Source organism: Gracilinanus agilis, chromosome 2, assembly GCF_016433145.1.
Source record: "Gracilinanus agilis isolate LMUSP501 chromosome 2, AgileGrace, whole genome shotgun sequence".
Taxonomy (NCBI): domain Eukaryota; kingdom Metazoa; phylum Chordata; class Mammalia; order Didelphimorphia; family Didelphidae; genus Gracilinanus; species Gracilinanus agilis.
In genome coordinates this window covers 230,510,991-230,574,396 of record NC_058131.1, presented here as the reverse complement: position 1 = coordinate 230,574,396, position 63,406 = coordinate 230,510,991, and the positions used below count along the sequence as shown (strand labels likewise).

Here is a 63,406-nt window from a genome sequence, read left to right as displayed (position 1 = left end):
AAGAGAGAGGAGAGAGAGAGAGAGAGAGAGAGAGAGAGAGAGAGAGAGAGAGAGAGAGAGAGAGATTTAGAAATGGGGAGGTAAAAACAAAAGATAACAAAAATTTAAAAATTTTATTTAATCTCTTAACCTTTATTTAACCTTTTAAAGAGACTCTATGAGGCTCTTTCTTCATCTGTAAAATGAGACTTAAGTTGGATTAGGTGATCTCTCAGTTCCCTCCTAGTTTTAAATCCTAATATGATACTTAAATTCCATACCTCAAATAAGGAATGAACTTGGGGCAAAAGGCATGTACGTCAAACCTAGAGCATTAGCTTTTTGAGGAGCTCTACCCTCTCTGCCTTAGAATCTGAAGGCTTAGGAAAGATTAAGGGAGTCCTCAGCAATTTGTGAAATCTTTCTCTGAGAGAAACCTTTCCCTTTGGTAAAAACCAAAAAATATATAGCTTCAAGAAGGGCTGAGAGAAATTCAGGGATGATAAATGTATATTTTATAAATATATATTAGGAAAATGTACAGATGTTTGGCTGTGTTTCTAGAACAACTGCCAAGCTCTCTAACTGCCAGAGACCAAATGTGACCCTGAGTGGACAACTGAGTTAACTCAGTCTGGGCAGGGAGAGTGACAGGAGCCAGGAAAAGTCCAGGCTCTAGTTCCCAGCTCTGTTACTGGCTCATTGTGTAAAATAACACAAGTCACCTCCTTGCTCTGGGCCTCAGGTTCCCCATCTGTAAAGTGTGGAGGACAGACTGATCTGCAAGGGATCTTCAAGGGCTAACATTCTAAGATTCTATGACTTTTGGTCAATTTGAGGAAGGCTGATGGGAAGTCATCCTTTTCCAGCCTTCTTTCCTCCTTATCCCATACACTTTTCCATCTGTGACTTAGTTAAAAGAAGGAAGGTTCAGTCATTTATTCATTCAACAAAATTATTGAATATCTTTTAGCAAGACTGGTTGTGAAGAATTAAATTAAAAAAAGAGGAACAAGGCAATCTCTACTCATAAATATTTTGTAATCTAGCAGAATAGAAAACTCTGTATAGGTATATACTTGCACCTAAAGTACTTAACTGAGTCTAGAAATATATAATGTGGAGTGAAACAATGTTATTGGTACCATGCTTTCCAGGAAAAGAAAAGGGAAATAATAAATAGAGGGTTGGACTTGAAGGCAAAAAACCTTGGGTTTAAATCCCACTTCTGGTTCTTTTGTAGCTGTGTGACTTCAGGCAAGTCAAGAATACTCGATGTGTCTCAGTTTCTTATCTATAAAATGGGGATAATGATGCCTGTAACCAGTGCCTCCCTGGGTTATTGAAAGGCTCAAATATAAAAACGTTTGTAAAATGCTATATCCATATCAATATGATTATGGGAACAATGCTCTAACAATAACTTATGTTTATATAACCCTTTCAGGTTTGCAGATCTAGCGTCTCTTCTAAGTTTCACAACTTTTAAAATAATAAACAATCTGGGGAATTACAACAAAGTATGATTTGCTTATAATGTATATAATTAGGTTGGGTCAAACTTATGTCATATATGCCTTTACTATATAATATTATTGTATTGTGTTAATATAATAATATAATATATATTACGACACTTAGGAAATGTTGCCTTCTACAAAGAAGTAGTAGTAGTATCGGAGGAGCAGAGAGGTGTTAGGCTGAAGATACTGTAACTATTCCAACGTCCAGAGTCTGGGCTTTATTTAATGAGTGCAGGGGAGCCATGGAAAGCTTCTCAAAGGAGCTATAGCTGGGGGAACAAGGGGGCTCTTGAATGTTGCATCAGCACAGGTTCCATGATGCTCTGCAGACGTGTCTGGGACTCCCCGGCTTTGCTGGAACCCACAAGAAAAGAAAAAGAAGGGGGAAAGCATTGGAAGCAGAAGGTGGTCGAGAGAACAAACGGTTAGAGTCAGGGGGCGCAGCATCTCACTCAGATCTCTCTAGTTGCAGCCTAAGAGGAAGCTCTCCCCCTCCCAGGTATTACTGGAAAGGGTGTGTGGGTGAGACCACGCAACATTAGGCTTTTTTGAACGTCGAGGTGGGGGCGGGGAGCCCATGGGGAAACAGTTTCTATCTTGAAGAATCAGAAAACAAAGCAAAACTAAAAGTGATCGAGATCTTCCTGCTCTCGCGCGGCACTGGGTAGGGATCAGACAAGTGCTTGGCCCGGGAGGGCAGCCTCAGCCCCCTGCCCTTTTCTCACTCTTCTCACCGCGCCCCCCCCCCCGCCCCGAATTTGGTAGGGCCAGGGAGGAAAGTCAGTTTCTGCTGTCCCTACCCGAGGCTCTGAGCTGGTGGAAGGAGGAGGAGGGCGGGGAGGTGAGTGGAAAAATCGCGATTGTTCTTTCTCCGCTCCCCCCCACTCTGCCTCCCGCCCTGAGCTTTCGGGGTTTGCTGCTGGTGAAGGATCTGATCCGTTTTGCGTCAAAGATCTACATTTGCTCATCCTTCTGGGAAAATTACATAAATAAATTAGCCGGCGAGGCCAAAAAGCCAAACCAAACACCAGCAAGAAACAAAACACAAACAACCCCTTAAACCTTTGTTTCCACTGCCTCTGACCTCTCTCCTCCCCCAGCAAGCTCGGAGACCTGGCTTGCCTCCTTCCAAGCGTGCTCTAGCTTGGGTAGGAGGGGACGTGATGCACACTCTCCGAGCTGGCTGGGTCAGGGGCAGAGGCACGGCCCGGGCAGCCCCGAGCTGGCCTCGGCCGGGACTAAATGTGCGTTAGAAATGTAAACAACAGCCCTGAGCGGCATCCCTAGGTTTTGGGCGGTTGGAGAAAGGCTTAAATGATCCGGGACAAGCGTCCAAGAGACTGTTCTGACTGAATCCAAGGGCCCAAGCTCTGTAAGAGACTGTCCTCTCTCCCGAACCCCCCCTCCCCAGCAGACACCTTGCACGGATAAAGCTAGTCACGAAGTGACGGTCACAGATTAAGGAATCATTTATATTGTGCCCATTATGTGCCAGGCACCGTGCTGAGTGCTTTACAAATGTTATCTCATTTGACCTTAGACGGAGAAACCGAGACTCAGGTAAAATTATATGACAGATCCAAGGCCATACAACCAATAAGCGGCAGATCTGGAATTCGAATGATCGCAGATCCCCTTACTACGAATATTCGCATTCCGCAGAACCACAGATTAGCGGCTCGGGGAATAGGCTAGAATCTTAACCCCCTTCGGCTGAAAGAGATGAGGACATAACCTAGTCCACACCCCTCCTTTTACTCCTTTTCTTCCCCCTCCCCCAACCAATTATAGTTTGGGATTTGCCTGTGACGCATTATTAACACGTATCAGATGCGTTTTAATTGTACTGCATTGAAGCAAGACGGATATCATTAGAATCGTTCATTCCATCTTTGAGGATCTGAAGAAATAGTCAATCTAGCTACAAGCAACTGGCATTACCCAACCCGGAACCCAGGTTCTACTGCGTTCCGCCGGCGGAGCCGAGAACTGCGCTCTGGGAGAGTCCGAGTGAACCAGACCCCGGCCCCACCCAGGGCTGCAAAATGCTTTGGTCTTTGGACCTCCACCTCTCAGTGGCCCTTAACACAGCAGGCAGCCAGGCACCAGACAGATCTCTCCGCCGCCCCTCACTACGTTCCCTAAATGTCCTTTGTCAATGTAATTAAACAAGAAAAGAAAGGCTAAGCTGAAACCCGGTCGGACAAGGCCCCTCTATCTCTGTTCTCCCGCCCGAGTTCCCCTTTAAGTGGAGTTCTCAAGCCTCTGGTAAGCTAGGGAGCGAGGGAATCCCTCTCCCACCACGTCACCCTAACCAAGGAAACCCGCACTCACGTCCTGCAACGCAAATGACCATCTTTGGCAAAGTGCGCCAATGGAACAGACCAAAGCAAGCACGGGGGGAAGGAGTGGGGGTGGAGGGGAGAAGTGCCAGAAATCCACTCCGGTGCGTTCCACTCCAGGGGGGGAAGAGAAGTTCGGACTCCGGGAGTACCCCCTCCCCCTTTCAGCACTCTTCCCTTGTTTCTACTCCCTCCGCCACTTCCTTCCTTCTTTCCTCACTCCTGAGTGTCCGATTGGTGTCAAGTGCCCTTTAGCTGAGGAGGTGAGAAAAAGAAAGAATTCTCTTCTTTCTCCCTCCTCTCTCTTCCTCCCTCCTCTCTTCTTCCTCCTCCTCTTCTTTCTTCCCCTCCCCTCCCTTCACCCGCCCGCTCCTCCCTGCAAGGTGGGGTTTGGTGAGCTGGGGGTTGACGTGAGTGAACGATCCACATGGTACAGGGGGCTGGATAATAAAGAGTGTGGAGTTGAACTAATGCCATTGCACTGAGTCATCCCAGGCAGGCAGAGCTCTGGGGCTCGGAGCGCACTATCGGGAGAGAGAGAGAGAGAAAGAGCTAGAGAGAGAGAGGGAGAAAGAGAGACCCACAGAGACGGGGACAGGGCGAGGCAGGGAGGGGGAGCTGTAATTGCAACCAGGAAAGAGAAAGACAGAAAAGGAGAGAGAGAGAGAGAGAGAGAGAGAGAGAGAGAAGAAGGGGGAAAAAAGCCCCATCGTCACCTCTCGCGTGCAGGGGTGAGAACGGGAAAGCCAGTGTCAGAATCCCTAATTAAAGGAGAGCGCTGCTCTGCTCTAAAAGGCCAGAGGCTCCGCTCGCTCTTGGGCTTGACTCTCTGCAGCCCGGAGGATTAGAGCAGGAGGCAGAGATCTTTGTTCCGTGTCCATTCCAAAGGAAAAGATTTTTTTCCTGCCCCTTTGGGTGGTGTTCGAGGGGAGCCTCCGGGCGGCAGGGGAGAGGCTTTATTATTTTTCAAAGCATTTTTTCAGATTATCGTTTTGTCAAGTGTCAGAGCCTCTCTGAAACTCGGGCGGCTATTCGATCCACAGGAAGTTTATTCTCAGCCTCTCTCTTTTTTTTTTTTAAAGGAGGAAATAGCCGCAGAAGTTTCTCAAAGCGAGCTCCCTTAAGTGAATGTCCACCGCTCCGATCGACTGGGCTCGCTAATTGGGTTTCCAGGCTTATTTTTTCTCTTCAATTACCCTGCCCCATTTTTCTTGTCGGACATCGATTCCAGTCCCCTTCCCCAAGGATCCAGGTCCCCCCCGCCAACTCCCTGCTCTCGGGTTGAGAGGGGGAGGGCAAGTGGGAGGGCCCGAAGGGAGGGTCGGACTTTGGAGAGAGAGAGAGGGAAAGGGCCAGGCGGCCAGCTGGTGCCCGGCAGAAGTTCTGAGCGCGCCACTCCAGGGCTCTTTGCAGTCGACTTCGCGCTTCTCGCCTCTTCGTCCCCTCCGAGAGCGTTTGGAAACACTCGGCCCGGGGGTGGGGGGGTGGGAAGGATTTAAAAATACTGAGACTACCGGGAGAGGATCGTCGGGGGCGAGAGCGCCCAAGCAAGTGCGAGGCCGGGAGGAGGAGGAGGAAGAGGAGGGCGGAGGAAGACAAACACCCTGTTTCCTCTCGGGCTCCCACCGCGGATCATGTACCAGGATTATCCCGGGAACTTTGACACCTCGTCCCGGGGCAGCAGCGGCTCTCCAGCGCACGCCGAGTCTTATTCCAGCGGCGGCGGCGGCGGCGGCGGCCAGCAGGTAAGCAGGAGAGCTCGTAGGCTTCCTGGATGCACCTGGCGGGGAACGAGCCCTTCCTTTTCCCCTTTCCCTCACTCCCCTCCCCCAGACTGCCGTTTTCCTGCCTTTCTTTTTCTCTTAAGTCTTTGGGCCAAGAACCCCCAACACGACCTATAGCTTGAGGTCTCGTTTCTTCTGACCTCTCCCACTCCTTCGCCTTTCTTTTTCTTCTGGGGAGCCTGTAGATGTGAAGCGCTGACAATGACTTCCCACCTTCTCCATCTTCCCAACTCCTTCCCAGATGAAATTCTGTGCTACTCCAAGACTCCATCCCTTCGCATAAAATAACGTGCTCCCCGGGGCTAGCCTGCTGGCTTCTTGGTGTTTTCCCATAGTTGGACAGGAAGGCCTGGAAAACATACACCTTCCCCAGAAACCATACCCGTGGGGATACCCTTCTCACCCTTCTGCTATGTTTCTAGAAAGACCTCCTTGTGGGAAGCCATTGGGGGCAAAAGGTATTTTTTGAGTTATTTCCAGTGGGGGAGGGGCAGCGTAGCCCAGGGGAAAGGGTGCTGGATTGGGAATCTTAAAGAGTTGGGTTCAAATCCTAGAGTGCCACTTTTGCCTTTGTGACCCGGGGCAGATAACTTTGCCGCTCTGGATTCTGGTTTCTTCAGATGTAAAATGAAGAGATGGAACTAGACGGCACGAAAAGCTCCTTCTAGCTTTTAGATCTAGAATCTACTCAGTTATGTGCCTAGGGGAGTGAGGGTGAGTGGTTAGAGGTCCAGGGCATGGCAGGAGTGAAAGACTCATCAAAGAGTCTGACCTATGCTCAAGGAAGGAGCCTTTCAAGACCATTTCACCCAAAGGATCCAGCTGCCGGCATGCCCTTCTTGGGAGGAGTGGACCTTGTTATGGAAAACAAAGCTTTATTGCAGAGAGGTTAGAGAGGAAAGTAAGGCAAAGGGGCTGTTGGAGCAGAGCCCTCTCTGGTTTTGGGGTGGTACTTGCAGCTGAAAAAGCAAGTCCTTAGTATATTTTCAAAGTAGTTCAACTGGTTTGGAGTCACAATGATGGAGTATATGGAGCTGTGCTTGCAAATACCAGAAAGATAGTGGTGGTGAGGAGGGCCCCATGGAATATTATCATCTTCACCCAGACTTTTGCATGTATGGGCTTGTCTTGTGCATTGGATTAACTTACAAGGCCCACCAAAATCCAGAGAGTAGCCTCTTCTTTCCTAGGTTTACAGGTCTTCCTTTGGTGTCGTGGAGTATAGGCCAGAGGCACCAGCCTTCTGAATTGAGATATACACGAAGGGGTTGTATGAAGAGTCCCAGAAAGACGGTTAGGAAAACTCTGCCTCAGACTTTGGGATGGGGGCGAAGAGTAGAGACTTAATAATTTTTTGTACTTATGAAAAGATCCTTTCTTCTGAAATATCAAGGTGGGTTTTGGGGACTTTACTTAGAACAATTCCAAAGTGATATTCAGGACTGGTGACATTCCATCCCTTACTAGATCTTAGCCATGGTCTCTAATGCTACTTTTTCTCCTTCAAAACAACCAACACCACCAAATATCACACATATACACCTCCCTTTTCCGGGTTGAATAGTACAATATTCATAAAATGTGAATGCTCAGTTGTTTTACTACTTAAGTCCAATAAAGTTAAACTAAAAAAGTTACCTGCATAGATTTATCTCCTAGTCAGAGAAGTGCCATTGATTTCATGCCCATTTCTACAACTGGATGGGAATCATTTGTTCTCTCTGCCTTTCCTCCCTTCCCCTCCAATCTCAAAGGTCTAGAACAGACCACCTTGGAATCCTGCCCATTTGGTTTTTCCTTATTTCTTCCCTATCTGCTTTTGTTATTATTTAAGCGAGGAGAATCATTTTCAGTATTACAGTCATTTTGCCTAACCTAGTTGGGATTGGATGAGAAGTTAGGGCAGTCAATGAAGTGACCCCGACTGGATAAAGTGTGTCACTGAGGCCTTGGAGCCCATGAAATAAATTGAAGCAATGCCTTGCTGTAGATCAAAATCCAACAGGGAAACAGCAATGGGAAGGAGGAAGAGAAATGACTCCAGCCGACCATAATGGAGACTCATTAGCTAAACAGCAAGCAAGTGTTGGCTAATTCCTAGCATGCTGTAACACATGAAGGTTTTGCAATTGATAATAACCTGGTATACTGCTTCTCTCATATGGCCTGCCAGTTCTGCTCAGCCATCCGAAGTCTGAGGCGCCTTTCAAACCAGAGAGATTTTCAAGGTAATGCGGACGTTAGACAAACTCTGGAGCCACCCTCTCCTTTTATAGTTCTGGAGGACTGGGGATTTTTTTTTTTTTTTTTTTTTGGTCTGGTCACTAGGGTTTTTTCCATCATGGTTGCAACTTCTGTGCAAAACTGTAATGAAGGTAGGGAGTGGTTGCTGGGCCGGCCTTAGTTACTTCACAAGTAGGTGCTAGGCCCCTTTCGGAGGCACAGACTGGCAAGGCTCATGGTAAATGACTGTTTGGCCCAGAGAACCCGCCATCACTTTATTTCCCTTACTTTCCTTTAGTTCGGGACATGAATGGTGGGAAAAAGATGGACAACTTCCCCCTTTTCTGACAGTCTCCATGGACTGAGTTGGATCGTTTTCCTTTCCAATTAAGTACCCCCCCACCTCTGGTTGCCTAGCCATTTTTTTCCCCAGGTTTCAAATCTTCTGGGTAGCAAAAACATGTTGCCCTAACATGAACAGCAATCCTTTTCTACCCATGTCCTTCAAAGGGCTTGGGCTGACTTAGCACAGGACCATGTGGGAGAATGACATTTTTTCCAGAGGACTTTTTTTTTTAAGCTTCTAGTCTTGAATGTGGCTGGAACTTGAAGCATGAAAAATATTTCCTGCTCTACTTCATAGTTTTATTCCCAAAGATTGTTGTCCATGATTCTTTACTTCCCTCCCCCCACTCAGTTTTCTTTTTATATATATATATATATATTTATATATTTATATATATATATAATTTTTAGGGGATTTTTTCCTTCTTCTTTCTTCCTTCCTTTCTTAGGAAAACACCTCCCAGATCTGTGTGCTGTCTCTGCCTTCCTCCTCAACACTTACGGTCTCTGGGAGGGAGCATTACGCAATCTAGCCAGTTACACAAACATAGGTTATTTCATAACTTGTTTTCATCAGCTGGGCCCCCTCTTTATTAACACACACACACACACACACACACTCACACGAAAACAAAAACAAAATCCAGAACTTTTCCAAGGCTGACTATTTCTCAGATAACTTGAGATAATAAATAAATCAAGGGCACTAGATACTCCTTTCCTGTCGAAGAATATTAGAATCAATCTCCTATCCTCATAGACTCGCTCTTCTCCACCTCCCTCTCAGCCCCCTCACCCCATGCATGCACGCACACACACAATATTTCCCTGGGAGTGAACTTTACCAACAGTACCAGGCTGGGACATTCCTGAGTTCAAACAACTTTACCAGAAATGACTGAGATTCCCAAGGCATCTCCAGCCATACTTCTTGAGTGCCCCCTAGGGGGCACTCTTAAGAATTTCCCTGGAAACGTCTTCCTTGGAATTCCTAGCTTTAACTTGACTTTCAAAACTTTTTAGAGGGACAATGGATTGAACCTGTCTTTCATTGGGAAACTGTTTTCCATTTGAGCTGTATCATCCAATGAAAAAATCTATTTATTAGGCTGGACACACCTGGTTGAAGCAGAGATGTTTTTCTCATTTAGATCCCCAAAATGTATATGGGTGCTCTCATTCATTTTCCATGGTTACTGGGATAGAGGCATTGAATTTTTTTTTTCCTTTCTGAATTTGGTAATGGGGTTATAGAGGTATGCTGTTTGTGCCTTGATCTGGGAGGTGCTTTAAATTAGGATCAGATACAATGGTGTTATAGGAATTTGGTCTATTCTGTTGGCTTGTCAGCTTTACTTTATCATCAGAGTGAATGAGTGTATTGGGGTTTTTTGGGTTTTTTTTGTCCTCTCAGAAGAAAAATGTAGCCATCTAGAATTGGGTGAGTGAGGGCTTTGGTCCTCCAAATGGACTCTTGATTAATTTCCATTACTTGAGTCTCCTCCTGTTGAGCACCATCTTGCCGGCATAAGAGGCAAGTTTATAAAGCAAAGATAGTGCTTTTCTAACGAGTAGATCAAAACTGATGAGGTTTTCAGAGCAGTCCTTTGGGGAGGCCATAGCCTTAAATCATTTATGCCACCTTGTTTCATACATTTTTGGAACTCTTTTGGGCCACACCTTCAGCCTACAGCACATTCTTTTGGATGATCTCTATGAAGGTTGGGAGGGCTGGGGGGAAGAAGGGAAGCAGCAGTAAATCCTTGGCCACCAAGGGTGGAAAATGGTTTCAGACCTTTGGAAGCTGGTTGAAGAAGGCCAGTGGTCAAGATATGACAGGCTGTCTATGGTAGAAAACTGATAAGCCTAAGCGATGGCAACATTATGGAAGTTAAGTATATTACCTCCCAACATAATTGCTCTGGGAGATGGCCTGTTATAGTGGAAAGGGCTGTAGGTTTGGTGTCAAAGGGTTCAAATCCCAATTTTATCCCTTAATACCTATGTGCCCTTGGGCAAATAATTTAATCTCTGGGCCTCAGTTTCCTGGTGTTTAAAATGTGATGATTGGACTAATTGACCTCTAAGGTCCCTTTCCATTTAAATCAGTCATCTTACTTTAAATGACAGTGCTCATTTGCATGTATGTGTACGTGCTAATTTTAGTGGAATGTTAGCACCTGAAGGATAGCTACCTGAGAGTTTGTTTATTTATTTCTGTTTTGCTTCTCTGTCTTCTCCCCACTCAGTTTGGGGCTTCAGACATAGATGGCACCTAACCAATGCTTGTCATAAAAAATGTCCCTTCTCTTGATAACCTTGCCACACATGTCTTGTGTGTGGTGTATTACGGAGGCCGCAGCCCTTGTGAATGATGGCATATATTCTGTAACTCTATACTGCTTTAACTGACTGGCAATTTTAATTTGTTGGGTTTGGAGAGGGAAAATACACAGCTTCTCTTGGTCTTCCCTGCTGCTTCTCAGACCTGCAACGTGGCAAGATTTGCCACTGTGCTCAGGAGAGAAGAAAAGATGGATGTTTGTCAGTAAAAACAGAGCTGTTAGGATTAGTGAAGCAGAGAGTAGATGATTAAGTAAATGCTTGTTGACTTGAGTAGAGAATGGAGCCTCATCCCTGAGTTAACCCAGGAGGGCATCGGGAGTCAGTGGTAGAGAATTCAGTCTCCTCTGAGTAGGCTTTGTGATCAAAAGGACCTGGATAATCAAAGAATCTTTCTGTGGTTTCCTTTTCATAGCATCTTGGGAAGAAGGGACCCTGAAAGAAGGAATATGCCAATCACTACAGTAATCATTAGCTTATTCAGCAGCTGTTCTTAGTATAAGTGGTGGTTCCTAGCTTTAGGTCTAGTATTAGGACCCCCTTCCCTTTTTTAAACATCAGATAATCTCTTAGTCCTTTTCCAAGGGGGATAGAGAAAAAAAGTGGAAAGAGTATGGGTATGATTTGGGGCAAGTCATTCAACTTCCTTACACTTGGTTTCCTCATCTGTATGTACAACGAAGGGGTTGAACAAGATGACTTCCAACTCTAATTCTATGATTCTGTGATCTTTCATTCTGATAGCTACCCACAGGATTAATTTACCTCTAAATATGCCAAACTCTGAGCCCAGGAAGAAGTAACTTACAAATCCCTGCATCTTAGGTATAGTGGAAAACACATTGGCTTTTGAGTCAAAGATCTAGATTCAAATCCCAATTCTGCTCCTTCCTGTGTGGTCTTGAGCAAGTTAATTCACTTTTCTTGGTCTCAGTTTCTTGATCTGTGAAATGAGATCAGACTAGATGTGGCCCATATCCCTTCCAACTCTAAAGTCATGATTCTAGGATTTTAAATGATTCCAGATTTTTCTTCTTTCTTCATTTCCTTGCCCTGCTGAGAGAGTCAGATGAGGAAAGATGAAATAGCTTTTTCCTAAGCTGAGAAGGTTTGCTAGTTAACTTAAGAAGGATAATTTAGTTCAATTTTATTTAATATGTATTTAATGAAGTACCTGCTTATGTCACAGGCACTATGCTCAGTGCTCAGAGACAAAAATGAAGCTATTCCTACCCTCAAGCAGCATACATTCTACTTCAGAGAAGAGACTGATGGGAGACAAAATACAATTTCTTGTGAGATGAGAGGAAGCTGTTTTAGAGAGATGAAAGTCCAATGGAGGATTAAGATAAGAGGGTAGGACACTCCAATCATTTAATCAACAAACATTTATTAAATAACTGCTATGTGCCATAACTACCAGCACTAAATGCTGAGGACCCAGAGACAAAAATAAAATTGTCCTTGCCTGGAATTTCATCTAGCAGCTATGTGTAATTTGTCACTTGGAGGAAAGAAAGGTAAATAAAAAACATTTGGGTCTAGATTTACTAAGAATCTTTTTTAAGGGCCTTTTCACAAAGCAAAGAAAATGAAAGGTTATCTGAAGAATACACCCTCATTCTTCAGAACTCTGTGTTTACCTTACCTTCTTCATCTCTCATGAAGAGAGGAGAGTTTGTCCTGATCACCGTAGAAGGCCAGAATGGGGATCCATAAGAGAGAAAACACAATTTCGTCACAGATATCAGGGAATATGCATCCCAGTCCTGTATCATCAGGAAGAAGTCAATTTTGGCAACCAAGTGCTCTGGGGCTTACGTCTGACATTGTGGAGAGAGGACTGAATAAATCAGAGGATTTTTCCTTTCTTCAGAAATTGTCTCTATTCTTTACCTAGGTTCATATCTATCTCTGCCACCTATGTGATGGGGTGGTTTTATCTCTTAAGAGTCTCAGTGTTTTCAACTGTAAAAGAAGGCTGGGAGACTAAATAACCTCTGAGGTCTCTTCTGGATCCCTATTTATGCCTTTATAATTCAGGAATCCCTAACCTTTTTTGCAGCGACACAGACCCCTTTGGCAGTCTGGTAAAACCTATGGACTCCTCAGACCACTGTTTTTATGCACATATATGTTATACAATATACAATGTGAGTATAACACACATAAATGTATTTTATACAACCAAAAAATAAGATTACAAAGGAAATGAGTTATGTCAAAGTATAAACTATTTTATAAAAATAGTCCACAGACCCCAATTTCAGAATCCCTGCCATAACCCTTTTTGGAAGCCTGGTCCAAGATACCGTTGAAGAAATGCTCCCAAATGGGGATGGAACAAGATCAGCTGCCTTGGATTTGCATTTCAGATGCCATTTTTTGGCTAGCTCAGGTGACTCTATCTGGGACAAGCCAAATAGGATCCAAAATCCTGATTCTCGAGAGACACTTGAATTAGAGGCTAAAGGCATTCACCCTCTAGAGCGAACTCAGAAATTGGGAATAATAGCCTTTTAAAATATTGGATCCCAGATCTTAGAATTCCTCAATCTTCCTAGTTGAGAGGGAGCTCAGAGATCATCCGGTTCGATCCCTTTACAGCATCCCCAGTCGGTCATCCAGCTTCTTCTTAAAGGCTTTCTGGTCACCTAGAAGCACACTGGAAGATGGCTCGAGCTGCTAGGATGTTCCTGCCTCACACTGGCTGTGGCTTTTACCCATTGCCTTTCAGGGACCAAGTCACAAGAGTCTAATCTCTTTTGCATGACAAACCTCCAGATACTTAGAGACAGCTATTGTGCCTGACTTCCTGTGGTGGTGATGGTGGTGGTGGATGGTGGTGGGGTGTGTGTGAGTGTGTGAGGGGGGCGGTTAGAGGGGGAAGGATGGGGAGGGAGAGAAAGGAAAGGAGAGGGGCAAAGAGAGAGGTTGTAGAGAGAGAGAGACATCGAGAGACCCAGAGAGAGCGAGATCCAGGGCAATAATGTGGCTTCTCAGAAGGGTGGTTTTCCCTGAGGCTCAGACTTGCCCTCCATCCTTTGGACTGCAGTGACCTGTCTGGCTGCTCCACTGCATACATCCTCAGGTGCTGACAATAGCCCAGTGATGTCATTTCCATCCCTGCTTTGGGTGGAGGTGGGGGGTGGGGTCTGAGCCCAGGATTTTCAGCCAACACCCTGCCAGGGTGTCTTTTGGATAACTGGTCTATCCAGGAGTTTATTAGGGCCTCTGGAGCCTGAAGATGAAACAGCAGGAATAGGCCTGTTGACCACTGAATGCTTGAACTTCCTCCCCTCGGTCTGGAGTCTCGAGAAGCTTAGGGAAAGGAGCCAGGACACCATGGCCTTTGGGGTATGCTGAAGCTGATTTTTATGTCTTTCCTCCTTGCTTCTGAGGATTTTGTTTCTTTGAAGTTTCCCAGAGTCTCAGTAGGTGATCCCTTATTTTTATTTGTTTGTTTTATATTTATTTATCATTTTGCTGAACCTTCTGTCCCATCTGGAGACTACCAGAATGTATCCCAGGCTATGGTGTCTAGTGCAGAGCACTTAATCCAGTGCTCAATACATAGTAGGTGCCTGATGCATAATACAATCAATATATTGGTAGGCTATTTATTACCCAAGTTCCCTGCTATCCTCAGGTCTGTCCAAAGATGGAGAGCCTCAGAGTGGCCAAAGGCACCACCAGGAACCAACTTAACTCAACTCAGTTCAGCTCAGTAAACATTTATTAAACACTGATGAGGTGCCAACAAAAATGAACGAAATGGGCTTTTCCTTCTGCATTGGTATACGCAGCCCCCTAGAATATGCTTAAGAAATGTTTATCTATTCCATGATTCTACTCCATCAAATTAGATTTTTGGTTCCCTGCCCACTAGAGTAATCTCCATGAGTATAGCACAGAGGCTCGGCACATTGTGGGGATTTAATAAATGCTTATTAGAACTGTTGGATGTGAAGGAACCTGACTTCCTACTGAGTAGGTTGTGAAGATCTGGGTGCCCTCCTTAAGTGTTCTGTTGATGCTAAGTCATTTCTGAGAATGGATGATTTATTCTCAATGTGGCATCATTGACCTGATTCTTGGGTCATGTTTGCACAGAGGGATGCCAGGATCATTTCAGGGACCACAAACTGCCAATCTCACGACTCTCCTCCATCACTGTAACTTCCTGAATAATGCTTTCGGAGCTGGAACAAGGCACACCTGCCAGATCTAATTTAGACTTTTGTGTGTCTCCCAGAAAGGCTCCTCAGAGACAAAAGCATTCTTTATCAAGGGCCCCAGGCCCCTCTGGGGATGGGACACGGTTTTGCTTGCAGTTCTGTGCCAGGGTGTTATCCAGATGGATTTACCTCCTGTCTAAAACAAGGTGTACAAGCATTTCAGAGGCCCTCATTACCTACAACCTTGTTTTTACTGCTGGCTTGTTTTGTCTAGACAGGACCAATTGCTGCAAGGAATCTGGCGGCCGGGAACTCTGGAATACATTTAGTAGACCTGCTGTCTACAAAGCAAACCAAAGTGCCAGCAGCTACCTTAGCAAAACTTTACTTGGGGGCCATTTGCCTCTTAGCCTCCCTTGTCCGACCCCTCGTTTTTTCCCAGGAGTTCAATATGTGAATTTGGGGGTTCCAACATTCATTAGAAAGTAGAATATATTTCGTGGGCGCTTTCCTCCAAGCCGATGGTTCTCCTTAGCTCAGGAAGGGTCGTATCAAATGATGGTATCAATTACTTCCAGAGGACTCCAAAAGCTTACTCACTGAGGACCCCAAGAACATTCATTAAAAGCAGAGATGGAGGGGGGCAGCTGGGTAGCTCAGTGGATTGAGAGCCAGGCCTAGAGACGGGAGGTCCTGGGTTCAAATGTGACCTAAGACACTTCCCAGCTGTGTGACCCTGGGCAAGTCACTTGACCCCCATTGCCTACCCTTACCCCTCTTCTGCCTTGGAGCCAATACACAGTATTGACTCCAAGACAAAAGGTAAGAGTTTAAAAAAAAAGTAGAGATGGAGAATGTAAATTTGAGGTGCCCCCTTTTAAAGAAGAAAGGAAGCATTTTTCTTGCTCGATGCAAAACATACGGACACAAATGACTATTGATGTGATTTGGGACAAGTCTTCTCTCTGAGCCTCAATTTTCTCCTCTTTAAAATCAAAGGATCGAATGAAATGACCTCGAAGGTTCCTTTCAGCTTTATATCCTGTGATTTTCTGAAGGGTGGAATCCTGGATACTATAAGTTTGTCACAGTTACATATATGCATATACACATAAATTGTTTTACTTCTTACCCCCCAAACATCACCTTACCCCACTGTCTGTTCTCTTAGTGGAAAATAATTCCCACTCAATTCCCTGCTCTTTTTTCCTTCTTTCCAGGCTAAGCTTGTGTCACCTCCCACATGAGGTCTTTCTTGATTTTCCCAGGGATTAGTGCCTTCCCTGCCCCTTGAAATTTCTTTTGTCTTCATTTATATATATATATATATATATATATATATATATGTATATAATTATGCTTAGCTGTAGATGGATATTTTCTTCATGGTATTATGTAAAATCCTTGAGGAATTATTTTAATTTTTCATTTGAATACACAGTGCCCAGCACATAGTAGGCCCTTAATAAATGGACATAGAATGCATCAGTTTTGAAGAAGTTCTCTCTCAAGCCTAGTCATTTTTGCCCTTGAGGGTGTCCCACCCAAATCCATCCCAGTGGATTGTGGTCCTTGTCGAATTCCTTGTGGAGAATGGCTTTGGCACTGGGTCTTTGGGGCAACCATGTTCTCAAAGACAAGGATCCTATCTATGGCGATAGGGACCTTCTATACCAGCTCCTTCATTTTACAGATGAAGAGATGGAGGCCTCCAAAGTAAAATGACTTGCTCAGGTTATACAGGGAGTAAGTAGCCAAGGCAAATTCGAACAGAGGTCCTCTGACTCCAAGGCTATTACTCTTTCCCCTGAATGGCGTTCACACGCCTGTCTTCCCGAGTTTAACACTCTTGTTTGCCATGCCAACTAGTTGCCTGGAGGTTGGCAGTCTTTAAGCCTTTTGGCTCCTTGTTTTGAAATGAAAACATTCTGGCGCCAATTGCCATCTCCCCATCTCCATTTTCATGGAAGGAACCCAGGCAGAACTGGTGGCTGATTTTCAGGGTACCCTTGGGGGGAGCTGTGGCAGGTAGAGGATTCTGGCCCCTCTGGGCAGACCATGGGACTCACAGACACGCAGTGAATAAAGACTGCAGATGGGTCTTCTAGCTAATAGGATAGATGCCTCCAAGCTATGGGCTCTCTGAATACAATCCAGGAGATCTATAGAGACCTTTGGTAGGGTCAGGCTGGATTCCAGAATCTGGGCTGATGCAAGGACAAAGCAGGATGTTAGATTGTGCATGTGCTATATTCCATTCATCCACCAGGTTCATTGGCCAGTCATCAAGCATTCTGTGCTTACTGTATGCATGGCACTGTGCTCTATAAAAGGAAGAAACAGGCAAAGAGAAAACAATCCCTTCCTCCTTCCAGAAGCTTCTATTTAGGTGAGAGCATTTACAGAGGCTTAGGTGGAAACACCAAGAGCAGGAGATTTTCTGAAACTTTCCAAACTAGAAACTTGGGGCAAAGGATTCCAACCCCCCTGGGTCTCTGTTCCCTGACTATAAGAGGAAGGAGTTGTACTAGATGACTTCCAAGGCCCTGACTGACTCTAAATTCTATGGTACTATGATTCTCCTTTCCCACCTGTATCCCTGAAGCTAGTCTGTGATGGGCTGACCCTTATTTTTAAAATATATTTCTTCATGAAGCATACCGCAAGAAAGCTTTATAGTATGGTATATCAGGGGCAAGGTAGAGACAAAATGAGTGTTCTTCGACACAGTAAGACTTTGGACAAATCAGGGTCCTCAGGAAACTCTCTTGAGACTTTAAGTTCTTGTCAGTGGAAGGATTTTTAGGCTCTGGGAGTTTCCCACACTAATGAAATCACAGATTTCAATATTATCTTATCTGCATTTCTTGGATAGAGGAAGGAAGGAAGGAAGGAAGGAAGGAAGGAAGGAAGAAAATAGGAAAGAGAAAAAAGAAAGATAAGGTAGGAGAGAAAGCATTTTATACCTATGAAGTTTCACAATTAGGAGAACGAATCTTCCAAATAACCTTTATGTGGATGGCTAGATGGATGGGCAGAAAGATACATCATGTGTATAGACTCTGGTACGGATATGCAGAAAGGTGAAAAGTATCGAGTCTGAAAGAGGAAAGAGCTGCCTGTTTGAATCCTTGGGGGCCCCAGGACTCTCTCCCACAATGAGAGAGGGATGCTCTAAAGGCTTCTGCCTTCGGTCATGGGCCACAGAGACCCTGCACCTAGGGGAATGATTGACAGCTGTGAATCCCAGGCCCCTCTGCACCCCCAAGCAGGAGGCCCGTCTGCTGAATACCACGACAGCTTGCATGGGTGAGGTGCAGAGAGTGCCTGGCTGTGTGCATACTGATGGGCTGCTGCATCTATTTTAAAAGTCAGCTTTGGATGTGTTGACAGCCTTATTTCTCTGTCACATTCCTATAGTTGGGCCGCGGCTGGAATGGAAAGACTCATGCCCAGGCAGGGTTCCTTTGCGTCATGGATGCAGTAGACTTGGTTCAAGGCTTCTGGGTCAGTCCCCTCTTGGGTCCCACCTCCTCCTGGTTTTCTCCTCCTCCTCCTCCTCCTTTTCCTCCTCCTCCTCTTTCTCATCCTCTTCTTCTTCTTCCTCTCAGATTTGCTTCTCATCTTAGTCTCATTTTAATTTGTTTCCCTTTTTTTTTTCTTCCTCTTAGAAATTCCGGGTAGATATGCCAGGATCTGGCAGTGCCTTCATCCCCACCATCAACGCCATTACCACCAGCCAGGATCTCCAGTGGATGGTACAGCCCACCGTCATCACCTCCATGTCGAATCCGTACACCCGCTCCCACCCCTACAGCCCCCTGCCGGGCCTAGCCTCGGTCCCAGGACATATGACTCTTGCAAGACCCGGGGTGATCAAGACCATCGGTACCACTGTGGGCCGGAGAAGGAGGGATGAGCAGGTAAAACTTGGACTTGTGGAAATGGGCCGGGCCGGGGAGTGGGAGGTCTGGGAAACCTTGTCAAGGAGATATAGAGATGGAGAAGAGAGAGCTAGGAGACGTTCTGGATCTGCTCCATTGGACTTGGAGACAGGAAAATGAGTTTCGAATCGAGCCTCAGACACTTATCAGCGGTGAGACTCTAGGCAAGTCACTTAATTTCACACCTGATTTCTTAATCTGTAAAATGGAGCAAAAATCACAGATTTGGATACTCTTAATATTATATTATTTCTTCTTTACTACTATTACTTCTGTACTATATGTTCATTTCTCAGAGAATGAGATAGGAGAAAAAAGACATTTTTATACTAGTGAAGTTTGAGTGCCCTTGATACAATGGAAAGTCAGAGGCTCTGGATTCCAATCCTGTCTCTGATTTTTACTTCTTGCCCTCCCGTAATCTCCCCATGCCTTAGATTCCTCATCTGTAAATTAAGTTAGATGACTTCTGAGGTCATAAGGTGAGGTTGGGACCTGTTCTAGCCAAAACCATTCACTTTACAGTTGAAGTAACGGAGAACTGTGGAAGTTATTTGACTTGCCCAAGGTCCCACAGAGGATCAGTGTCAGCCGTGGGGTGGGAGGCCTCATCCTCTGACTGGCCAGTGGGCATGGGTTTTGTGACCAAAAGGCAGGGAGCCATGATGGCAGGCTGTCTTTCTGCTATGAGCATCCCCAGAGGATGGTAGTAGCCATTTGAAGGATGAGCTCGTGGGGGGCTCTCTGGCTGGGCCTGGGAGGGGAGCTTGAGGCTCGCTGCTTCACACATCCATACAGGCTGGCTGGTCTCTCCATTGACCTCCCCATGGGCCTGGACTTCATCAGGATGCTGAGTGTCTCCCTGGCCCTTGAGGATCCAGGAAATGGCTATAACTGAGCATTGGTGCAGCTCTTAGAGAACCTTCAAAGTGTGTGCCCAGCAGTTTTCTTAGCTGCTTTCAGCAGTGTCCTTAGGAACAGGATCAGCATCAAATTTTCCATGTTACAAAGGAAAAGGAGGCACAGGTTGTGGGGGGTCCAGATTTAGAACATTTTTGGCTAGGAGCCAGACTTGGATCTGATATGGTGACTGATAGCTAGAAGGGACCTGAGAAGTCCTCCAGGCTCCATCCCTGTAATTTTATGGATAAAGAAACTTTAAAGCCAACTGAGGGGAAGGGACTTGTCCAAGGTAACAACAGATAAGTGCCAGAGAAGGGATTTGATCCTCGCCCCTCTGATTTCTCACTGCTAAATGTTCTAATAGTATTTAAAATGTAAAAAGGAAGAGTGGTGACACTAGAATCAGAGAACCTCTGACATCCATGGAATTTCTTGGCAAACATACTGAAATGGCTTGCCATTTCTTTCTCCAGTGGGATTAAGGCAAACAAGTTAAGTGACTTGCCCAAGGCCACATAGCTAGTAAGTGTCTGAGGTTGGATTTGAATTCAGGTCTCCCTGACTCCAGGGCCAGTGTTCCATCCCCTGAGCCACCTACCTGCCTCTTAATATAGCCTATACACAGATAAATAAATGCAAATGAACTAGAGTAGGGAGAACATAACCATAATTAGAAGTTGATGTTTGAAAGGAGAAAAGGATCCTGAGAGACAGAGATGAGATGAGTTTGTTGCAGGCATGGGGGCCAGCTTGTGCAAATGCAGGAGGCAGATAGAGGCTCGGAGGAGGCTTTGCTCTCCAGAAGAGGCATCTTTCCCTCCCAGCCTGGCCACACGCCACCCTGTTTGGTTCCTGCCACTTTGCATTGGCATCGCTAACTTGGACCACACCAGTGCGGGGCAGTCATCCCCACCAGCAGACTAGTGCACCTCCTTGGGATGCACAGACATCCTCATGGAGAGGGAGCAGCTCCAGGTCCTTCCTCACTCTGAGCAGTTTGTGAAGCTGTCTTTTCTTTGAGAGGGGAAGGGTGGGTGCCTGGCCGTTATCATGGATAGTTTCTGTATTCAGTGGAATTAGAGAGCTCGTTTCTCCAAGAAGCTTTCATGGGGGACCTCGTCTGTATCCCAGCAGGGTGACAGAGGCACTATTCTCAGACTTTAGAGGCACCTTTTAGGAGGGACATTCCTAAGATGGTCAAGAACGTCAAGATCAGGCCATGGGAGGATTGTTTGAAAAAAACTGGGACTAGGGAAGAAGAGAAGATTCAATGGGAGGTTTGGGTGGTTGGGGTACATGATAGCTGTCTTCGGTTATTTTGGAGTGAGGAAAGAAGTCAAACTTATTCTCCTTGGCCCCCGGTGGGAAGAACTAGGAGCAAAGAGTGGAAGGGCCAGTAAGGGAGATATTAGTTTAGAGGATGTAAATGAGAGCTAGCAGTTAGAACTAGCCTAAAGTGAGTGTCTCTAAGTCTTCACTGTGGGGTTTGTATGATGGGAGTTTCCTGCCTTCTCCCTGTCCTGCTTTGCTTCTGGATTGAGAGCCTCAGACAGAGCTGGTAAAACCCCTGGAGCCCAAAGGGCAAAGAAAAAAGATGGAAGGAAGTTGTTCTGTGGGGATGACGTCAGGGGAGCCCTCGACTAATCTGGGACACTGTCTAAACTCTGCGAGTCAGATGGGGCAGCCAATATTAATTAGGCTTCATTCACTAAGTGCCCTGATGTTTCCAGTGAGGTCTCTTGTAATTGAGCCACCCTTCAGGAGCAACCATCATAATAATGTCTCCTATTAATGTGCTTTTCTCCACGGACCTCAAAAGATTTTATAAACGTCGGTGAGCCAGACTCTCCCAGGACATAAATGACCCCAGGGCTGAGTCAGACACCCTGGGAGAGGCATTGACTCTTTAGGACTGCAGAGGACCACGGCGGGAAGATGCCGAATAGCATGTCCCTTCCTCTCGATGAGTTATGCCTAACTCACACTAATACCCTAATGCAATCTGGCTGGAGGCTTTTATTTGTTTATGAGAGGAAGAGAAGGAATAAGAGACATTTTCTGATGATCCATCATGAGCTAGAAACTCAGGACCATCCCTCATCAGGAAGAACAGAAATATCACTGAGCTGGCAGTCAGGAGATCTGAGTTCTGGTCCCAGTTCTGGCACTAACTTGGGTCTGTGATACTGGGCATGTCTCTTCACTTACTTGAGTCTTAGTTTCCTAATCTGTAAATGGGGGTGGGGTTTGTCTTCTTTTGTCCAGAAAGCATCTGGTAGGGGGTCAGGGACTTCCTGGGTGCCAGATACTGGGAAGTAGAAAGTCAAAAACCAAATATTCCTTGCCCTCAAAAGGATCTTACATTCTCTTGGGGGAAAAGAACCTGGTTGTGTTAGGTGATATCTAGGGTCCTTTACACTTTTGTGATTCCATTCTAGGACCAAAGATTTGGGGCTAGGAAGAGATCACAAAGGCCATCTAGCCCAAATCCTCCTTATTTTATAGATGAGGAAACCAAGGCTTAAGGAGGTCAAATGATTTGACCAAGTTCACCCAGTTAGTGTGCATTTGAACCCAGATTCTTTGGCTCCAGAGTCCTCTATTTTACCATCCAATGCAGCTTGATGGCACCAGGAGTCAGGAAGACTCATAATCCAGCCTCAGACATATACTAGCTGTGTGACCCTGGACAAGTCACTTTATCCTGTTTACCTCCGTTTCCTCACCTGTAAAACAAACTGGAAAAGAAAATGGCAAACCACTCCAGTATCTTTGCCAAGAAAACCTCAAATGGGGTCATGAAGAGTCAAACACGACAGAAAAATGACTGAACAACAATGCTATCCTATCTTGTTCATTTTTCCATTCTACTCCATCTCATAGGGCTTACTCCAAAGTAAATGGTTCTTTTAAAAAAAAAAAAAGCTCTTATCTTCTGTCTTAGAATAGATAATAAAAATCATTTCCAAGGCAGAGGAGCACTAAGGGCTGGGCAATGGGGGTTAAGATGGCAGATGGTAGAGACCCACTCCCATTCAGTCCGGGATAGGAGAACTCTCCATACCATCACTCTGCCCTATGTTGGCCCGAGAGGGCTCCACCTTGGCCCATGGTCAAAGCAAGTGACCTTGTACTAGACTCAGTTTCCTTTTGATTATCCCAGGAAGCCTGAAAGAGAATCCACAGTAGAGGAGATGTCGTTCCATCCTGGATACCAGGAAGCCTCTCTTTTCCCCAAAGCATAGCAACACAAGGACGAAGTGGATGCATTAGATTCATTAACAAAATCTCATGTCCGGCACCACAGAAGGAATGTGGAATCTGAAGTCGGAGGACCCGGGTTCAAATTCCACTTTCTCCATTTCCTCCTCTGTAAAAGGAAGGGATGGGGCTGTAAGGTCGGGATAAAGTTCCTTCTCGCCCCGGATGTCGTGTCCTCCCGTGCTGTCCCTCATCCTCCCAGTTGGCGGGAGGGGCGCTTCCACAGAAATGGCTCTGGCATCTGCTCCTGTTCCAAAAGCTCATCTCCCAGAGGCCCGGGGCTCTGCGGGGAGGGTTCCCGCGTGGTGGGTGGGGAGGGCTCTCCTGCTGACACATACACGCTCTAGCAATGTTGATCTCATGTTCCCTGGATACTTCCTATGTTGACAGCTCCCACAACTTGCCACACACACACCTCCCAAGTCGGAGGTTTTGGAAGGAAGGAGGGGGTGGAGAAGTTGGGAGCGGACAGGGAGACCTCCAGGATCGAGGGTGGTGGGGAGGGTACCTCTTGCATTTGAACCTTTCAGGGGTGCATTATTTTGTGAGGTTGGGGGTGCTCCCTTCACCTACCCAGATGGCAACTTCTCTTTCACTTAGGAAGATGGTTTTTGAGAGTTTCCATGGTAAAAACAAAAAACAAAACAAAACAAAACAAAAACAAAAAAGCTGCATCCTTTATCCCGACTTCTGGTGAGCCTTTCTAAGCTTAGCTAGGATGGTGCTCAGACAACACATGTAGAACATGGCGCCTGGTAATAACTGTGGTAATAAAAATAATAGTAATAATTTATTCTGGACCAGACCTATGATTTCACCGGGATAGGGAACTCCCTAGAATTCCTGCTATACCACAGTGTACTGGCAACAGTTCTGTAGTTAATGGTCTCAGAGGGGCATCGAGAGTTTAAAGGACTTGCTTAGGGTCACCGCACCAGGACGTGTTAGAGATAGGTTTTGAACCTACGTCTTTTGGCCACTGAGGCTTGGCTCTCTATCCACCATGCCATGCTCTGCCTCCCTCATGGTAATAATAATCATACATGTATATATGATATGTCTACCTATATGTACATATGTGCATCACCACTGTTTTAGATAACAGACTTGATAGCTGAGCAAGGAAATGTAATTTGGATTATAAAATTCTTGCTCTAATAAAAATTCCTTAAACAGTAGACTATGAAAAAAGAATATGTGTGTCTATCTACATAACCATACACACAGCTTTATAGTTTATAAAGAGCTCTTGTCTCCATGCTCTCATTTGATCTCCAACTCAGAAAAGGTAGACAGATGCAAGAATCTAAAGGGATGAGCAGCTTTGAGTCTCTTCTAGGAAGCTTCGGCCATGTTTGGGTCATTTGTCCACATGATCCAGTGAGGGCACTTTGCTTTCTTCTCTACAGCCCCTAAATTGGGCAGATGCTGAAGAATTAGGAACCGTGTAATGTTCTTGCTGCTACTAAACTTGTTTCAATCTGATACCCCCAAAGGTGCCAACCTCATAGTGCACTCGGTGATGTCCAGCCCTGATTATCTCAAGACCTAGGTGATGCCACTCCAAACCTCTTCCAGCCCAAACTCAAGTGCTGGAGGAGGCACTCCCTTGGGATAATGCAATTTCTGTTGTAACCTGGACCCAGATCCATCTCAGGATAGACCCTCCGAGGTAGAAGGTACCCTAGAGGTCATCTAATCCCATCTAGAAAAGGCTTCATCTAATCAGTTAATCCGCAAACTTTTATTAGGTGCCTGCTGCATGCTAGGCACTGTGCTAGGTACTCTGGACCCAAAGACAAAAAAGAAGCAGTCTCTCCCCTCAGTCTACTGAGGAGAAACAACATGTCCATTAATAAGTATATATTGAATAAATACCAAATACCTAGCAAGTAGTTTAGAGCCAGAGGACACCAGTAGTTGGATTCATTTGGAAAGACTTTGTGTCATCCCATGGTGAGCTGAATCTTCAAGAAAATGAGGCAAAGATGGAAGAGGGAGACATGAGAGATGGTAAATACGGGGAGAGGAGATGGAGGGTATTGTGTGAGGAAATGTAAAAGGGCCAGCTTGTTGCATGGAGGGGAGTCCTTAGGGAGTCGGGTTTTGACAAAGTTTAAAGGCCGTGGAGAAGAATTTATTTTTAATCCAAGAGTCAATAGGGAGTCACTGGAGCTTACTAAGTATAGGGGTAGGACCTGGTTAGATCCACCCTTGAGGACAATTCCATTGGCAGCTGGGCAGAGAGAGGATAGATTGGATAGAGGAGGAGAGGCATTTTAAGGGAGGGAGACCAATTAAGGGACTATTGGAATAATCCAGGTGAGAAGTGATGAAGGCTTGAACTAAGATGGTGGCTACGTCAGTCAAGAGATGGGTCAAGAACAACAAATGTGCAAATAGAATAAATAAGATTTGGAGAATGATTGGGTATGTGCGGTGGTAGAGAATGAGGAGGCTAAGAAAACACTGAGGATGTGAACCTGGGACCCTGGAAAGATGGTGGTGGAAGGAAAATCCAAAATAGCGGTACCATTTATGGAAAAAATACCCTACTGGGAGTTAGAAGACCTGGCTTTGAAGCTTTGCTCTGCCATTTACTAACTGTGTCATCTTGACAAGTCACTTACCTTTACTTCACCTTAATGTCTTTGTCTATAAAATAGGGATAAAAAGATCTTGTCCTGCCTGCCCGACAGGGCTGGCATGACATCAGATGAGATGATGGACATGAAAACGCTTTATAATAAACTTTAAAGCGCTCTATCCAGGGGAGGCAGTGGGACACAATGGAAAGAGCCTTAACTTGGGAGTCAGAGGACTTGGATTCCTATCCTGTCACCTACTAGCTGAGTGATTGTTGGGCAGGTCCTTCATCTCTCTGGGCCTTGATCTCCTCACCTGTACAATTCTTTCTAGTTATAAACTTCTAAGCCTATGAAAGGCATTATTACTGTGACTGTTTTTATTATTATCATCGTTCTTATTAGACACTACTGGCAGTTTATTTGGGAGGGAATGGGTATTTTTGCTTCTCTGGCAGAAAAACAAAGTTTGTGGAGAAGCAGGGGGTGAGAGTAGAGCTTAGCCATAGCGAACCCTTACTGCAGGGCCCCTGTGAGTCCTTGGAGGGACAGAGTCAAGGAGCCTCAGAACTGAGGAGGCTCAAGTGGACAAGGGGTCCCCGGTGCTTCTGGGTGATGTCAGCACTGCCCACATTACACACTTCACTCTCTTGTCCCCTTCTCCATACCCCTGAGAGCTTTCATGTCCAGCCATTGGCCTCCCATATTTTGGGGAAATATTTCTGATGGATGGAGATGGGAGGCACAGTCTGGTACCCGCGGTGCTGAGTCTTCAAGGGTCTCCACTTGAGTGAGGATGATACAGTCGTATACAAAGAGAACAAAGGCAGGATGCTTTTGTCCTTGTTTATTCTGTGCCTTGCTGGACTCACAGTAGATGCTCACTGGGGCAGTCAGATTTAGAGTCAGGTGCCATGTCCTCTGATGCCCTTATCGGTCTTGTTGCAGAGGACCATTGTGGAGACTATAAAATTTGTTTTTTTCATTCTTCTGGGCTGTCTGGGAGCTGAGCCTTGAGCCAGATGCCCCGTTCAAGGCGGTCAGTCAAGTAACAAACATTTCTGAAGCATCAAATATGTTCAAAGGCCTTTGTTGGGTGGTTTCTCGAAATATAAAGACAAAATGAATTCTCTGCCCTCCAGAGGCTTACATTCTTAATAACAACCACCACAAAAGGAGCTATTGAGTGTTTTTGGGTTTACATCATAGTTATTTCTATAAATGTTCTCCTCCCCTCCTTTCACTGAGCCCTTTGTCCTAATGGTGACAGTGTATACCTTCTGTTTCTGTGGTCCACTTGCTTCTTTTTGGGAGGTGGAACCATCTGAGGAGTTGACTTTGTTGATGAGATGGCCGTCAGAGTGGTTGCCACACTATGTCCTTGGGCCAGCGTGCTTCCTGGGGTGGGCAGCAGCAGTCTCTCGCATCCTGTGCCCAGTGAGGATGATTCAGGTTTTCCCTTTAGAGGTCACTCCATTGTGGCCACTTTCCTTGAAAGCAGCACCCCCCCCTGCCCAGCATTTTAACAACAGAGTGCTCTTCTACTTTTTAGTATTTGTTGATCAGGTGGGAAAATGTGAGCATTTTGTCAACTTTAAAGAAGTATATAAAAGTCAGCTATTATTAATAACATTATTATTATTACTATATTCATGAAGCTGTTCTTCAGTCATTTTCAGTTGTGTCAGACTATTCTTGACCTCATTAGGTTTTTTTTAAACCTTTACTTTCCATCTTAGAATCCATACTGTGTATTAGTTCCAAGGCAGAAGCGTGGTAAGGGCTAAGAAATGAAGGTTAAGTGGTTTATTTTCCCAGGGTCACCCAGCCAGGAAATATCTATAATTCAGATTTGAAACTAGGACCTCTCATCTCTGGACCTAGTACTCAATCTGCTGGTTGCACCTAGCTGCCCTCCCCATCCCCTGCCCATTAGGTTTTCTTGGCAGAAATACTAGAATAGTTTTCCATTCCCTTCTCCATGTCCTTTTACAGATAAAGAAATGAAGACAAACAGGGGTAAGCGACTTGCCCAGAGTCACACAGTTAGTGAGGGTCTGAGGTCAGATTTGAACTTAGGAAGAGACTTTTTGATTCCAAGCTGCTTGATTCATTGCACTATCTAGCTTCCCAGTGAAAAAGCAAGGGACTTTTGGATGCTGCCATTGACTTTGGTTACCCTCTCCTGAATTTCTGCCTGGGATCATAATAAGATCAGAAAGCTAGAAGAGACCAGAGAGGTTAAGTCCAACCCCCTGCATTTTCCAAAACCCACAGAGATGAAGTGCTGTGCCTTAGATTAGAAGGTAATCATTGTTGGGTATGAGATTTGAATTCCGGCCCTCTGACTGCAAATCCCATGCCCTTTCCATGGTGCCACCCTGAAGGAGTGTGACATCTTGGAGGGGCAGTTCTATGCAGCAGGCTTGGCTAATTAGGTCTGTGGTTACCCTGACCATTTGGATGGAAGACTGGCCTGTATCCTTGGAGTGTATGTGAGCAGGTTCTCAAACACTTAGGCTGTATTTGGGGTGGGAGAAGAGACTCTACGCTTGTTGATAGCTCATATTATATCCTCGCCTTCTTTTCTACCCAGGACACAGTGCCAGGAACACAGTTGTTGTTCAGTTGTTTTCAGTTGTATCTGACTTTTTCAGATCCTATTTGAGGTTTTCTTGGCCACAATACTAGAGTAGTTCTCTGTTTCCTTCTCCAGCTCATTTTACAGACAATAAGTGATTTACCCAGGGTTAAATAGCTAGTAAGTGTCTGAGGCTGGGTTTGAACTCTGGTCTTCCTGATTTGGGGGCCACTATAGCACCTACTGCCCCAGGAACACAGTGGGTGTGCAATAATGGATCAGAGATTGAGGAAAGGCCTTCAGAGACCATGAAAGTCAACTTATCCATTTACAGTGGAGGAAAACTGAGACCTCAGCAGGTTGTAGACCTCAGAGGAAAGGCCCTCAGAGACCACGAAAGTCAACTCCTCCATTTACAGTGGAGGAAACTGAGGCCTCAGCAGGTTGTAGATTTCCCATGGTCAGAGGTAGAGGTAGTAAAGGACAAAGGTAAGAAGTAGAACCTGTTGTCTCTGACAGATTCCAAATCCAGGACTCTTTTCCCACTATTCCATGTGACTTCGTTTGAGTCAAATCATGTCTTTCCAGGCCTTTCTCTCAAAGAATGTGGTAGATCCTCCGAGGTGAGGGTCTAAGGCAGCATCCAGTGTCCCAAAGGCCCTTTCTGACTCCTTGTCTTGTTCTGGCTCCTCCAGGGGTTCCAGGGCTGGGTTCCTCACCTGCCAAATGGGGATCATGAATCTGGCAGGGATGACAAAGGTGCTGGGAGGGATAATTACTTAGAGCTTGGAAGAAGCTGCTTATGCAGGTGGGGTCAGGCCAGGCAATGAGTGGAAATGTCTCCAGTGTGGATTCCCAGGTCTTATTCTTTGTTCTTGGAAAGGCATCAGGGGCTGACATGACAAAAATCTGTTCATCTTACCAGGTTTGGCAAATCCCTGTGCCTCAGAGAGAATAGGCCCTGTTCTCCCCTTCAGTATTGGACATCTCCCTCCTCATGTGTCTTTGCTGAGAGAGCACTCACTCTTAACTCCGAAAGAGCCTTGAATGGTAGTCTCAAGTGGGACGTCTCTCCCTTCTGAACCCCGGTCCGGCTCCCTTGCACAACTTTCTCCCATCTCATTCCCCAAATTGTATCTTACCTGGTTTAAAATGTTGCCTTCTGAAAAACAATCTAGCAATTGGCCCATTCTCATCCCTTATCACTCCTTTGTTTTCTCCTCTCCTTTCTGGCCACACGTCTAGCTGTCTCCAGAAGAAGAAGAGAAGCGAAGAATTCGGAGAGAGCGGAACAAGCTTGCTGCCGCCAAATGCCGGAACCGACGCCGGGAGCTGACTGAGAAACTGCAAGCGGTAAGAACTGTTTTTTATGGGGAAGGGCATTAGCCTTAGTGCTCTGACCCCTTGTCCTATTTAGACCTCTAGAAGCCCCAGTCAATCCTTTTTGGATTACTAAAAGCAGGTGACGGCATGGACCTACCCTAATTTCAAAATCTCTAGCCTTCAGGAGCCAGTGCAATTCTGATTCTGCTCATCAGCAGCCCACACTCCAGAACTGAGGCCCCTTCACTTTTTTTTTAAGTCCTTACTTTCTGTCTTAAGATCAATACTAAGTATTGATTGAGTGATAAGGGCTAGGCAATTGGAGTTAAGTGATTTGTCCAGGGACATATAATTAGGAAGTATTTGAGGCCAGATTTGAACCCAAGACCTGGCACTTTCTATCCACTGAGCCACCTAGCTGTGCTCCCCTTCACTTCTAAATGCCCCAAATGTTAGGGGCTACCTCTATCAGAAATTCTCTCCCAGTCTAAGAGCTCTCTTCTGTAAACAATGTTTTCCTTAAACTCCATAGTCTGGGTTCCATTTTTGACATAGATGAGTCATATTCTATGACGGTGCACCTTAATTTCTTTATGTCCTTTATTGGCATGAACATCCTAACCTCACCCCACACCATGCCAAATAAGCCTTTCTCTGTGGTCTTGGCACTTCCATTCTGACCTTATGAGTCACTCTCCCTAGCTTCTTAATCACCCAAGCTCTTGGGTGTCCATGACCTTTCCCTCCCTGACCCTTGATCTGACCACGGTCAACATCAGCCCAGCTAAAGTTGATCCCCTAAGAAGAGAGAATTGAAGATCTAAATTGCATCCAAATCCTTCTAGCCTCATTCAAAGAGATCTAGAAGGAGAGTGCCTCTTGGGTGCAACTCGTTTGGCATGGGAGATACCTTTCCACTTGAACCTTTCCTTTAGTTTGCCAGGAAGCAAAGAATCTGGAGCAGGAAGGGGCCCAGAAGTTCATCTAGTGCAATCCTCCTCATTTTATAGTTGAGAAAGCCAAGGTGCAGAGAGATGAAGGGACTCTGAACAGAAGTAAGAAGTGGGAGAGTCAGGCTATGAACATGTCCCGAGTCCAAATCTAGGGTTCTCTCTCCTTGTACACACCTGCCTCTTCCTGGAGCCCATGGAGGCCTTCGGCGGTGCCTCTTTCCCAAGTGAATTTTGTGGGCTTCTTGAATGGAGTCAATGGTAGGGATATTGTCAGAGATTGCAAGAGGATGCTCTTATTCTTCAAACCATGATCATAGATCCTCAGAAATAGGCAAAGAAGATGAGGAGAAGGGTCGGAGAAAGAGATGAGGTAAAGACAAGACTGTATCATTTAGGATCATTGGATCAGAACTCTAGGTCCTGATGGTTCAGAAGCCATTGAGTGCAAAACCTTATTTGATAGATGAGAAAACTGAGGTCCAGGGGAGGTGACATGATTTGCCCATGAGGGTAAACGGAAAGTTTTCTTTGGTGACTTTTATTCATATCCTTCTCTGTAGAATTCTTGTCTGCTACTCTTCCTTAAATAGGAGTTGGCATGGGGTGGCAGAGATGATTAGTCTTCATCTTGATATCTTGACATTGTTTTTATTGGTATCTGAACAGCTGTCCACTTTCCAACTGTGTCTTTCCCCATAAATTCTAATTCAATTCGTTTATAGAATCCTAGATTTAGAGCTGGAAGGGACCTCAGGGGCCATCTAGTTTAATTTCCTCATTTTACGTAAAAGTAGATGGAGGCCCAGAGAAGATAAGCCATTTGCCCAAAGGTCACAAAGTTAACAATGAACAAGAGTAGGATTTGAACCCTGGTTCTCTTGACTCCAGAGCCCCCATTCCTTCCATTTGACAAATATTAATTAAGCATCTGCTAGGAGCTGAGGATATAAAGACCAAAACAAAACAGTCACTGCCCTCAGAAAGTTGGCTTTCTCCTGAGCCCCAGAAAATCCTGAACCTCCCAAACCTAGTATAAGCCTGGTCTCCCCCCACCCCCCGCTTTGAGGCCCCGCCATGCATGTTGGCCCTCCCTTCCCCTCCCGGTCCCTCGGCCACATCCTCCACAGGAAACCTCTTAGAAGCCCATGACGCTCGCTCGTCAGTCTCTTGAGGCAGATGGAAACTTTTCTCTTCTCCTGTAACTTTCCTTCACATCCTGCTTTGTACAATTCTTGTCTGCTTTTCTTCCTTAAATAGGAGTAGGCGTGGAGTTGGGGTGGGGGTGCAGAGAGGAGTAATTTGGTATTTACTCCTTTAGAGAGTTTCTCGGTAAGCCTTATCTGACTATAGGATCCAGCTTGGAAGGCCAAGGACAGAAGTTGACTAAAGTCTTGAGATCCATTCTGTTGGAACTGGAGAGGAAATGAAGGGAAGTGAAGAGCAGGGAACAAGCATTTATAGAGCACCTACTATATGCTAGACAAGGTGTGCTGAGCGCTTTTTACAAATATTATCTCATTTCATTTCACCCGAGAGTTAAGGAGGTACTAGTATTATCTCCATTTTACATTTGAGGAAACTGAGGCAACCAGGGTCACCCAGCTAGCAAGTGTCTGAGACTGGATTTGAACTCAAATCTTTCTGACTGGAGGCCCAGCATTTTTTCTAACTTATTCCATCAGTTGCCTAAAAGAGAAAATGGGTTTGAGTTTAAAGGATAGTAGTTGGGAGAGAATGTGGGGAGAGGAAGAAAAGAGGAGATCCAGGAGGTACTAGATTTTCAGTTTTTATTTTAAATATGTTGAACATGTGATATACATGAGAGATCTCTCTGTGATGCTTACTACTGTTATCACCTTGGGCAAGTCAGTCATCCTCCCTAGGCCTCAGTTTCCTCACCTGTAAAATAAGAAGATTGGATTGGATGTCCCATGAGGTCCCTTCCATCTCTAAAGCTATGTTCCTCTGACCTTGTTAAGCATCCCCACATACTGGCAATGGGCATCCAGTGATTATTCCAGGAGACATTTTTCTCTCTTTTCCAAATACGCCGTTCTCCATTTAGTGTGCTAACCTGGATGGGACTTTGGAGACAAGAAAAATAGAGGTCTTCCAGGTGTTTTAGAATCCTTTGGGTCTAAGATTATGAGGTAGGGTGTTTTTGTTTATTCATTCATTCAACCAAAAGACCGTCATCAAATACTGCGGGCTAGGCCCTGAGAGCTTAAATAAAACATAGGATCATGGGATGACAGAGCTAGGACTAGAAGAGACCTCAGATCATCTAGCCCAATCCCTTTAATATGATTTCTTTGGGGTTTTTTTGAAAATTTTTATTTAATTGATTAATCTAGAATATTTTTCCATGGTTACGTGATTCATGTTCTTTCCCTCCCCTCCTGTAGCCAATGAGCAATTCCACTAGGTTTTACAGGTGTCATTGATCAAGACCTATTTCCATAATATGATTTCTTTATGATGGGGACTTCACAGTCTAGGAGGTACTTGTCTAGTAAGGTATCAACCAAAAATTGGAACACAAATAGGATAAATTAGTTTGAAGGTTGCAAAACAAAAAGCAATTTGAGTTCCTGGAGGAAAAGCCTTGTCAACTGGGGATATCAGGGCAAGTTTCATGAAGGAAGTGGCATTTGAGTCATTTAAAGCATAGGTAAGAATTCAGCAGGCAAAGAGGGGAGAATGAAGCATTCTAGGCTTAGGGGGTGGGCTAGAGAGCCGCATAATTAGGGAATAGGGAGAATGATAGGAGACAAGGATGGAAAAGAAGGGTGGAACCAGCAGCAGGTCCCACCTGATCCATCTGGGCAGTCCTGTTCAGGTCCAGTTTAAATTAGATGTCAACACATTTTTTCCTAACTCTTTATGAAATTATGATTCTCTGGTTTTGTATCTTGATCCACAGAAATTATTACTGGTCACTCCCAAGTCTGGATTGGAGACATTTTTAAATGGTCCTCTGGAATCAGAGGGCCTGGGATCCATTCTTTTTAAATTTTTATTTATTTAAATACATTTATTAAAAAAATTTTTTTCCGTGGTTACATGATTCATGTTGTCTTCCTCTCTTTTCTCCCCCCTCCTGGAGTTGACAAGCAGTTCCACTGGGTTATACATATATATTACCCTCAAAACCTATTTCATGGGATCCATTCTTGACTCTTAGTGTGGGAACTTGGGGCTCAGTCTCCTCATCTATTAATGAGGGAGTTGGATCAGATGGCCTCAGAGGAGCCTTCCAGTTCTTGATCTATGACCTCTATTAACATAGAGAACAAAGGAGGGAAAATGGGGGTCCCTTCATTCGACTTCACTTCTTTTCTTCTTCCCACAGGAAACTGAAGAGCTGGAGGAAGAGAAGTCGGGGTTGCAGAAGGAGATAGCCGAGCTGCAGAAGGAGAAGGAGAAGCTAGAATTCATGCTGGTGGCACACGGGCCCGTGTGTAAAATCAGCCCCGAAGAGCGTCGGACCCCACCATCCCACAACCTCCAGTCCATGCGCCCTGGTGGAGGAGTCGGGACTGTTGTGGTGAAGCAAGAGCCCTTGGAAGAAGAGATCCCATCGTCCTCCTCTTCAGCCCTGGACAAGGCCCAGCGGTCCGTCATTAAGCCCATCAACATCGCTGGGGGCTTTTATGGGGAGGAGCCCCTCAACACCCCCATTGTGGTGACCTCCACTCCAGCCATCACCCCGGGCACCTCCAACTTGGTCTTTACCTACCCAAACGTGCTGGAGCAGGAGTCCCCGGTGTCCCCTTCTGAGTCGTGCTCCAAGGCCCACCGGAGAAGTAGCAGCAGTGGGGATCAGTCTTCAGACTCCTTGAACTCTCCCACTCTCCTGGCTTTGTAACCCACCTGGGTGCTGTCCTTCCTGGCTCTGGAGGGGAATGAAGGGAAGCCACCCTCCGCCTTCTCCACCGTCTCCTTCCCAGGGACCAGCACACTGGCAGTGAGTGACAGCAGACAGAGGGACACCACAGGAGAGCTTGGCTCTGGGGAGAATGAAGTGGAATCTGGCCATGAGGAGCGCTAAGGACCTCAGGGCAGGCCGGTGGATGAATTGGGGACTCCCTCCTTTGTGCCACAGGCAGTTCCTGTTACCTTCAAAACTTGGGAGAACTTGTGGACTGATGCATCTTCCTGAAGTTGCTCTGGACCATTGCTTTCCTTTTCTTCTGATGTTCTGTCTTGGAGTGATGGTTTCCTTCCCTTGGCTTCCTCTCCCCCTTGCAGGGGGGCCCGATGGGTGCCTCCCCTCCCACTCAGATCATTCCTGTTCAGCTTTATTCTCTCCCCTTTTTGTTCCTCACCCTTCCGGGACATTTCATGAGGGTGGTCCGAACACTTAAGACTTCCTAAAAAGAATCTTTCTTTGTTTCTGGAGGTAGGGCTGTGAGTAAATGATTTTCCTTGAGTCTGAAGTGTGTGGCTTGGGATACTGGGCCTAAAAGCAGGCAACGGGCCACCGAAGGCTCCCCCCCAGAGACATGCCCCATCCCCACCTCCTGGGGCGCATGACCAAACCAGGCCCTGGGCCTTCTCCACCCTCTGCGCAGAGCTGGGGAGAGGCAGCTGCTGGGGCTGCTGGAAGAAGAGGGTGTTCGTGGAGGCAGGAGAGGAGAGGCATAGCTCCCCGTGGGTGCGTGCCTGCGTGTGTGCGTGCAGGCAGAGCTGGCTTTGCAAAATGTTTAATTACCAGCCCAGGAATAGCGCCAACAAAGCCAGGAGGGTGCCAGCGCTGGCTTCCCCCTCTTCACTGCTGCCTCGAACAGGGCGTCTCCCATAATTACTGCCTTTCCACTTGGGCCAGGGACCCTTCTCTCTCCTGCCTGACTGCCTGCCCGCCTCCCAAGGCCTCCCTCCCCTGGGAATCGAGGCAGCCCTCGCCAGGCTCCACCCGCTCCCCCTATAGACGCTCAGGATGACGCCACCCACGGAGTTTTAATGAGCGTGGGCCAACTCTCCCTGTCCCCGCCGAGGCGGCCCCTCCCGGCACAGCGAGGAGGGGAGACACCGTGCAAAAGCACTGGCCTCCCATGGAAAGGGAACGGGGAGAGGGGTGGGGAGGAGGAGGGAGCTAGTTGCTAGGATGCTGTTTTGCAGCTCTCTCTGGCACCCAAGCTCAAACAGACCCATCTCAGCCCTTCTGCCCTTACTTGTCTGTTATTACACCGAGGAGGAGAGCTCCTGTCCCCTCTGGCACTTGGCTACCTGGCCCAGGCAGAGCTTTGCCCAATTTAATCTCCCTCCTCCCCAAGCTTCTCTTGTGGTCCAGGCGGTCCAAGTGGGATTTCTGGCTGGGAGGGTCATGGAGCTGTTCTTGTTTCTCCAGGGTAGGGCCAGATCCGTGTGACCCCCCCCCCCTCCTCAACGGCTAAAGGCGCTGCTGGGGAGCAACATTTTACATGTGGGGAGAGAGAGAGTCGCCTCAGCCCCCTTCCTCTGGCCTTCCTCACTGCTGCCTCCCCTCCAGCTCCCATAGGGGGTTGTCTTTTGGCTCCATCCACTTGGTTCCTATTGATCCTCCTGACACCTTGACAGGCTTTGGTTTATAAACCCTTCCCCCTGTGGCATTCCTCTGAAGGAGACTCGATTGTGGGCAATTAGGCTCCAAAGATTGGGTGGTGGGGTTTTTTAGACATTTATTTAAAGCCAACCCAGTTAGTTTGGGGAAGTTTTCTAAATTGAACTCTGGAGTGTGCAATGGGCCATTAAGTTGTTGCCTCATTGGCTCACCCAACTCACTTTACATGGCCATATTTAATATGGATTGAGTACTCACTCAGCATCCTTTGGTCTCTTAGGAATTCCACATGGCTCCTTTCTAATGGACCCTCCCTTTTTGGGGTGCTGTGTGTTCTTGCTCCATAAGATGCTGGGGAAACCTAGTTTAGGGGAAGGAGCAGGGTCTCATCGAAATGCACATTTTTTTCTTAAAACAAACAAACACTCTAGTGCAAAATGCTTTAAAAACAATTTCATTTCCACATTCCCTGGCCCTGGTGGAAACTCATTCCCTGTTGCCCAGGAGGCTCTGGGAAGGGGAGCCCTCAAGTGAAATTGGCTGTTTGGGATTTCTGATTTCCAGTTGAGAAAAGAGCTCCTGAATCAGCCAAGACCAGCATGAGGTGATGGAAAGTGAATTGAGGTATGCCTTACTCTTAAAGGGTTAATCATCTCTAGTTGCATTGGTATCCAAGCTGGAGCCCTTTGCCTTTATATGCATATAAATATATATATATATTAAATGAAGCTGCTTTTTTTCTGGTCTTAAAAAATATCCTTTAATTCCCTCTTTGCCCAGGACTGACCCAAAGGCAGGCCAAAGTCTGTTCTACTGAGGCTACCCTGGACAATGACTAGGCACGGATAATGGGACTTCATTCATTCAACAAGCATCTAATAAGCACCTCTATGTGCCAAGAACTCCACTAGGCTCTGGGGATACAAAGGCAGAAGCAAAAATGGTCCCTAACCTTAAGGAGCTTACATTCTTTACATTTAGATCAATCAGTCAACAAGCATTAAGTATCTATTAGGTCCCAGGCACTGTTGAGTCCTGGGAACCCAAAGATGAAAATGACAGTCCCTGCCACCAGGGATGTTTGTTGACTTGAACAGAAAGCCATGTTGACTTTGGGATGGTTTGTGGGCCAAAGCTAGGCGACCCATGGAACGCCTTCAGAAGGTCTTCTAGCTTGAGGCTTTCTCCACTCAGGACCTGCTCTTCTGTGGGAGCTTTCACAAAGATAGTGGTTTTATTCAGGGAAGATGAAATTTGCACCTAAGTGATGACTAATATCTTCAGTTTTCTAACCACTTCCTTCCAAGGGAACAGTCAGAGTGACTGATACATCTACACACAAATACACACAGATTTTCTCTCCGAGCAGGACTTAGTGTCGGATCAGCTGGGCCCTGATCCAGTGACTATCTAAAGAAGAGTGCTGGAATTGAGTTGGCTGGGATGGGGACTGCTCTGCTTCCCAGGTTGTTGGGGTCAGTGAGGTAGCTCGTCAGCCTGGAGTCAGACTTGGCTGGGAGCAGCTTTGCAGCTTCCTGAGAAGGCTGAAGTATGTTCTGAGCCAGAGTATGGAACGCTCAGTCCTTTCTGCTGTCTGGCTGACCTCTCTGAGAACAGGCTATTCTTTGCCTGGACAGAGGAAGGCCAACTGATGGAAGGGAAGGTGGGTCTAGGTGAAGCTGAGGAAATTGCCTAGGCCAGTTCCAAGAAGAGAAGATTGGGTTTTGTTTTTTGCCGGGGAGAAAAATAAAGATTTTTCTTTTGCCTGCCTGGAGGGTTTTGCCCATCCATTCTGGTCCACTGTCTTGGGTGATTCTCTGAAGAATCTGACAAAGCTGAGCAAAAGCTGGTGGTGCTGATTCCGCTCCCATGTTGGCTTTGCTTCCCCCACTCCCGTGCTCTAGAGGGATGAAAGGTTCTCTCTCCTTTTCCTTGAGGATCAGTCAGTGCTGCTACATCCCCTGCCCTGGCAGTTTCCCTTCCCTAATTAGACACCCTCAGGATTGCTTGTTTCCTCTCTTCTACCTCTGACTCTTCTAAAGATTAGAGCTGAGGGGACAGTCTAGCAAACTGCTAGGAGCAATGGTTCTCATTATAGTAGCTGCTGTCTTTTCCCTTTCCTCCCATTTCTCCCTCCCATCCCTCTCCTTCCTCATCCTCTTAATGAGGGGATTGGACAATATAACATCTATGATCCTTCACACTTCTAAACTCTGACCCTCTGATTCTTTTTCTTCTCCTTTCCATCTCTTCTTCCTCCTTCTCTGATTTCTTCCTTTTCTCTCCTAGTTGATTTTTTCCATCCTTTTACTTTCTTTCTTCTCTTGGAAAGAATACTGGCTCTAGAGTCATCAGATCAGGGATCAAATCCATCCTTGCTGATCGCTACCTTTGTGAACTTTGGGCAAGTCTCAACCTCCTTGAGCCTCAGTTTCCTCATCTGTAAAACAAGGAGATTGGACTAGTCTCTGAGGACCCATCAGGCTGTAGATCTATGCTCCGGTAATTCTGTTACTTCTCTTTCTTCTCTTGGCATCTTCACTTCAGGGTACAGTTCAAGACCAGCTTGAATAGTCCAGGCCTCAGAGGACAGGCAGTAAATTCAGGACAAGAAGTTTTGTGGCTGATAGGGTTTTATTTTAGATGTTTAACCAAACCTATCTGAAGCTGTTATCATTTTGCTTATTTAGCCCTCCTCTTTTAAAAGCCAACATCTCTTTATTGGCAGGCAAATGTGTGTGTGCGTGTGTTTGTGTGTGACTGCTCCAACAAATTTTTAAAAATATTGTAACCACCACTAACAATAGCTTCCCATGCTCCTTTTTTTCTTCTAAAAATCAAAAAAGGGGTAATTTGTGTGTTTTTAATTCTTGAATCCTCTAGCATGCTCTCAACAGCAGGATCCTAAAGGGTTGGGTTAAACATTGGGGGATGGAGGGAGAACGCAATTTACATTTATTTCATTATTTATTAAAATGTTTACATTTTTCTTTGTGTTATTCTAAACCTAACTATAAAAAGAAAGCATTAAAATACTCAGTTCTGGGTTTTTTTTTTTGTAAGGTTTTTTTTAGACTGATGATGCTTTTTTTCCTTCTAAAATGGTTCGTGACTTGTGTTTGTATAAAATGTACAAAGAGGTTTTGCGTCTAAAAATGGATGGTCATTCCTTTAGGGGCAGAGGTCAGGATAACCAGCATGATATGAAAATGCGATCAGAGTGCCTGCCCTGTTCCCTAGAAACTGTTTTCTCTCCCTGTGTGATTAAAAGTCAATTCCATTTATTCTAGTTTGTGGTTAATTAATAGTGAAAAAGAAAATACTCATCTGTGTATAGAGAATAGGTATCAGGGTGTCTTTTTTTGGCAAAATGGAGGAGAAAGGAATTGTATATATTTTGATATATGTTCAAAATCATTGTGTATTAGAGATATGTCATTGACAGACATTGAAGCCTGCTTCGAAGACCTTGAAAGGCAAAACAAGTCAAAGAAGACTCATACAGAGCTATGGGAAACTGAACTATTTCTTGAGCATCAGTTTGGGGGTTTCCTTTTTTGTTTCCTTCTTAAAGTGATAGTGATTTTTTTAAAAATCTGGGATGAGGCCCAAGGCAGGGCCTAGGGCCCATGCTCATGCCTTTTGTGTAGTTGTGGAGATCATGGACTCGCTTAGCTCCTGAAGCATCTCTGGTGGTATATGTTTTTTGTTTTGTTATTTTACTGTAACAAGCCTACAGTATTTGCACTAAACAAAAAAAGAAATAAGAAAAGAGAAAGCTTGTTAGAAAAAGCTTGCTGCTATGGAAGAAAGAACATATTGAAAAGTTTTTTTTTGTTTTGGGTTTTTTTCGTTTTTTGCTTTTTCAATTTAAACTGAGTAGCATTTTGTAGAATAAAATTAATTAAGATCAAAGAGCTTGATGGTTTTTTTTTTTCTTTCCCATTCCTCCTCTTGCCTCTGGTATTGCCTCTAGAGTGTTTTGTTTTGTTTTGTTTTTGAAACTCCACACTTGCTGTTTCTTACATCCTTTCTCCTTGATAAAGTTGTCACTCTTTGGTCCAACTGAATTGATACCTGCACCGTAAGAATTCAGTAGTTCAATTCAATAAACATGTAAACCGTCTGCTATGCGCTGGAGCCCCGAGGGAGATGAAAACAAAAAAATAAAGAATAGGCCCTCCTTCAAGGAACTTCCATTCTACTGGAGGGAAGAGGGAACAAGAAACACCTAAATAGATGGGCAAACACAAAAGGTAGACAAAATCATTTCTTCTTGTGAGAGGTCACCCAGGAGCTGAGCCTTAGAGGGAACCAGAGGTGGAAGGGAAGGAGAGCCCATTGGGTGGAGAGAACAGACTGGGTGGTGATGCCTTCTGGGGCTAGTCTAGGCTGGGGTACGAGTGTGTGTGCCTCCTCACTCTCAGAGCGGATGCCTCTCCCTCCACCCCACCAGTTGCCCAGCCTATATCCCATTCCCCAGGCCCCTCATCTCTGCCAGTTATCAACCCTTCATGTGTCACCTGTTCTAGGATTATTGGTATTTTTCATGGAGGACTGGGAAATATCAAACTTTCAAAGCACAAAGAAAAGAAACTCTTAATTGTGAAATTTCAGGAAAGACGTTTGGGGTGGGAAGGTCCTTCTCAGATCACACTGGCTGCCCCATTCCCCCCCTCTCCAGTGTAATAATTAAAATGATGAGGCCGATAGTAGCTTAACAACTTTATTAAATCAAAGTAACAGGAGTAGTAAAGAGAGGGCAAGGTAGGAAAGAGGTAGCGAGATACGTTATTACTTCTTATTCATTATAATTTTATTAATAAAAATATTAATTAACTTAAATTATACCAATGTTTAGGAGTCAGGTCGCCCCCCACTCCCCATCCCCAGAATTCACTTTGGGAAGGTTATGGATGGAAGGGTGAGGCTCTCTCAGAAAGGGCAGTCCTAGCCTTATTGTTGGGACAGACCAAAGCCGTTCAAGCCAATATCTGAACACAGAAAGAGGCACACACATATTTATGGAGTGTCTTGCTAGGAGGAAGACCTTGTCCTATGTACTGAAAAGTACTGAAGTCTAGGTCTGACTCCCAAAAAGCTTCCAGTCCCACAGAAGAGATAAGACGTTAATACCAATAATGATGATGCAAGATGGAACATTATAGATGCCTCGAGAGTGCAAGTGGAGACTTAATTTGGGGTATGGTAAGGAGATTCTTCTAGGTGGGTGATTTGGGAAAGCTTCATGGAGGAGAGGATATCGGAGGGGGCTTTAAAAGATGGGAAGGAGGAGTTCAGTAGGCAAAAACTGGAGAATGGGGAAGGGGGGAAGTCATTGCAAGAAGAGAGAACAGAATAGACAAGGGATTCGAGGTAGGAGAGCAAGAACTACGTCTAGAGGATGGTGAAAGGTTCACCTGGGCTGGAGAGGACAAGGAAGAAGGCGGGATAGAGTAGGAAGGGGAAGTGGGAGCCAGGCTCTTGAGAGCAATGAGGCAATGAGGAGCTGTTGAAATTTTGAGGAGAGAAGTGACAAGATCAGAGGTGTGTATTAGAAAGATTGATCTAATATCTGTGCATAAAATGGACTTAAGTGGGGAGACATCCGGTGTGTGGAGGCCAGGAAGGGGCTGTCACAAGAATCCAGGCAAGAGATAAAGTTGGTTTGAAACAGGGCAATGGCAGTGGGGTTGGAAAAGGGGAGCAGAATGCAATAAATATGAATGTATGTCCCTGATTTCATCAGTATAAAGCGGGGAGATGCCACTGTATAATTTCTAGTAGTCGATGCTCCCCCTTGAAAAAAAAGAAAAAGGAAAAAAAAGATGTGAAAACTCTCAACCAAAGGTCAACAGGCGAGCCTGTTATTCAATGTGACTGAGAACCTCAGCTGATGGGGAGCTCACTACCTCTAGAGGCACCTCATTCCATTCATAGATAGCTCTAAATGAATAGGAAATTCTTCCTTATATCAAGCCTAAAGCACTGGACTCTAATCAGAAGGCAGGATGGCCACTGGTCAGATGCATGTTATAGAGTTCTTTTTTAGGTATGGATTAGCCAAGGTGGCTTCTTCGAGTTTTCAAATTCTGTGACTCTGTGAAGGAACTGTTCTTGAGATATCTAAAAAGGGGAAAGATACTAGAGGATTGGGGGGGAAATCACAGACCTTCTTATTACTCCAAAAGGTGAGAGGACATCAGCACCTACTAACTAACCCATATACCTACTTTTGCATCTCTATAAAATCTTTATGGGAAATAGCCATGAATGAATCAAAGGAATCCATCATTAAATATAAGGAAGATGAATGAAATATGAGAAGAAAAACAAGCAGCTTTTCCCAAGTTATATGGGTTCTGGCTCCAGATTCATAGAACCTGAGTTCACATCATGTCTCTGGATGCTCACTATCTGTAGGACCTTGTTTAAGTGTGATTTGATCCCCAGATGTCTTCTTTAAAAAAAACAAACAGAAAACCCTGACCTTCCATCTTAGAATCAACTCTATATATTGGTTCTAAGGCAGAAGAGAGGTTAGGGCTAGACAATGGAGGTTAAGTGACTTTCCCAGGGTCACACAACTTGGAATTGTTTGAGGCATGGCAGCTGGGCTAGCTCAGTGGATTGAGAGCCAGGCCTAGAGACGAAAGGTCCTAGGTTCAAACCCGGGCTCAGACACTTCCCAGCTGGGTGACCCTGAGCGACTGTGTGACCCATTGCCTACTGGTTGTGGCCCTATGCTCCTAGAATGGAGTCCCAGGATAAAAAAAAAAAAATCCACTAAATAATCTCCAATTTCTGGAATTGTTTGAGGCCATTTTGGAACCCAGGATCTCCCATCTCCAGGTCTGGAACTCTATCCATTGAGCCACCTAGCTACTCTTTCCCAGATATTTTCTGACTCCAAGACCAGCATTCTCTCCATGACACTACTCTGCTGAAATGTAGTATTTAAATTTTTACTCTTATCATTAAGATCTATTATAGAAAAGACTATTTTCATTTTTTATCTTTTTTTTTTAACTCTTACCTTTGGTCTTAGAATCAGTACTATGTATTGGTTCCAAGGTAGAAGAGCAGTAAGAGCATAGGCAATGGGGTTAAGTGACTTGCCCAGGGTCACACAGTTAGGAAGTGTCAGATTTGAACCTTCTGTCTCTAGGCCTGGCTCTTAATCCACTGAGCCCCCTCATTTTTTTTTATCTTTTGCATGCCTAGCACACAGTAGGGACTCAATAGATGATTTCCACCCCCTATGCATTATTTTATTTATTTACTTTAGAATATTTTTCCCTTGTTACATGATTCATATTCTCTCCTTTTCTCTTCCCTCTCCTGTCCTGGAGCTGACAAGCAATTCCACTGGTGTATGCATGTCTTATTCCTCAAAACCTATTTCCATATCATTCATATTTGTAATAGAGTAAAACAGAAGATTTTTTAACTAGAGTCTAATTGGAAGCATTTCAGTTGCATGTCTGGTGTGGTGGACTCTTGGTGTGGCTGAGATTCTAGAAGGGCTCCACTCTACCTCCTCATGTAATGGAAGAAATATAGGGCCTGGATTCAAGAGACACGGGTTCAAATGCTGCCTCCAACGTTTACTAACCACAAGTATTAATTAACCTGAGTTTTCCTCATCCCTTATAAATTGAGGATAATACTACCTTCCTTGCAGGGGTGTTTTGAGGAAAGGGCTTTTAAAAAAGCCTTAAAGTACTATATAAATGAGTAATTATTATCAGGCTGGGCCTGACTGGCGGCATTTCTTGAAGGCTGGGATCAGGGTAAGGACTGCCATAGCCTATAAAATGAGAGGGTGGCCTGGCTGGCCTCAGAGGGCCTTGTAGCTCTGGATCCGTGATCCTGCTGCTCTGTCCCCACCCTCTCTCGTTCTCTCCTTTATCCTTAGCCCATCCTCTGATGTGGTGGCACAGAGCCCACAGCTTATTGCCCGGTGCGGTAGGGGCAGCTCATCCCCTGGAAGTCATCCTGGACTCTCCCTTCCTCACCTTCTCCTCTTGGCATTTTCAGTTCCCTTCAAGGCCCCATTCAAGTCTAGGCTTCCACTCTGGAAACTATTTTGTATACATTTTGTATTTATCTCCCTGTGTCCATTTTACACCGCCCCCAAATCATAAATGCCATAGAATCAGGGGCTGTTGTTTTCTTTAAACCCCTTAACACAAGGCTAGGAAAACATTAGGCACTCAATAAATGCGTGTTGCCTTGTTTGCACTGAATGAAGGGTTCTTGCAAAGAGAGCCTTGGCTGTGGAGAGGGAGGAAAGGGAGGGAGTATCTTTCCAGGCTGGGGTCCACTAGCAGGACTGAGGGATGGGTGCCCAGTTACATCTAGGAGCTCTTTGTAAACAGGGGGGCGGGAGGGGTGCAATCCCATCCAGCCACCTGCCCAGTGTGGACACCTTGCCACCTGCCCTGCATGTGCCTTTTTCCCCAAACTTCTCCCTTTGGTTCTTGCTCAGGAAACAATCATCAAAGCAAACTTGCATTCCTGTAGAAAGATGCCTGACCCTCTCCTGTCCAGGGGCTCCACTCCCAACTCTTATCAGGGTCTGGAACAAAACTTCCTTCCGGGGCCCCTACTCTCCTCTGCGGACAGATAGGGGGTGCAGTGGGTCTGGAATCAGAAAGACCCGTGCTCAGATCCAGTCTCAGACACTTAACTAGCTATATGACCTGGACAAGTCACTTCACCCTGTTTGCCTCAGTTTCCTCATCTGTAAAATCATCCGGAGAAGAAAATGGCCAACCACGCCAGTATCTCTGCCCAAAAAACCCCAAATGGGGTCACAAAGAGTCAGACAAGATGGAATAACTCCCTCCTATGTGTGTTCTGCTGTTAATATGTAATCTTCTTGAAGTGAGGATTGTCTCGGTGTTATCTTTCTAACCCCTGAACCTGGTACAATGCCTGATACACAGACCAGGCCCTTAAATAAATACTTGGTGGCTGCCTCCTGGTATATTAATTAAAAAAACAATCTTTTACCTTCTTTCTTAGTATCAGTTTTAAGACAAACGCAATAAGGGCCAGGCAATTGAGGTTAAGTGACTTGGCCAGAGTTACACAGCTAGGAAGTATCTGAGGTCAGATTTGAACCCAGGACACCCCCCCCCATTCTAGGCCTGGTGTTCTATCCCCTAGGACGTTAATTAGTAAGACCCAGGCCCAGCTATGAGTTATCTCAAAGGGGAGGGAAGTCAAGACTTTATAAGAAAAGAATTCGTTAGGACTCTTTTCCTTGTGAAGACGTATGGATGCATGTGCTGTCAACCTGTAAATAAATCCGATCTGCTAAAGTAATTGTAATAAGAGCAGACAGATTATAATCTGGGAAGCCACAAAGTGGGGAGCTGACAGAGAAAGGAAAGGCCTTCATCTGGCCAACGGAATTCACCGGAGCTTGAATGATTAAGACTTGCATGGGATTGGATTTGGTGTTTGATCCCGGACGAGGGTCAATCTGGTGGTTTCTTGCAGAGGGGGCTGTCAGTATAAATACATAGACAGCCAAGCTAAGAAGGAGAGGCAGAGTGTGATGGGATCACACAGACTGGGCTCACACGTTCCCAGTCACCCTCCTAGAGCCACGTGAATTAATACCTGGGGACCACCAAGGAGGATGAGCTCTGAAATCCTGCGGGAGGATGAGAGAGATGCCTGGTTGATTGGGATGAGGATGCCGTAATAGGGTTCCTTGCTCAGGTTTTGGAAAATCTGAGATCCAGGAGGAGAAAAGTGCCTTCTTGGGCCTTACCTCTATCCCTGGCTCCAAGTTGGTGTAGCAAATTTGTGGCCTGGCTGGCAAGAGCAGCCCAGCTGTGACTTATTAATACTTCTCATTAAGGTTTGGGAAGGACAAAGATGAGAGATGCCAATTTAATTCTTTGTTAGGGACTGTGGCTAGAAGATTGAGCCAGGAAAGAGGTTGGTTCAGCGAAAGCCCTGGTCTTGGAGTCCCCAAGCCTGGGCTTATCTCCTTCATCCATCCCCCTTTGCTTTTCTCAATACAAACCACCTGAGCAGAGACTCTTACCAGCCTCCTGGACTATTGCAATAGTCACTGAACGAATCTTTCCACCTCCATAAACTGTCCTTACCATAGCAGGACTAATCTTATGCATGGCTCCAGTTGTGTTACTCCTCTGCTCAAAAATCTTCAGTGGCTCCCTCTCATCTCCCAAATAAATTCTAAACTCCTTTGCCAGGGCTTTAAGACTCTCTACATTCTCCTTCTTACTTTCTTAGCCTTATCTCATACTGCCCTAGCCAAAATGGATTTCTCTCTGTCCCCAAATCATAAGCTCATACCATATAAAGAGTGTTGAAAATCTAGGGGATATTTAGTCTAGCAAAGAATAGAGCAAAGCTTGCTGGCTTCAAGTATCTGAGGAAGGATTAGTTTTGTTCTGCATAGTTCTGATGGAAGAGTTAGGAATAATGGATAGAAGATATAGAAGGCAAATTGAAGTTCCATTTAAGGAAAAGCATCCTCACAAATAAAGCTCACTGCTAAAAAAAATGGGAAAGGACCTGTTTGTACAAAAATATTTATAGCTGCACTTTTTGTGGTGGCAAAAAATTGGAAACTAAAGGGATGTTCCTCAATTGGGAAATGGCTGAACAAATGATGGTATGTAATGGTGATGAAATACTATTGTGCTATAAGGAATGGTGAGCAGGATGATTTCAGAAAAAAAGCTAGAAACACCTCTGTAAACTGATGCAGAGTGAAATAAGCAGAACCAGGAAAACACTGTATACAGTAACTGAAATATTGTGGAGTGATAAAATGTGATAGACTTTGCTACTAACAGCAATACAATGATCTAGGACAAATTTGAAGGACATAAAAAAGAATGCTGTCCACCTCCAGGGAAAGAACTGTTGGAGTAGAAATGCAGAAGAAAACATGATTTTTTCACTTTTTTATTTGGGTTTATGTTTTAGGGATTTGGTTTTATAAGATTATTCAATTACAAAAATGAATAATATGGAAATATGTTTTGCATGATAATACATTTATAACCCAGAAAAAATTTAATTAAAAAAACAACAACAATAAATAGAGCTCACTATGACCTGAATTTTTCTGCCTTCCACCTTTTCCTCATGCTGTGCTCTCTGTTTGGAATCTCTAACCCTTTTTGCATCCAGCTCCAATCCCATCTTCTTTGGGAAGTCTTCTCTGATCCCTTTTGCCAGCAAAGACCCTTCCTGCTTTGGCCCTCACATAGCCCTCTCTAATGCGCCCAACACATTATTTTGCATTCTCCTTATGTGTGTCTATGTACCTGGTGTGGAATGGCCTGCAGGGCTTGGAGTCAGGAAGATCTTAGTTCTGCCTCAGATGCTTACCAGATGTATGCTCTGGGTAAATCTCTGAACCTGTTTCCTTGTCTGTAAAATGGTAATAATAATAGCACTCATTTTCTAGGATCCTTGCAGAGACTGAATAAGATAATGTATGCCAAGCACTTTGTAACCCTTGGAGTGTTCTCTAAGTGTGAGCCAGTCTGATTATTGTCCTTATCTCCTCCTCTTAGGCAGTAAGCTCTTGGGAGCTCCAGGACTCTGTCTTATCTCAACTTTGCATTTCCTCCAGTCCTAGATCTGGGGTTGCTTCACGGATATTTGTTTAATTGAATTGTCATGGTGCTCTGGGCGAGATGGAGCCAGTGTAAGAAGCTTATCTAATCTCCCAAGAAGGGGTGCCCCAGTAGAATCAGAACTAAGTCTTCTCCATAAATTCTGAGCTGATTTCAGTTTTGAACAAGATTCAAATGGGAAGGGGAGTGGGCAGCAGGGTGGTACAGTGGATAGAGCACCTGCCCTGGTGTTGGGGACAACTGAGTTCAAATCTGGTCTTAGACACTGGCTAGCTGTATGACCCTGGGCAAGTCACTGAGCCCCCAGTTTCTTCATTTGTAAAATGAATTGGAGAAGGAAATGGCAAACCACTACATTATCTCTGCCAAGAAAACCTCAAATGGGATCACAAAGAGTCAGACACGACTGAACATGACTGAACTCATATAGGAAGAAAAAAATCTTGGTTCTCTTTTCTGTCTCTCTGGTGAAGAGTTTATTTCTCTATTAAAAAAAAAAGTGGGGGAACAAGGCAGCCAACTGCCTCAGGATTTTAGATTTGCCTTGCATTCTGACCTCAATTGTCTGAATCCTGCTGCCTCCTTGACAGTTAATGAGCATTTATTAAGTGCCTACTATGTGCAGGCACTATGCCCGACATTGGGTATAGAAAGAAAGGTAAAAGACAGTCCCTGCTCAGTGTGTGTGAGGAGACGCCATGCAAACAAGCTAAATACAGGAAAAATTGGAGATAATTCACAGAAGGAAGGCACTAGCATTTACAAGGGATTGGAAAAGACTTCCTAAGGAAGGGGACATTATAGCTGGGACTTGAAGGAAGTCAGGGAAGGAAGCCATGAGATGGAGATAAGGAGGAAGAATAGTCCAGGCATGGGGGACAGTCCAGTCTGGAGATGGAATATCATCTTTGAGAAACAGCAAGGATGTACTCTTACCATTTTGAAAGGAGCTTTCCCCATCCTGAAAATTTTATCATTGGCTGCCTCCCTCACTTTCTGATGGCTGTCAAGAGGGAAAAATGAGCTGCCCCTATTGTTATCATTCTTCCCTTCTAAATTCTTGGCCATGCTTATCTCTCCCCAGTCCAAGTATGAGCTTTATTTTCAGCCTTCCTTTGGGAAGGCCCCAAGGAAGACCTCTAACACGCTGAGCTCCCCAAGAGGCTCTGCTTCTCAGTGCTTTGGGGGGCCTGGTTGCTGACTGCCTATCTGAGAACATCTGATGCCTTGTGAACCAGCCTTATGGGTCCTCGGGGGCTCCAAGTCTCCTCCTTTCATATTGCCACACCCCAATTCTTCTCATAGAGATTATCTACAAAAGCCTGACCAAAGACATCCTGAGCAAAGGGTTGGATGGTCAAATAGAATCAATGACTTTCAATAGGACGGAAACTTCTTTAGGCCAGAGATTCTTATTTTTTGGACATTTTTGTCCCTAGTATCTAGGGCTGACACATAGTGGGTGCTTTAATGACTATTTGCTGCGCTGAATTGTATATCTTTTAGTGCCAATAGAAACTGAGGTCATCACTGGGTGTTGAGTAAAGAGATCATGTTTTGAATAGGACACCCTGTGCTTGCCAACAAATTACAATTCAATTCTAGGAGGCTTTCCAGAGGAGGAGGACCCATGTGATAACCTCCCTCCCTGGAAAGGATCGGGCCCTGCTGGCAAGAGATGTGGCTTAGCTATCAGTGCTGGGACACAAGAGAGACGAGAGAGCGAGCAGGGAGCTGCGTCTGTAGGTCTATGCCCAGGCTAGGATGGCACAGACGGGACAAGATTTGTAAAGCACTTTGCAAACCTTAAACCAATATCCAAGTCCTAGCTATTATTATAATTATATTATTGTTGTTGTTATGCTCCTCATTAAACCATGAGCTCCCTGAAAGCAGGAACTGTTTTCTTTTCTTTGGATCCACAGCATTTAACAAAGGACCTGGCCCATAGTAGGCACTTAATAAATGTTTGTTGACTGACCAAATGACTGATTCATTCCTAGGACCTGGAGGGAGTTGTCTTGAAGATGATTGTCTAGGATCTATAGGATCTGTGGTAACTCTCCATTGACCTCTTTTCCTTTGAACATCTCCCTCCCCTACTTCCTTTGTAAAGATATTTCTCTCCTTTGCATTTCCAAACAGTCACAGGACCCTCAGCTAGGGACCAGAGAATAGGTTCACCTCCATGAGAGGTGCCTCCTATTCAGCAAATCAGGAATTCCCCTGATCAGAGGAAGGTCCCTTCTGCCGCTGTAGGTAGGGTCCTAGAGCCCTGCTAAAGCAGGACCCTCCATTTTAGCCTGGCTCAGCCTTCAGAGATCATCCAATCCAACCTCTTTATTTTACAGTTGAGGAAACTGAGGCCCATTCCTAGGGCTTAGGATCATTGATCTAGAGCTGTAGGGGGTCTTCAAGGCCACCTCACCTATCTGGTCCAAGCTCCTTGTTTTATGGTTAAAGAAACTGAAGTCCAAAGAGGTTAAGCCATTGCTTTGCCTAAGAGCCACAAATTAAATGTCAAGGGTTGAGATTAGAACTCAGAAACTCTTGACTTCAGAGTCAGTAATCGTATCGTTGTACTCCGCTGCCCCGAGAGGTTCATCCCCCTCTTCTGAGGCCCCGAGAGGCCCCGAAAGAGTTCCAAAATTCTCCTGCAGACCTGCCAAAGGTGACAAGTTGAACAGCTGCCGCCACATGGAGATGGGTGTGGAATCGGGTCCCTCGCTGGGCGACCCGGAGTGATTGGTTCATGCTCACATGCTGTGGGAGCGTTTGCCAAAGAGGCCACCTGAACTCCATTCAAAAGTTTATCTAGGCCACTGGGTCAAGGTCGGTGTCACATCGGATAGACCAGTCATCAGACAGGCCGCAGAGGCAGATGGGGAAAGCCCTGAGTTTATCTTGCCGGATGGCCGTGTTCCTGATAATATCAGAGGACAGGGAGTACCTTGGAGAGAGTGTGTTAGAAAGAACTCTGGGCTAGGAATCAGGGCTCATGGCTCTCTCTGGTCCCTCTGCTGCTCACGATGGAACCTTGGGCAAATCACTGAGACCTCTCTGGGCCTCAGTTTCCTCATCTGTAAAAATAAGGGAGTTGGATTGGAGCAAGCTTCAGTCTTTTCATCAATGATCTTCTGAATTTATCTATCTGATTTGAAAAAAAAAAACTGACTACATGAGAGGCCTAGTGCTGGACTCTGAGGACACAAAGACAAAAATCAAACTGTTCCTGCCCTCAAGGAGTTTACATTTTGGCAGGGGGTGGGGGAGAAATACAGCATATTCGCAGAGAAGAAAATGCAAAACATTTATAAGAGAATATAAGACAATTTTTTAAGATGGAGAGGGTACTAACAAGTGGGGAGGGTGGGTTCAGGGGGAAAATCAGGAAAAGGAGGCGGTGCATTGGCAGCCCTTGGAGGGTTTGTATAAGGCTGCCTGGAGGGGAAAAGAGTTCCAGACCTTTGGGACCTCCGATGAAAAAGGCTCAGGGGAACAGTTAGCAGGCTGATTTGTCTAGAATGGAGAGTATGCAAAAGGGAGTAACATGGAATTATTATACTCTCATTTAATAGCGGAGGGAATTGAGACCTAGAATAGATGAAATAACTTGCTCAAAGGCTGGATTTAAACTTAGGGCTCCTGACTCTAACTCTGGTGTTTTCCTCACCTCACATATGATTCAGGGAAGCCTCTTTGCACCTTCAGCCTCCTCCCTCATCTCATCACCCCACTCTCATTTCCATCTTCTTATCCTCTGTTACTTTAGAAGTTTCCAAACCAGACAACTTAAAGTCCTGATTTTAATTCTCGTCACAGACATTTACGAACTGTATGATCCTGGGCAGATCACTGTTTCCTCATCTGTAAAATGGGAATAATAATAGTATCTACTTTGAGGATCAAATGAGACAATATACATAAAGTGCTTTAAAGCATCATATACGTGTTAGTTAATGGTTCTGATTATAATTGTTATTATTATTCCGTAGGCTACACAACCCATGACTATCGGTTGCAAAGAGTTCTTCCCCTTTTGCTTCTTTCTCCCTAACAGGATTGGTGATCTCTCCTCCCAGTCAGCTAGGAAAGCCTGGTAAGTGCATGAGGTCTCCATTCCAACAGTGATGCCATCCAGGATCTTGAGATGGAAGGGCTGAGTTAAATGCCTTTTATTACGTTGCATCACTGGTCTGGTCCATTTTTGCTTGTTGAGTCTGCAGGATCTAGAGGGTGTGATGCCCTAAAGACCTATCACATACTTTGCTTATCACCCACCAGGCATTATTCCCTACTTAACTTCTATTTAGGTGGAGGTCATTTTTAATTCTCCAAATTAGGTTGGTCATTAATGAGTGGAGAAGGTAGGAAGTTGAGGAGAACCAGCTGAATCATAGATTCTTGGAATGTCATAGCTGGAAGGAACCTTGGTGGGTAGAGCAGTGGAATTAGAGACAGGGGACTCAGGTTCAAATTCTTGCAGTGTGATCTTGGGCTAGTCACTTAAATTCCCTGGATCTTCGTTCCTTCTTCTGTAAAATGAAGAGGTGGAATAATCTGATCTCTCAAGTCCTTTCTAATTCTAGATCTAGGATCCCTTGACCCTGGGTAGGTCAGTCAACCTCTCTGAGTCTCAGTTTTCTCATCTCAGCCAGTCAAAAAACATTTATTATACTCCTACCATGTGCCAGCACTGCAGAGTGTTAAACACTAGGGACACATACGAATAAGAACAAAGATAGTCTCAGTCCTTTAGAAGCCTAAAATCTAAGAGGAAGACACATGCAAAAAGGAAGTTGAAAATTGTGGGGACATGGAGGGATGATGGAGAAGTCCAAAAGCTTCTACATAGCTAGTAGGAAATGGGGAAAAGACTATGCTGAGCTTCCTTAAATAGAGACTCTACAGCCCACTGATAAAATAATGGTGGATTAGATTAGATGGTCCAACTTCATTTCAATAAGCATTTATTAAAGGCCTACTACACATAAGTCACTCTGCTAGGTCCTGGAAATACAAACAAAAATGTAAAAAAATGAGCAAAAATCATTATAATAATAACTCACTTTTATATAGCACCTACTATGTATGCGCCAGACTGAAAAGACTGAACGACAGTAACAGGGGCCAGACACTGTGTTAAGTGCTTCATAAATAGAATCTCATTTGATTCTCCCAGCAACCCTTTGAGGTAGGTACCATTATTAATATCCCCATTTTTCAGATGAGAAAAGTGAGGCAAACAGAGGTTAAGGGACTTGTCCAGGATCATACACTAATAAGTATCTGAGGCTGGATCTGAACTCAGGTCTTCCTATTTCTGGCCCTGGCATAATATTTTTAAAACTCTTCTAAATTTCAATGCTGCAATCACTGAGAATCTAGGAAGCTGCTGTTTTAAATAGGAGGAAACCAAGGCTCAAAAAAAAAAAAATGAAACAACTTCCCCAAAGTTACACGGATAATAAGTAACACAGCTGGAATTTTTTTTTTAAACCCTCACTTTCTGTCCTAGTAACCACTCTAAGATAAAAGAGCAAGGGCTAAGCAAACAGAATTTAATGGCTTGCTCAGGGTCGCAGAGCTGGAAAGTGTCTGAGGCCAAATCTGAGCTTAGGTCCTCCCGACTCCCCCCGGGTCAGTGTTCCTTCTGCTCCTACCAAGATGCCTTTCCTTTAATGCCCTCTCCTGTTTCTGGGCACACTAGCGCGCCCAGATCCCTATCTTGGCTTTTTAGACAAACAGATGTCCTGTGACCATGGATAGAGATCTCCTCCGCCCTCAAACACCTGATGTCACCAGGAAAAGCCCAGCTGCATGTCTCCACCTGCTTAACCCCAATCTGGTTAGTCCTGCGTTAGCAGAAAACAGCAAGATGAGATGATACTGCTGGGTTAGGGAGCCCCGGTCTCTTCCTCATGCCACCAAGTGCCACTGTGTCTGGGCAGCTTGGAATATTAGTGTTTCCAGGGAGCTCCTGACTTCCTCCTGTAGGGAAGGCGATGGGGAAGAGGGGGCAAGAGGGCACGGGGACGTCGGCATGGTTTTTTGGGAGAGGAGGATCCTTAGCAATGGGCAGGCCATTGGGTGCTGGGTGGTGCCACCTCTACCCAGGCTCAGGGATTGGCTTTAGAAGGACAAGGAAGGGAGCCGAGGGCCAAGCCGTCCTGGGAGTTGTACAGAAGCCGAGTGTGTGGGCAGGTCAGCCAGATCCAGTTGGGGCATGTCCTTGCCCAGAACTGGTAGAACCAGGACTCCCCTTGGGGCAGCTGAAAGGCACACCAGTTTGGGAAGGCCAAAATGGCGGGACCAGGAATCCGGAGGTGTATTTGTACAGCTGTAAGTTAACCAGGGAAGGGCCAGAACCAGGCTGGCACCATAGGGAAGGGGCCGGGGCTTCCTGGCCCATCAGTCAGGAAGGATGCCCTCCCTTCTCAGGCTGCCCACTCTGCTGCCTCGCCACCACCACAACGCCCTCCTCCATCCTTTGTACTTCAGTGTCCTCACCTAGAAAACAGGAATTACAAGCCCTCTTCTTAACCTGTCTGCAGGATGCACCGTAAGAATGAATGAATGAACGAACGGACGAACGAATGAGCTAATGTCTGTAGTGCGTCCTCCCCTGCTCAAAGAGAAGCATTCTCCAAATAGGATGAGTCTATATTTTTTTTAATTGTTCCCTGCTGCTGTGAGGGCTCCCCCAAGGGAAAACCAGAGCCTGGGTCCTGTCTGTAGAGCCTGGCTGTCTCTTCAGGCCCGCCAAGCAGGAATCCTGAGCCCTCAGAGGCCCGAAGGCCCCAGCCCAGATTAACTCTTTCAAAGCCTATTGTTCGGGGTGGAAGAAAACACGCCTGGGTCTGGGCATTCTGGGTAAGGCAGAAACCCTGGCAGGGCGTTTGCTGGGGCTTAATGAGAAGGGTGTGCCGGGCTGGAGGTGCTGTTAGGAAAGGAGGGGAGCTCCACCTACACTAGGTAGACAGGTTTGACACAACAGTAACCTGTGCACCAGAGAACCGGGCTGCAGCTCACTCAGCCAGGTGTTTATTTATTAAAAGCAAACAAGGAACTTGGAAAAAAAATTGAGGCACTTAAAAATATAGAGAGAGATATTAAAAAAAATCTGAACTTTATCCCACTGGCAAAGGTACTGTGGGCTGTGACCACACCTATCTTAAAGGGAGGAGGAGGAGAAGAAGAAGAAGAAGAAGAAGAAGAAGAAGAAGAAGAAGAAGAAGAAGAAGAAGAAGAAAAGACGTGCTCCTTCTCTCCAAGGGGGCCGTATTTAGCTTTGTTATTGTTATTGGTGTTTTTCAACCAGTTTTTCCAAAGGAAGGACATTTACAAAACCATCCTGGGATTGGAAGCCTGCGGTGGCCTCTTCCTATGTCATAAATCACCGATTCTGGATATCTAGATGCAAGGCTGACTTTATACGAGCTGTTTGCTTTCTTTCCCTGAATTATTAGAGATGAAATGTTAATACACGGGGAAACAACTGTAAAGGACCATTTATCTAGACCTGACTCTCATTAAATAGCTGTGACTATAACCAAGAGTCATGGTATAGTGGATAGAATGCAGAGTGCAGAGTCAGAGAGATCTGGGTTCAAAACGCGACTCCGACCCTTAGGGCAGTTATGGGGTTCAGTGGCTAGAGTTCCAGGTCTGGAGTCAGGAAGATTCCTCCTTCCTGGGTTCAAATCTGGCCTCAGACACTTCCCAGCTGTGTGACCCTGGGCAAGTCGCTTCGTCCTGTTGGCCTCAGTTTCCTCATCTGTAAATCAAGCTGGAGTAGAAAATGGCAAACCATTCCACTGTCAAATGAGGTCACAGGGGGCAGCTGGGTAGCTCAGTGAATTGAGAGCCAGGACCAAAGATGGGAAGTCCCGAGTTCAAATCTGAGCTCAGACACTTCCTAACTGTGTGACCCTGGGCAAGTCACTTAACTCCCATTGTCTAGTCCTTACCACTCTTCTGCCTTGGGACCAATATACAGAATTGATTCTAAGATGGAAATTAAGGGTTAAAAAAAAATGAGGTCACAGAGGGTCTGACATGGCTGAAATGACTGAACAACAACAACCACCACAAAGCCCAGACAGGTTGAGTGCATTGTCCAAGGTTGCCTTACTAGAATGACCCTGGGCAAATCATATAACTTCCTGAGCCTCTATGTCTTCCTCTATAAAATGGGATAATAATATCCATAGCTCTTACCTTGCAGGGCTGCTGTGAGGAAAGCTTCAAGGAGATAAATGTACCAATATTTTTTCTTTTTAATTTTAAAAGTGCTACATAAATATTAGCCATTATTATTGTTTTGATTTGAGGAGATTGGCTTGGATAGTTTCTTTTTCTTTTAAAAACTTTACCTCCTGTCTAAGAATCAATACTAAGTATTGATTCCAAGGCTGAAGAGCAGTGAGGGCTAGGCAATGGGGGTTAAGTGACTTGCCCAGGGTCACACAGTTTGGAAGTGTCGGAGGCCAGATTTGAACCTCCTGTCTCTAGGCCTGGCTCTCAAGCCACTGAGCCACCTAGCTGCCCCTGGTTTGGATGGTTTCTAATAGAGCTTCCATTGGTAGAGTTCTGGGATTTTATGAGCTCAGGGCTCCTCACCACAAGCAGTGACCTTCCTGAACTCCTTGGTTTACTCTGGTAATGGAGCTTTTAACTGAGCTGAATATAGCCCAAACCTTCTGGCTGCCACAAAAAGGGTTTTGGTCAAGATGTTCTCCAAATAAAGTCAATAAACACTGATTAAATGTCTACTATTTTCCAGGCTGTCCCATGCTAGATATTCACCAACTGACTCCCTTTTGGTGAATTGGGAACTCCATAAGCTCCACTTAAAAAAACCTAGATACAGGTTACATTTTCTTAGAGTTTTCCAGGTAAGGTCAATAAGACAATGAGAGAAACTTACCCTTTGGGGGCCAGTCTCACTCCCCATCCCAGGATCAGATCTATGAGAGCGAGAATTTTTATTTATTTATTTTTAAACCCTTACCTTCCATCTTAGAATCAATACTGTGTATTGGTTCCAAGGCAGAGAGTGGTAAGGGCTAGGCAATGGGAGTTAAGTGACTTGCCCAGGGTCACACAGCTAAGAAGTGACTGAGGTCAGATTTGAACCCAGGACTTCCCATCTCTAGACCCGGCTCTCAATTCATGGAGCCATCCAGCTGCCCCAGAGACTTGGAATTTTAAAGAAAAAAAACAAACAACCCTTATCTTGTCTCAGAATTGATGCTAAGTATCAGTTCCAAGGAAGAAGAGCAGTAAGGGCCAGGCAACTGGGGTTAAATGACCTGTCCAGGGTCACACAGCCAGGAAGTATCTGAGGTCAGATTTGAACCCAGAACCCACTCATCTCCAGGTCTGACTCTCTAGCTACTGAACCACCCAGCTGCTCCTGGAGTCATTACTACTTTCTCTCTGGATCCGGAGATATACTGGATGGTACCTTTAGCATAGATAAAATCTGGAGGTCACAGCTAGCATCCGAAAGTAGGGAATGTGAGAGGCAGCATGAGATGGACTAGGAAATGGTGTTGGACTTGTTTTCATGGAAGAACTAGGTTAGATTCCTGGATCCAGCACCTGTGTGACCTGAGCAACCTCCCTGACCCTCAGTTTCTTCCTTAGTACAATGAGGATAATCCTTATAATTCCTCCCTCCCAGGGCCGTTGTGGAGAAAGCATTTTGTAAGACTTAAAGAGCTATTAAAAAGGTGGCATGTTATTATTCAAACCTGCCATATCTCTTTCCCCCTCCAACCTCTGAGCAGAACTAACTCACCTATGACGGTTAAGTTAGAAATGTTTCCACTAATGCCAGGGACACTGACCTGTTTTCACAAAAATGAGCAGATTTTGTATGCCCTTTCAAGTAATATGGGGCAGAATATACGAAGGCGAAGGCCAAGAAGGAGAAACAAATCGAAGTTAAAGGTAAAAAAAAATACCTCCCCAATCCGGCTCCATCCTATTTTTCCTGATGGATCACTCTCTGCTCCTGTCCCCCCCAGCCATGAACACACTGTTCTAGGCAAACTGGCCTCCCTATTGTTCCCCATTCTCTTCTCCTGCCTACACACTGCCTCCCATGCCTGGAAGGCCTTCCCTCCCCACCTCTGCCTTGCAGAATCTCTAGCTTCCTTCAAAGCCCCATTTAAGAACCTCATCCTAAGAGGGGCTTTTCCTGCCCTCTCCCCTCCACTTGTTAGTGTCCCCCCCCCAATACTTCATTTTCCCTCTTTCTATATACTATATAAAAAATATAAAGTTATCTGTGGACTTGTATCATGTCTGTCTTACTCTGCTCTCAATAATTTTCTTGAGGGCGGGGAATATTTTTCTTTCTGTCTTTATTTCCTCAGTGTAGCAGCACTGTATGTGGCACATGGTAGATTTTTTGTTCCATTGCATCAAATAACTTCTTTTGCTCTTCGCGACCCCATTTGGGGTTTTCTTGGCAGAGATACTGGAGTGGTTTGCCATTTCCTTCTCCAGCTCATTTGACAGATGAGGAAACTGTGGCAAAAAAGGTTAAGTGACTTGCCCGGGGTTACACAGCTAGTAGGTGTCTGAGGCATCCCAAAGATGAGTCTTTTTGACTCCAGGCCTGGCACTCTATCTACTGTGCCACCTATCTGTCCAGTGAATAAACATGTAAGCTCAAATCATTGTCCCCTTATACTCCATATCTTCTGAGGACTCTTGAAGAGAAATTGGCCTTTTTCCTTTTGAGAAATTTGAGTTCATTTTTCACAGATCCAAATATTTGTATCTGATGCATCCTATTTTTCCTTCTATGACCTGGAAATATTCACTTCTGGGAACATTTTCCAAGAACATGGTGGAGATACTATAAGGAGGATAAAAGCAAGCAGGCCAGAAGAATTTTTATATGTTATTGAGGGGGTTCCTGTTCAGGTTTATGTTAGAATAGGTGGTGTTTAGGGTCTCTTCCCATTCCAGTACAATGGATATTCCACCCAGATCTGGAATTGCACTGCTCTTGTGTTCATAATGGCTTGGACCCCCATCCAATGCCTTCTGAGATAAGGATTGGGTGAGTTTCACCTGCAATACTTCTCTGACCTGAATTTTTTTGCCTCTGTCTGCCCATTACCAATCATACCTTACTGTTTCTTAGCTCTGTCTCTCAAATGTTCATCGGTGTGGTTCTACAGTGTTTTTGCTGCTGTTATTATTGCCCTCTATGTCCAGGGCTGCGATTGACTGAAGCCCTATCCTCTCCTGCTTCTCTCTGCTTCCCCTTTAAGCTCCTGCTGCTGTCTCCTGAAGTTGTCCCATGCTACTATGGATGCTTCTTCTTCTCCAGGGTTGTATTGAGAGTGTAGTTTGCCCTGGCCAACATGCCTTGGGGCCAGTCAGTACATTTCAAACTTTCTTTTTCCTATAGTCTATCTATGCCGCACGAAAGGGCCACTCAGGAAGCTGTCAAGACCATGACTTCTCATCTCCTTCACAGAGAAAGCTTCAGCTCTCACTTGTAGCTAGGTTAGGGTAAATAAATTCCTTTCACCTCTTCTCTGCCGTAGGACACTGGATGTGTACCTCCTCCCTTGCGAAATTGTTCTGAGGCTAGCGATAAACACATCCCCCTTATCCATTTCTTCATTTGCCATTTTAACTCTCATCATGTTCCTGGTGGCTAGCACTAAGACCTTAAAAAATTATTTTAAAGCTTCAATAAATCTCAAACAATAAGTAACCTTAGTGAAGGAGGACTGGAGCTAGCAATCTTCATCCTACACTTTTGTGGTAAATGGAAAAAGTCCCCAATTCTCTTACTCTAGAATTTTACTTTGACTCAGGATTAAACAGGAAGTCATTAAAGTCTGATTATAAGAACTGACAACTCTGAACTACTCAGACAACTCAGAACTACTCAATGTAGCCGGATGAAGCTATAGCCATGAAAGTCACTAGTATGGCTAGATGGTGCAATAGATAAAAGTGCCTGAACTGCTCAAGTTTGGTATCAGATATTGATTGCTCCTTTTGTATCTCTCAGTAATACAGAAATCACTCAGAAATCAACAATAAATAGGAAGCATGATAGAATGGGAAGAGTTTTATACTTGGAATCAGGAAAGATCTGGCCTCCAGAATTTACAAACTGGATGGCTTTGGATGAGTTGTTTATGTGTTCGGAGTTTCCATTTCCTTACCTGTAAAATGGGGATAATAACTACAGTGACTGTCACACAGGATTATTATGAGAATAATTTCGTAAACCTTAAAGCACCATAACATGCTATTATTATTAAGTCAAGTTTATAGCATGGATAACCTCTAAAACTGGATGGATACCAACCCCCTTGCTTTTCCTCAAACAAGGTGCTCCATCTACTGATCAGGAACTTTCACTGGCTGTCCCCCCATGCTGTGAATGCTCTTCCTCCTCATTTCCATCTCCCTTGGATTTTTTTTAAGTCTCAGATAAAACTCCATCATCTCCAGGAAGTCTTTCTCAATACCCCTTAGTTCTAGTGCCTTCCCTCTGTTGATTATTTCCAGTTTATATACTATATAGCTTATTTGCACATGGTTGTTTTCATGTTCTCTCTCTCACTAAACTGTGAGCTCCTTGAGAACAGAGACTGTCTTATACCTTTCTTTGTCATAAAAGATACCAAATAAATGTTTATTGTCTTACTGGCCTCCAGAGCCTGGTGTATTTGCACATTCAGTCATGAGAAATACTAGTATGAGGAAACTCAGATGGTCATGGATGTCTCTTCTCTCATTGACAGGTGATTGAAAATAATGTTTCCCTGACTGTCTTCCAGAGTATCAAGTTTTCAGGCCTGTGACAGGAGTGGAAAGGTTAGGTCCATCCAATACTGCAGAAATAATTATTGAAGAAAACATGCCATCCTTGGTGCTTCCAGGAGGATGCTTGGAACCCTCAACTTCGAATCTACAACATAACCTTATTAAACTATAGCCATGATAGCCACTAGGCCAGGTAGGTGGTGCAATAAGTTAGAGTGCCAGGCTGTAATCAGGAAGACTCATTTTCATGAGTTCAAATCTGACCTCAGATACTTATTAGCTGTGTATCCCTGGGCAAGTCATATAACCCTATTTGCCTTAATTTCCTCTTCTATAAAACAAGTGAGAGAAGAAAATGGCAAACCACTCCAATGTCTTTGCCAAGAAAACCCCAAATGAGGTCACAAAGGGTTAAATCCAGTTGCTACAGGCCAGGACCAAAGCTCAGCAGCAGAAATGAGAGTTAGGTCCAGGTGGGTTTCCCTCAGAATCACTGCTCTTTCAGAGCTTTAGGGAAACTGAGGTATTGGGGGATTGACTAGATCTTTTCTTAGGTTCCTTCTCCTTAAAGCATTTTGCAATATTGTGGTTTTCCAAGGCTGATTTGCTCTCCAAGGTTGCCTATCATCACACCCATTCTACTTGGGTGAGGGATGTTAGTCCAAGAGCCTTAGAATGCTTACAGCCCATGTCCCATCCAAGGCCCTTCTTGACATGCCTTTGGCAAATTCTTTGCTTCCATCACCTCTCCATATCTGTTGTAGCCTCTCTGGGAAGCATGAGCTTCAGCTGTAAAGCCATGCTTTCCTGCCATAGTTTTGCTCATGCAATAAGCTATGGGGCTATCCCCAAACTGAACATTGGGCCCACAGGCTAGAAGTTACCTTCTTTTAGGCACTATCCTGGCAAAGAGTACTCGGGGAGGAATTTCAGTAATGGGATCAGACACTAGGGAGCCTGGTCATTCTATCCTTACCCCATGAAAAAGTTTGATTGCCAGCTTTTGAGAAATATGTAGCCGAGCTCTGGATTCAGGTGGTCCTTTGGGGTTCCTTCAGGTCGATGGTAGGGAGTTCTCCAGGGTCAGAAGCCCAGAGAACAACTTGATTGAAACTAAATCAGAGAGGGCAAGATACTCAGTGTCTATTGCTCCCATTGTGGGGATGGAGATACTTTGTAAAATCCCAGGAAACTCTGCCTCTGCTTTCCCAGTGTATCTCTTTTAGTCATCAGTGGGTAATCTAATAGGTTTTGGAAAAGAGTTTTTTTTTTTTTTTTTTTTTTTTTTTTTTTTTAGATTGTTCTTTTAGAAATGAGATAGTATTTTATTTTATTTATTTTAAACCCTTGTACTTCAGTGTATTGTCTCATAGGTGGAAGATTGGTAAGGGTGGGCAATGGGGGTCAAGTGACTTGCCCAGGGTCACACAGCTGGGAAGTGGCTGAGGCCGGGTTTGAACCTAGGACCTCCTGTCTCTAGGCCTGACTCTCACTCCACTGAGCTACCCAGCTGCCCCCTGGAAAAGAGTTTTTAAATGTTTTCTTTCTAAGGCTGAGTCTCCCTTTCTCTCTCAAATTGATACAGAAGCTTTCATTTCCTCTTTTTCCCATTTCAGCTAGCTTATCCCTCCTTAACTGGCAGCCTGGTGGCCTCCCACTCCCAGGAGCTCATCATATTAGTTTTTGGCTGTCAGACACTCATTGGGCTTTAGCGCCTCTTGAATTCAAACCATTTACCCACCTCAGTCTCTTCCAGAATCAGGGTTCACAATCGTGTGCCACCATGCCCAGGTTCTTGACCTTTTATTTTGTGCCCAGGTCCTCTATGACAGTCTGGAGAAACCTCTTCCCAGAATACTGTTTTTTAGACACTTGGAGGAAATGTTAAGTTTCAGTGAGAGGCCAGGGACAAACCAAGATGGAGATTGTTTTGAAATCTGAGTCCTTGCTCTAGAGATCCTTATCAGCAGTCTGATGGATCTGAAAGCAGAGGGCATCCACAAGCTACCCCTGCATCTGCTGACTTCGATATCATTACTGCCTCTTAATTAACCTGAATTAATCAATGGAATGATATACTTCCCAAGGATAACACTTCTGTTTACCTTCCACCCCTCTTGGTTCTGGCTCTTGTTATCCATTCCCATTCCAGGATAATCAGCATTATTACTCAGCAATGCAGCAGGAGTGGCTGATAAGAATGCTTCCGGCATCAACCCATCCAGAACGCTCTCCTCAGAGGAAGTATGGCATAGTGGACAGAGCGCTGGACTTGAGGTCACCAAGACCTGTACTGATGAGCTATGTGTCTCTGGGCAAGTCACTTGACTTTTTTGGAACACATTTTCCTTTCCTGTTAAATGAATGTAACAATAACTATTTCTTAGAGTAATTGTAAGGATCCAAAAAAGATGATGTCTATGAAAACTTTTAAAATCTTAAAGTGGTCTGAGTTATTCTCAGATTTCTTCAGGCCATCTAAAATAGGCACTTGGATCTTCATCTCTAAAATACGTGATTTTCAATCCCTGGATTTGGAGTTAGACAATAATGGGTCCAAATCCTGGCCCTGCCACTTTCCACTTGTATACATTGTTTAACTCTCCTGGGTCTCAATTTCTTCATCTGTAAAATAAAGGGATTAGACTAAATAACCTCCCAGTTCCCTCCTAGCTCTAAATCCTACAATTCCATGAATGTTACACATCTAGAAGGGAAATCTCTTTTGTACCATCTTCCTATTTTCTTTTCTTCCATATAAGACACACATAACTTTTCTCTTTGAATTCAGTCACTCCTTGAAAAGAGCTGTCTCTGGAAGCCTTTGTTCACACTTCTAGCTCTCTCCAGGGTGTAATACAGAAAAGGGTCAGATTCCAAGCTTGATAATCATTGCTAGGCTCCAGGGAAAATGCCTGGGAGTAATCCTGGTCACTGGCACTGATTGAGAAGAGTGGGGGCAGGTAGAACAGGGAAGGGAAGAGAAAACTTCTGATCACTCTTATAGAGTCAGAAGAAACTGAGATTTGGCATGTTGAATTGACTTGGCTCCAGTCTATATCCAGCCTGACTTCTCTCCCTCCCTCCCTCCCTTCCTTCCTTCCTTCTTTCCTTCCTTCCTTCCTTCTTTCCTTCCTTCCTTCTT

General features: G+C 45.0%; 1 protein-coding gene across 1 annotated transcript; it reads left to right on the top strand.

The window, feature by feature from the left end:
* The first annotated feature begins 5,376 nt into the window (after positions 1–5,376).
* Positions 5,377–34,650, top strand: FOSL2 (FOS like 2, AP-1 transcription factor subunit). Its single transcript, XM_044660983.1, has 4 exons — positions 5,377–5,589; positions 18,389–18,640; positions 29,237–29,344; positions 33,620–34,650. Exons 1-4 carry the CDS (start codon positions 5,479–5,481, stop codon positions 34,133–34,135), a joined length of 987 nt encoding a protein of 328 aa, XP_044516918.1. The 5' UTR covers positions 5,377–5,478; the 3' UTR covers positions 34,136–34,650.
* Positions 34,651–63,406: the final 28,756 nt, after the last annotated feature.

Coding starts and splice junctions, on each gene's coding strand:
- FOSL2 (XM_044660983.1), top strand. CDS start 5,479: ATGTACCAGGATTATCCCGGGAACTTTGACACCTCGTCCCGGGGCAGC. Junction 5,590..18,388: donor GCGGCGGCGGCGGCCAGCAG/GTAAGCAGGAGA, acceptor TCTTCCTCTTAG/AAATTCCGGGTAGATATGCC. Junction 18,641..29,236: donor GGAGAAGGAGGGATGAGCAG/GTAAAACTTGGA, acceptor CCACACGTCTAG/CTGTCTCCAGAAGAAGAAGA.